Here is a 72,089-nt window from a genome sequence, read left to right on the forward strand (position 1 = left end):
ACGCTCTCAACATCCAACCTTAAGCAATTGGTTAGAAAACCAACTCGAGATGGGAACATATTAGATATCTTGGTGACAAACAGATGTGATCTTTCTGAGGAAGTTAATCTAGAAAAAGGTATTAGCGACCTTAAAGTCGTTGTATTTCTATGTCAGCGGAAGAATGGAAAAAAACCCCAAAGAAACAGCGTAGAATTTGCTTGTTTGGTAAAGCAAATAAATGTTTTGTAAATGAATATCTTCATAGTCAGCTGCAAGCACTCACTGCGAGACACAAAGATATTCAGCATCTTTGTTCAGAATTGAAGGGTATTGTCCAGCACGTGCTAGAGAAGTATTGAGAGATTGCAGGGCACTCTCACTTCTGATTCGATGTTCTTAGGGAATATGATCTTTGTTGCAGTTTCATTTCATACATTATGATGAAACGGTGGCCAGTAGTTAATGCTTTTGCTTGCGTGCTGTAGGGAAGGAATAACAGTAAGGTGTACCTGTGTTCAAAGGAATAGGGTGCCGATTTAAACGACTGCAGTAAAAGCACGGCTCGGTGGGCCGAGTTCTGCGGTCTCATTGTGCAGACATGGTTGGCGCCAGTCGGTTGGAGTCCATATCCAGGTGGACTGACTAGCGCCGAGAAGGCGCCGTTGCATAGGCCAGCGGCAAATAAAGCACAGGATGGGGCTGTGTTAGGCAGCAAGCCGTCGGGACAGGTCACTGGCATCTAGACGTCCAGGCGCAACAGGGGAGATAACAAGCTTTTTATGGAGGACTGTGCTTCCATTCTGGTCATATTGTTAGCGAAAGACACGGCGTTAGGGGCCGCGAAGCTGAATCTTTTTTCGTTTTCTCCCAATTAATTTTAAAGTCTCCGACTGGTCAAATCGGTGTATGCAGAGCTTCGAATGCCGCGCTATAGCTCGTGATTGTCTTGTGCTAAAGTGGAGGAAGTCCAAGATGTAAATGTGCTTTGCTACCAAGCTGAGGATGAAGCGGACAGAAAGAGAAGAGACCATTCTTGTACTGGCGCTTCGCTAGTAAAGAACTGCAGGTCTCTACCTGAACAGTGTGACCTGTGTCCTTTGCTAGTGTGCCACTTAGAGCCTGTGCCAGCCACCTTCGGAACCATCAGAGGTACTGCTTCGTGGATAACAAACACGAGTCATGTGTGCGTGTACTTATTTGTCTCGAGTTGGCCGTCTAAACATTTGACGTATTCCGTCACACACAGTCGTGGCACGGAGTCAAATTGGTTTGGCAGACCACCAAACGGGTCCAACAGCACACTGGAATTCATTGGGGTTTCAGAGGCTCATAGGAAAGTACCTGCGTTCCGAATTAACCGAACGCGAGACGGCGTACTTGCATTTTTCGAGCGCGTGTCATTAATAACAGATTGCGGCCGTCCGTGACTTCTGTCGCCGCCCTAACCACCAGGAGGGTAAAGTATTCGCTGCTACGGCGTAGGGCTAAAATATATTTTTCTCGGCATCCTGTTCTTTCGACCATATTTTTCTTTTTGGGATATTAGAGAGTAGCTGCTTGATGGTGGCGTTGTTTTTGTGCCGTAACCAGGATTCACGTGTATGAAGTCAGATAAAGCGATTAATGTTCCAGTTAGCGTCGTGTTTCGATCCCCAGATGATCACTTTGTCCACCATAGACCCCATCTTAGTGAAAACTTTTGTCAAATAAAAATGTTCGTGTGACGTTTCTTTAGTCATGTTTATTGTCTTGTGATGTAAAGAATGAATAAATCTATTGTCATTTAGATCACAACTTCTCCCTGTGTTCTGATTAACATTACATATGCATTTTTATTAAAGTCCAGATTATAAAAGAAAGTAGTAAGATTGCAATTGGCGGACCGGTGCCAGGATCTAAGTCCTTGGCACTTCTGTGATGCTGTCAGTTCGCGTACTTGCCGAAGAGGTCCGCATTATGAGGAAAAATATGGTTTATTAGTATGCTGTAGATATTTAATGCTCTGACTATGTTGTTTATGTGTTTTATTTATAGTGCATTTGTGTCAGTGACTTCTGTGTCATTTGTTGATCGATTTACCGTCGTTGCTAACGGCGTTGTCGTATTATTTTTGTGGTGTTTACTACTGAATTTGCTTTATATTTGGTTGTTTTTGATTCTGACTCTCTGTCGTTGTATTATACTGCGTATATCTTGTGAGTTAGATAATAGTTTTTCCACGTGTTGCACAGATAATTAAAGTTGTTGTTGACAGAGAATTTGAATGATAACGAGAAGTAGGGCCAGACAAGTAAGTAGTGGGTGTACCACCCCACATTCCACTGTTGCCAAATCTATTCAAGATGGCAGCGATGATGTCAGCCAAGATGGCGGCGTGTACACTTGGCAACAGCACATAACGTCATCCGAGATGGTGGATTTTGGTGGGAAAATAGGCCAATTGTGCTACCTCCACTAACCTAACCCTCCAGAAAACTGGCGGTAAATTTGAATTTTGGCGGGAAAATAGGTCAATTGTGTTATGTCCACTAAGCTAACAATCCAGAAAAAATTGGCGCCAAATTCAAATTCCAACAGGATAATGGCTGCAAAACCGTACTTCTCTTTAATATTATTCATTATTATTCATTATCATTTATTATCATTTATTATTATTTATTATAGTTTTTATTTATTATTATAGGCCTGCCTGCGATAGAAAATTGCCCCAAATTCAAATTCCAACAGGATAATGGCTGCAAAACCGTACTTCTCTTTATTATTATTCATTATTATTCATTTATTATCATTCATTATCATTTATTACCATTTATTACTACTATTGTTATTATTGGCCTACCTCCACAAGAAAATGCGCCAAATTCAAATTCCAGCACAATAATTTCTCGAAAACTGTACTTCTATTTATTATCATTATCATTTATTATTTATTCGAGGTGTCTGATTTCGGCGGGAAGAAAGCCATTTGCTCTACATCCATAACAAACATCTCTCACAAGTTCAAATTCCAACACCACAATCGATCACACGTACGAAATAGTACACATCCTACGAACTTTGACAGTCACTTATGTTTCTTCACAGCCAACCTGTCAAAATCGCATCAAATAATAAACTGCAGTTGTACTAATCTAATTCACATCCTCAAGGAAAAAGGACTGAAGTCTTTATTTCAAGCAGTACGGTCATCACTTACTCTCCGAGACACTTAGTACACTTCTTCGAGAATGCGACACCCAGTGCGCTCGCCACTAGGTCCAGACTCCAACTGACTCAGTTCAAATGGTCGGCAGCAGAGGAGGCGCCACCGGTCAGCAGCAGCCCGCCACCGGTCCAGCGGCCGCTCGGATCCGGCGGTGTAAACATTTTTTGCTCGTTGGAACATGCCAGTTCTGACGTCCCGACGGTAGGTTGTCCGTTCACCACACGTATTCGTCCCTCCCACACGTTTCGCGCCAAAATTGTTCGCCCGAGTGTGGAATCTTCCCCCAATGTCACAACGTTCGGTTAGCGATCCACCACGTGGTTTCGTGGCGGACAAAGAACACGCTTGCCGCCGAAGTTGTTTGCTGGAGAGTGGAATCTGCCCTGGCGTCACACAGCTGCCAGTCCATTTCGCGGCGTCCTCGTCAAAGAACGCTCTCGCTAAGTTAACTGACTGAGGATCGTGTGCTCTCCCGGGCGTCCGACCGCTTACGTCACACACTCTCGGTCGCCGCCTCCGTACACGTGCCCGACATACTCTTCTGTAAACATGCTAACACCCACATCGCGCATCTAAGCTATCGATTGCCTAAGTACTTAATTGCATTTCAATTTTAATCGTATTAAATAATTAAATTTACAATTTCACATAAGTATGAAAAGCGGTTCAATTATCTAATTTCAACTACTTTCGAGGTCCAGACCGCCACCTTTGCCTAGGAACAGGTGCCGAGTTTGAATTCTGGCAGTAAAGAAAGGTCACGTGCGCTTTCTCTACCGACCTAAGAAAATTGTTGGAAAGAAAGGACACCTGAACTAACTTCAGCCACCCGACCGCCGCTTCCTCCTAGGAACCAGCGCCAAGTTTGTATTCTTCCAGTAAAGAAAGGTCACTTGTGCTTCCGCCACCGACCTAAGAACATTGTTGTAAACAAAGCTCGTCACCACAAACCTACGACTCCAGGACACGACCTCTTCCTACGGGTTTCTGGTCAAAGGACTCAGCCTGCACTAGGCCCACGGACGGAGGAACGAATGTACTTTATTTAGGGGTGGAGTATATGTATCGCAGAACACACGCACCATTGTGTCCCACACCGTACAGACCTGCAAACCACTCCTACATAACTCATTTATATTGCTCTACACACGCGCTTGCTAACTGTAAACAGTTAAAAATAACGCATTGCACAGCATACAGACACAAGAACTGCTCGTAAATAATGCAAAACATTTACGTCCAAATAGCCAAACAACTCCTAATTTTCCGATATAATTTCAGTGCACACCTGCAAACTGCTCCTAAATAATACAGCACAATGATGTGTAGACACGCTAAGTACTCGTAAACTATTCAAACTGTGACCTACAGACTCGCTCCTGAAATAATGCAATCGACGCACACAAGCACAGTCCACAGCCCCACTGTCCATTGAGTACACAGGTGGTAGCGATAAGTGACGTATACCTCAGATGTCACACCGCGCTCAGCCCCTGTTCGGCTTCCGCAAGCACGAGGTGGCGGCACCGCCCATTCGTACGTAATTCCTATCCAAATACGTGCTTACCTACACACACGTGCTGATGTGATCGGGTGGTAGCACAACCGCGAGCTGCAGCCGAACGCAGGCCAGACTTGTATGTAGGCGCTGTTAATGACCGGGCGTTTATTTGCACAGAACGCGCACTCCAAACAGAGCCGCGCCCGTTCGGCCTTCCTCTAACTGCCGTCCGGCGAAGACGCTTCAGAATTCCATTCCACAATAGCAGAACCTGCTTTCCCCCCTTAGCGATGCCAACGGACCGTAAGTGACGATTGACTGACGCTTCACTGCGAGCGCAACAACCCCCACGAAGTGAAGCAACCACAGCTCGGTCTCGCACGCTCAGTCGCAGCTGCCAGGCGCCGCCACCGAACACCGGTGAAAGTTGCATTCGAAGCAGCGCTCACACCAGTCTCATATTCGAGGCATCCCCAGGTGCCGCTTGTCTCTGCTGTTGAATGCAGGGCGTGTTGACACACACACGTTTAACCAGCACAGCTCTCGCCTCGCCGCGAAACTTCTGCGTGACAAATCGCCATCTAAAACGTACTCAACATTATTCTTACGTCACATCTCTTTGCAGAAAGTAAGAGCCAAGTCGACCTCTCGGGGACTGTATAGTGTCCCAGAAATAGTTAATGCTTGCTTTCTTCGTGCCTCAGCTTGTATGCACGGAAATTCTTCCCATAACAGAACCTGTGTACCAAAATATCGCCTAATCCAGTCTTCCTCCCGGACGTAATGTGATAGCCTTCCTGCTTGCAACATACGCAAATGTTCTCACCGCTCCTATATCACATCACAATCAATCGAACATTCTCATTAGGTCTTATCGAATTTACCAGTCGAATTACTAACGCCATCGCTATCGAAGCACCATCCACCTTTTCTTTCTGGGGGTCTCTCTCGTTATTTCGCAGAGATTGCTAATTTGTACGGACAGTTCCCTCAATCTATACACCGCCAATCTGTTCTTTCTTTCTACAGACGCTACACTCAATGGTAATAAACTATTTTACACTGATCACCATTTTTCACAGACAACTAAACATCGCAAAGTTGTGTAAAGGTCATCAAATACAAACGATACTCGCAAAAATATTGAACCATCAAACTGATCTCCAATCAGGGAATATATCTTCGAGTACCTTCAATTTTCGATGTACTTCTCGATATCAAGAACACCGCACTAGCCTCCAGATCGCTAACGCAGCATAATGCACAACATATACACTGTAAATTATTTCTCCACAAACTCCAAAGTTTATCGATGTGCAACGTGCTGTAAACCATTGACTAACTAGAAACAAGTAGAGTAAACTGATATTCGGACTCTCGAATACCGAAGTCGGTCATCTAACAGATCCGAGATGATCAATATTCTCTACAAACCAACTATGGTAGTTCCCACGTCTAGAGAACAGGCAAACGTGTCTCCAACACACCACAATCCATTTTCCCTCAACTAAATAAAGGCATCAAATGTGCAGAAGCAGTCGTCCGAACAATTTACATGGGAGGGAATAACTCTCCACCGCAAACGCGCCATCTTCTCAAAGTTACACTTGATCACGAAAGCAGCCCAGGACATATTTAATTCGCTATTCTGTCGTCTAGAACATGGTAAAATTAACTATCATACATTCCTACACTCCAACAGGCCTCTGCATTTGGAAGACTGCTACCATTAACCTGGGAACGCGAATCAATACCACCAGAGACTTTACATACACGAACACATTCTAGAAAATGCCTCACTTATTTCTTCTATCACTATACTTACAATTAAATCTTACGATCTAGGTCTCAATTCAGCAATGAGCGAAGTATTGAAAATACACTCTGTTGAACGCTGTGGCTCTGGAAATACCTATACCTTCCTTAACACTAGACATACTCTTCCCTTCGCTAGCTATCACAGTACCCCAAGCTAACCCCCCCCCCCCCCCCTCTACAACAGCACATAGACATTTCTTTTACAAAGAAGAAGATGTGTGAAAATATTGTTGTTGTGACTCTTTTGAAAATGTGAAATTACTTTTATGTTGGATGAGAAATAAAGGAAGTTTTACTTCATAGGATGTGTATACCTGTGCTACTGGTTTCTCCATGAACCATAAAGTCTAGAGCAGATACTGTGCCTGTGATTTTCTGCAAGCACTGGAACTATATTAGATATGTTTGCTAAACATCTTTAGAAACCGTCACAGTCACATAATATTTGTCCCCATCACCAAATATGGGCAGCACGATAGGCAAAATCCTATGTCACCATTTCATGTATTTTGTTTTTCTCCATCTTAAACGACATGTCTCTCATGCTTCAAACTAATACTTTGTGCGCATTGCACAGCCTTGATATACATTTATGAAGGCTAGGATTTGTGAAATAGCAACAAAGATGTATGGTAACGAATAACAATTTTTTTTATTCAGACATAAATATCCACAGCAGTAATACTATGTTACATTCACAAATTTTGTTGTTTTTACAGTGCATGAAATGATACTGCTTTTAAATTCACAGTTCGATGATATTGTTTGAAATTCTCATTACAGACATTCACAGCTCTTGGTTTTACACATAACAGTGCTGATTGAAAAAAAATTCACTTTACATTGCAGAACTGACTGAATATTCCTACATCTCTGACAGTAATGGGTGAAATATTCTACATAACATCCCACTACTGATTTCAGCTATTGCAGTGGTATAGTTTCTCTTACATTAACACTATTACTATTGCTAGTGAGATTCCACCCAAACAGAAGACTAATTTATATGTTGAACTTGGTGGCTCTAAACATTTTCTACCTCAAGCATCTGAAATAATTTAATAATATAATGAAGTGGGTGACTCTAAGATGTCAATTCTAAATAGCTGTACTAAAATGAACTGGGTGGAACCCACACTTAAAACTAGTATAACTTGGACTGATAGTGGTAAAGTGAAACTTAAAAACAATTCTATTTACATATGCACTCACACAATCAAGCATGCACATAAAGTACAAAAGAGATAAATACTGTAAAACTATATTTTCTCTCAATTTGCAATGTTTTAACTTTTTGATGATTGTTCTACAATTTCTAACCTTTTTATATATAAACAACACATTTTTAAGGTTTTTATATTGTTTATGAACTTTTTCCAGTCCACGGTGGTTATATATTCTTGCATACATAGTATGCTACTAATTACACATGGGCATACGTATTTACAAAGGCTTCCACATTGAAACGCAGTCACATTCATCCACACAGACACATTATCAGTCACATTTGCAGGCAAACCATACATCACACACATACAATATTTACACACTGATAAAAAACTGTACTATTCGGCACAAGCTCTTAGTCAGTCATTCACTCTCTCTCATTCACACCATTGGAGTCTCCCACCTCCTCTCATGCTTCAAGTAGATTGTGTGAGTATGGAAGAATAATCACAAATGGCTTTTTTATGATCATTAGGGCACAATCTGACTTTAGCCTGCAGCAAAGTAAACACCTAATGACATCGTGATCGAATACTAGTTTGCATACCACATGAGGAGGTTGCAGTGGAGCACCACGAACATCACCACACAGGCACTGCAAGTAGTCTTTGACCGTGACGACATGTGATGCCACTCATTGCACATCCGAAGCCCGCCTCTGGGTGGCCCCATCTATTGTACAATGTGCATACATTTTAGATCTTAGACCTACAAACTTCACAATTGGCAATCCATTCACTTCGTCTTACATTAAGCCAATAACCCCATCGTTCTGAGGAACAATACTGTAATGATAATCGGCTGCATATGTAGATGTACCAAATTCATTACTTTGTCACCTCATTACTTCATGAGTTTATCTCTCAATAGATGAAGCAGTCTGTATCCATATAAAGTAACTTTGTATCCACGAAATGAGTTTTAACAAACTCGTACTGGACCCAATACGTATGGAGTTTTGAGATGTCCAGTATGCATATCCCCAAATAGATAGGTTTCATAAGCTCTGCTGTAATCCTCGCCATCTCTACAGTTTATATTGGTTATGGTGAACTGCTTAAAATTTGGTATGACGGTGCATTTTCTTGCTTCCCAACATCCACCCCATTCGGTCCTAATCAAAATATAACCTTTATTTCATACATTCTTCACGGTTTTACCGAAAATGGAATTATTGATTAAATTTTAGAAATCTTTTTAGAAATCACAAATCATGCCCGCCCTCTTTTCGGTATTTAATTCAATATACTCCTCAACCAAGGGGACAGACTGAAGGAGATAGTCCTTGTTATTCTGACTAGCTCCATTGCAAAGGTGAGAGATCGTTGTAGATTGTTGTTGATGTGCTGTGCTCTCCAGTCCATAGACTGGTTTCATGCAGCTCTCCATGCTACTCTATCCTATGCAAGATTCTTCATCTCCCAGTTCCTACTGCAACCTACACCCTTCTGAATGTGCTTAGCGTATTCAGCCTTTCGTCTCCCTCTACGATTTTTACCCTCCATGCTGCCCTCCAATACTAAGTTGGTGATCCCTTGATGCCTCAAAACATGTCCTACCAGCCGATCCCTTCTTCTGGTCAAATTGTGCCTCAAATTGCCCTTCTCCCCTATTCTATTCAGTACCTCTTCATTAGTTACATCATCTACTAATCTAATTTTCAGCATTCTTCTGTAGCACATTTCGGAAGTTTCTATTCTCTTCTTGTCTAAACTACTTATCGTCCATGTTTCACATCCATCCATGGCTACACTCCATACAAATACTTTTAGAAAAGACTTCCTGACACTTAAATCTATACTCGTTGTTAACAAATTTCTCTTCTTCAGAAAAGCTTTCCTTGCTATTGACAGTCTACACATTATATCCCCTCTACTTCGACCATCATCAGTTACTTTGCTCCCCAAATAGCAAAACTCATCTACTACTTTAAGTGTTTCATTTCCTAATCTAATTCCCTCACCTTCACCTGATTTAATTCGACTACATTCCATTAACCTCGTTTTGCTTTCGTTGATGTTCATCTTATATCCCTCTTTCAAAACACTGTCCATTCCGTTCAACTACTCTTCCAGGTCCTTTGGTGTCTCTCACAGAACTGCAATGTCATCGGCAAACCTCAAAGTTTTTATTTTTTCTCCATGGTCTTCAATTCCTGCTCCAAATTTTTCTTTTATTTTCTTTACTGTTTCCTCAATATACAGATTGAATAACATCGGGAATAGGCTACAACCCTGTCTTACTCTTTTCCCAACCACTCCTTTCCTTTCATGCTCCTTGACTCTTATAACTGCCATCTGGTTTCTGTACAAATTGTAAATAGCCTTTTCTTCCCTGTATTTTACCCCTGCCACCTTCAGAATTTGAAAGAGAGTATTCCAGCCAACATTGTCAAAAGCTTTCTCTAAGTCTATAAACCCTAGAAACGTACGTTTGCCTTTCCTTAATCTATTTTCTAAGGTAAGTTGTAGGGTCAGTATTGACTCACATGTTCCAACATTTCTACGGAATCCAAACTGATCCTCCGCAAGGTCCGCTTCTGTCAGTTTTTCCATTCATCTGTAAATAATTCGTGTTAGTATTTTGGAGCTATGACTTATGAAACTGACAATTCGGTAATTTTCAGACCTGTCAACATGTGCTTTCTTTGGGATTAGGATTAGTATATTCTTCTTAAAATGGAGAGTGTTTCGCCAGACTCATACATCTTGCCCACCAAATGGCAGATTTTTGGCAGGGCTGGCTCTCCCAAGGCTATCAGTAGTTCTAATGGAAAGTTGTCTACTCCCGGGGCCTTGTATCTACGTAGGTCTTCCAGTGCTCTGTCAAACTCTTCATGCAGTATCATATCTCCCATTCATCTTCATCTACGTCCTCTTCCATTTCTATAATATTGTCCTCAAGTACATCGCTCTTGCATAGATCCTCTATATAGTCCTTCCACCTTGCAGCTTTCCCTTCTTTGCTTACAACTGGTTTCCCATCTGAGCTCTCGATATTCATACAAGTGATTGTCTTTTCTCCAAAGGTCTCTTTAATTTTCCTATAGGCAGTATTTATCTTACCTCTAGTCATATATGCCTCTACATCCTTATATTTGTCCTCTGGCCATCCCTGTTTAGCCATTTTGCACTTCCTGTCTATCTCATTTTTGAGACATTTGTATTCCTTTTTGTATGCTTCATTTAGTGCATTTTTACATTTTCTCCTTTCATTAATGAAATTCAATATCTCTTCTGTTACCCAAGGAATTCTACTAGCCCTCGTCTTTTTACCTACTAGATCCCCTGCTGCCTTAAATATTTCATCTCTCAAGCCTACCCAGTCTTCTTATACTGTATTTCTTTTCCCACTGTTGTCAATCGTTCTCTAATTCTCTCTCTAAACTCTCTACATCTCTGGTTCTTTCAGTTTATCCAGGTCCTATCTCCTTAAATTGCCACCTTTTCGCATTTTCTTCAGTTTTAATCTACAGTTCATAACCAATAGATTGTGGCCAGAGTCCACATCCGCCACTAGAAATGTCTTACAATTTGAAAACTGGTTCCTAAATCTCAGTCTTACCATTATATAATCCATCTGAAACCTTCCAGTGTCTCCAGACCTCTTCTACATATACAGCCTTCTTTCATAATTCTTGAACCAAGTGTTAACTATGATTAAGTTATGGTCTACCAGGCGGCTTCCTCTTTCATTTCTTACCCCCATTCCATATTCACTTATTACTTTCCTTCTCTTCCTTTTCCTTCTATCTAATTCCAGTCCCTTCACTATCTGAGTAATTTCTTCTATCTCATCACACATTTCATCAATCTCTTTATCATCTACAGAGCTAGTTGGCATATAAAATTGTACTACTGTGGTAGGCGTGGGCTTCGTGTCTATCTTGGGTACAATAATGCATTCACTATGCTGTTCGTAGTAGCTTATCTGCACTCTTACTTTTTTTTCATTATTAAACCTACTCCTGTATTACCCCTATTTGATTTTGTATTTATAACCCTGTATTCACCTGACCAGAAGTCTTGTTCCTCCTGCCACCGAACTTTACTAATTCCCACTATATCTAACTTTAATCTATCCATTTGCGTTTTTAAATTTTCTAAGCTACCTGCCCAATTAAGGGATCGGACACTGCATGCTCCGAGCTGTAGAACGCAAGTTTTCTTTCTCCTGAGAAGGATGTCCTCCTGTGTAGTCTCCGTCCAGAGATCCGAATGGGGGACTATTTTACCTATGTAATATTTTACCCAAGAGGACGCCATCATCATTTAACCATACAGTAAAGCTGAATGCCCTCAGGAAAAATTATGGCTGTAATTTCCCCTTGATTTAAGCTGTTCGCAGTACCAGTACAGCAAGGCTGTTTTGGTTAATGTTACAAGACCAGATCAGTCAATCGCCCAGACTGTTGCCCCTGTGACTACTGAAAGTGCTACTACCCACCTTCAGGAACCACGCATTTGTCTGGCCTCTCAACAGATACCCTTCTGTTGTGGTTGCACCTATGGTACGGCTATCTCTATCGCTGAGGCACGCAACCCTCCCCCCCCCCCCCCCCAACAGCAAGGTCAATGGTTCATGGAGGTGTTGTACATTATGATAATTAAGTATATACCTCTGGGCTACCCAAGTACGACTCACGACCCGTCCTCACAGCTTCAATTCTGTATCATATCAGTGCACACTCCGCTGCAGAGTGAAAATCTCATCCTGAATACATCCTCCAAGCTGTGGCTAAGCCATGTCTCCGCAATATCCTTTCTTCCAGGGGTGCTAGTTCTGCAAGGTTCGCAGAAGAGCTTCTGTGAAGTTTGGAAGGTAGGAGACAAGGTACTGGCAGAATTGAAGCTGCGAGGAAGGATAGTGTGTCGTGGCTTGGGTAGCTCAGTTGGTAGAGCACTTGCCCGCGAAAGGCAAAGGTCCGAGTTCGGGCACACAGTTTTAATCTGTCAGGAAGTTTCATATCAGCGCGCACTCCGGTGCAGAGTGAAAATCTCATTCTGGAAACATCCCACAGGATGTGGCTAAGCCATGTCTCCGCAATATCCTTTCTTCCAGGACTGCTAGTTCTGGAAGGTTCGCAGAAGAGCTTCTGTGAAGTTTGGAAGGTAGGAGACGAGATACTGGCAGAACTGAAGCTGTGAGGAGGGAAAGTGTGTCGTGGCTTGGGTAGCTCAGTTGATAGAGCACTTGCCGGCGAAAGGCAAAGGTCCGAGTTCGAGTCTCAGTCCGGCACACAGTTTTAATCTGTCAGGAAGTTTCATATCAGCGCGCACTCCGCTGCAGAGTGAAAATCTCATTCTGGAAACATCCCACAGGATGTGGCTAAGCCATGTCTCCGCAATATCCTCTCTTCCAGGTGTGCTACTTCTCGAAGGTTCGCAGAAGAGCTTCTGTGAAGTTTAGAAGGTAGGAGTGAGGTACTGGAAGAATTGAAGCTGTGAGGAGAGCTCATGAGTCGTGCTTGGGTAACTCAGTTTGTAGAGCACTTGCCCATGAACAGAGAAGGTCCCGTGTTCGAGTCTCGGTTCGGCAAACAGTTTTAATCTGTCAGGAAGTTTCATATCAGCGCACACTCTGCTGCAGAGTGAAAATCTCATTCTATAGACCTCTGCTTGTGTCAAACGGTGGTCATTACTTTAGGGACAGTGCTTCCTAGCGGAACTTGTTCTGGATTAATGGCAAGTCACTTGTCATTTTATGCATACTAACAGGATATATGAGGTCTGCCTAGGCCGCATACCCTACATCAGAATCAGCCACCAGACCCATTATTTTTTCACCTAATCCGTCTAATTCGTTTTCGGACACCGATTAAAATTTTTATAAACTGGCAGTGGCTGCATTGCCGCATGCATGTATGTGAGTTATTCAGATCCAAATACAGAATAAAACCTCACATGAGGGATGCATTGAACCCCTCACCCATACGTGGATTATTTGCCTTGGCCTTTCTATGGAGACACTGCCAAAGTCCACCAACGATTCCGCGCTCAAAGAAGAGAGACATATCAGCTTCGGTCAAAAGTTCGATGCTGCGCCTCGTTTTGTTGAGCACACAGGTGCCGTGTAGTAAAAGGTGAGGTCCAGAGAGTAAGTGGCCATGCATACACTCCGGAACTTTTCAAAAACATTAGCAAGCAGGACCATGTTGTTGTCCGTGTATAGTCTTGCGTATTCACCAAAATTGGGAATGTTGAATTCCTGCCTGACATTCGCAGCATGTTCATAATCTGCTCTAGTTACGACATCGCCTGTGAGAGTACTGGTAGATGCAGATATCTCGGACAGCCCTATTTTGTCGAGCTTTGCATTACTGTCCAGATACTCATAAGGGAAAACTCCTTTCCTAGTCACAAGTTGAAACTTTTCCTCATCAGGGTATGCAGATCGCGTGATGTGCATATCCTCCAGAGGTATAGTGTCGAAAAGTTTATAGTGAAGTCTACATGAGACGTAGAAAGTCAAGGAAGCAGAGCGTAATTTTTGGCGTCATCTGTTTCAAGAAAAAAGTATACATCTCTACACTCTCAGGCAGGACACTGATCTTATCTTTCATCACACTGAAATTAGGCAACTGCTCAAAGTGAAAGTGAGTATTATAACCACTCACATTGTGAAAGAAGATGGCCATGCGTCATGGTAACTTATACCTCAAGTTGCAAGCATTGTGACATGCGCCACTGAACTACCCCATAAGATGAAAATGATCTCTATGATGCGTTTCAGCTTTTGTCAGTCCACAAACATGACATTCAAACGCTTTATCGAATAATTTTTTGTCCTCCTCCAATTTGGTCATGCGAATGTTGAAGCTATAAAGCCTATAAAAATCCCATGAAAGTTCCTTGTGCTCAGTGTGCTGCGAAATTGCAGTATTATCCCCGACATAAGATTCATAGCGGTTAAGACTTGAATCATATGAGCATACAAATTGCTACACATCCACATAGGTCGTGTTTTTGAGTGAAAATGGTACGTGATGCTGCAGGATCACTTTCACAGTAGGTGACAGAGGCAATAAACATTCGAAGTCACTGTATACAACATATGGGCATAGGTCTTGGTGGTGAGAATTCTTGAATTTAATGAATTTGTGTTCTTCTGTAGGCATAACAACACGTACCACTTTCTTGGATTCACAGTCCTTCAGATGATTTTATAAATACTATTCCTCCAAAAAGGTATTTTGACACCTGAAACAAATATGCCGTTTACCAGGGTGTTTAATCAGTTCAAATGAAAGGAGGAGGAACATGTCCTTGATCCATACATAAAGCTGATTTTCACCTTCAGAGAAGAACAGCATCTTTGTATTAAGATGGGGTTCATCTGCACATTTCGAAAAATGAAATGTTCCAGCTACAGTATGCCTGTCCTGCTTATGTTGCTGATTTTCATCATCATCATTAGTTTCATATGGCATGCATTACAGCTTCTTCAAGTCATAAACATGAACCAGTATTCAGAGATGTTGTGCCTGAGATTTAGGTATATCCTGAACCTTTATGGGGAACTCGATACCATCCAAGTTATAACATCCACGAATGTTATGGCCTATTCTGTATCGAAATGTGTGCTTGGGATGATATCTGTAATGGTAATTTCGCTGGAAAGCCAGGATAGGCCATGCCAAACAAGCATTATCCTTTATATTTTCAGACTTAATACAAGCCTGCTGGTTCTTAATATCCTCAGGGAGTTTAATATAACTGGGTGCACTTTTAAACGGATCATAAACATGAATATGTATGTGAAGGTGTGGTATTTGGCTGAGTGCTTCAGATGACCCTCTTAGTTCCATCTCAGAAAACTGGGACAATATATCACCAACTGTGGATTCACGATACCACTCGGAGATTGATGTACCCCAAGATATAATGCCATTATCGCCCCAGAAGTAGTGCAGGCTTTTTTCCTCAGCAGCACCCTGATGTTTGGAAGGATGACTCAACTCGCAGCAGAGTACTACATTACATTTCATGGCATTAAATACTGGATCATCTCGGGCTTTGAGGAGTTCCGTCTCTAGCACCGGGAGGCACACTGCTAGAAACCAAGCTGGGTCGAGATACCCCACCCCCCTGCCAGATTCTGGATTCTAGTGAAATAGATGCGGCCCTCAAAGGCCCTAGCAACATCTGAGTTTTCTAGAGGAGTTATGACGCCTCTAATCTGATGTCCTTCATTATCAGGACAGGAGAGAGCATTGCCGCTAGTCACAGGTTCATTATTATTAACACTATCAATAAAACAATGTCTAGAGGAAGCCGATAGCTGCATCCACCTGGTAGATGATGGCATTGGGGTGGAGGCGCCTGCTAGGATGAGGGGTATTACTAAGGCATATGTACCTTTCGTTGGCGAGGGCGATCAGCCTGACCTAGAGTAGGAGGAGGTGGCAATGGTGAGACACAGTGGAAGCACCCAGGCTGTGGAAAGGGCTGGGGACGGGGAGATCGTTGTTCTTCTGACTGAACTAACCACAGACTCCAGAGGGTATTCCCTAAGAGCTACATATCACGAAAAAAAGTGCACTTACATTCTTGCTGCGCCGACTCAAATATTGCTGGAGGCTGTTGCTGCAATAGTCTCTGTCTCTAGCTACCGGTCTAGGTCGGCCAACATCTCGGCGATGAGGGCTGCAACAACAAGAAAAAAAAAGACAGTATGTAATACCAGGTACGGAACAAAAAAAAGTTCGTCACACACACACGCTAAAATTACGTGAGCAAAGCTTTCAAAGTTCGATAGTACAGATAGTGCCTCTGCCACCTACAGCCTGAACAAATTACATAACACACAGGTGCATCATATGAATAGGAAAAAAACAACAATTAAATTACGTGGCAGAGCATCTGGACAACCTCGTTCAGCACTGCCAATATCATCTGCTAATGAATGTGAAGTTGCTCACTTCATCGTAGCCCAAAACCGAACATGAGCACACAATAACCGAACACCAACAGAGCAGACAAATGAAAGTAGTCTGGAACACGCACTGGCTGCTAGCACCAAGCCGATCAGAATGAAGTCGATATGGAAGGGGATAGGATTTGTATACCCTTTGTGATGTCAGATCACAGATCGAGAGTTTTTCCCATCAAAAGCCAATAGGAACACAGCATCATTGGGGAACACATGTGAGAATGGTTGCTTTCCATCACTCCCTATCTTGAACTAATCAGCTGACCACAACATGTCGGTGAAGACACACCGCATGTAACGCTCCTTCATGACTTTAAGTACCAAGATGATATCAGTACTTGAATTTTCGCACACAGATAAATAATACAGACAAATATTCTAACTGAATCAGTAGCGTTTCAAGACGTGATGTCACTACCTTAATTTTCACACATTGAATTACGTTTGCGTTTCGTGATATGATCTCGAATTTTATCTACTCCTGTAAGACGGTAATTACACTTCATGTAACACTCTTCATGACTTTAAGTGCTGAGACGAAGTCAGTACCTGATTTTTCACACATTGAATTATATTTGTGTTTCGTGAGACGTGTTTTGTTTGAAACAACGAAGGTACTTTATCGAATTTCAGTGGTGAGAGCGAGGTATTTCGGGAAACGAGCTGGGTTTCCCAGAGTTGAATGCCTATATTCTTTTTTCTGTGCAGTTGCGAGCGTGTAGAGACTTATCTGAGAACCACTTAAGAAACTTAAAGACGAGTCCTAAGATGTGTGGAATTTCCAACCTGCAGCGCAACCCCAATACCTCTTTCTCCCTGCCACTTGAGAGAAAGCCTCTATTGGTACAGTCCTGAGAAGCTTAGTGCTGTGCGAGACCTCTGTGGCCCAGGATTAGCGGGAGCAAAGCTTCCAGTGTGACCAGTGGCTGCAGCAACGGCAGAGCGGGCCTCCACGGAACGTCACATTACTCCCTGCAGCTCACTTTGGTGTTCAAAGCAGTTTAGTATACCACTGTTGATATTTAACAATATGCATCAGCAGCACTGGTGTCGTGAGAGGAACGCAGTGCTCGATCGATGTGTTTGAGAATATTTTCTCCTTTCGTGAAGTTAAGGAATCCTATTTTCGTGAGGACAGTAACTTGAACAGCTGGTTTAATGCACTAAGGAAGTGGGACAGGCGCGAGTATTCAGTGTTCTTTGAATATGGTGATATGACAGTACACCTAGCAAGGCAGTGGGAGAATCATGTTTTCTCGATCTGTAATTAAGACACAGTCAATACAAAAAATTAATAAACGTGTGGATGTTAAATTCGTGTATACAGTGTTCCTCGAATGTTGTGATGGTTCAAGCAGCAGGGCAGTAGGTTAATCAGATCTGTAATTAGGAATCAGTTACCAACTTATATTCCAAGCCGTATACAGCTATGTGAGCAGTCACTACTCCGTAGCGATTTTCGAAATAGTGGAAAACATTCCCCCCCCCCCCCCCTCCACCAAAGATGATGGTGAAATAAAGAGAAAATACATAATTCCCCGAAACTTCATTGCAAATTTAATTGTTGCCAACATTTCCATGCCAGTTTTCTAGAGGGAGGGGTACATGTGGTCTATCCACCAAGGATAAACAGAGTTCGATTCCAGGTGGAGGATGCTGCCTTTTCGATTATAAACACACAAAGACATAGAACCATCAATTCCTGCCAATTTAATTGTTATAAACAAATACCACTAAACTTATAAACAATTAGGGCTCTCCAGCCAGTGGGGCATGGGGCAGATGCAGCATTGAAATAAACGGCGTGAAATTGCTTAAATAAATATGAGACTGGTGTCGTGTAGTCCTCCAAGTCCAACTGCCCGGCACAAACTGAATGAGTTTCCCACCATTTTCCCCTGAGCCACCATCTTTAATTATGTCATGGGTGGGAGGGAAAGGGGAAGGGAAGGGGGAGGGAAGTAGGTAAGGATTTCCCTGACACAACCCACATGCCAGATGGAGAAACCCCATAACGTCATCAGGGGGTGAGGGTAATTAATCGATCAACATAATGAACTTTCATAATTAATTTGTGTCATTTTTATATCGAAATTCGGTGGTACTCCACTTACGCCACTACTGCCATTCACTAGGTTTGGCATCACTTTCAAAAATTTGAGAAGATTACCTCCTAAGAATGGACCGACGTCATCAGCGATTACAAACCTCCAAGTAGGCGAAAAATTCGGACAGAAGTGTAATGAGGTCTCCCTAAGTAGCCGGGGTAATTTGGCTGGAAGTTTGTTAAGCCACGTGAGATGTAATGCCGTTTCTGTTAGAAGAGCTTTACGTGCAAAGGAGTGCAGTTCCGTTAAAACCTTGAAGGTTTCAGTTGCACATAAGTTTGAGGTGAAAGTAGATTTTTCAAACGTTCACGCTGAGTTAACAAATTATGTTGGATCAGTGAGTCTTTCTCATGGATGTATGGCAGTTCATGTAGCACGTCCTCAATATTTTTTAAACAGTTTTAGTGTTAACACTTATCTGTCGAAATCACTACGCACTTGGTATTAGTGAAAAATCGATTTCAGTCGGAGAAACTACAATTCACGGCTTGTTGACCAGAATGACAGGAGTTGTACATTACCAATGTTCAGCAAAGGAGAAACATTTTGCTGGTCTGAATCAGAGTGAGAGATTGCTCATTTGTAGTTGGAGTTGCAGTGGCTGGAGAAGAGAGAGAATGGTTGTCTGTTTGTTGCAATAGGTGTCTTCAAAGGAGTATCCATTGTATATGATGACAAAAATACTGACCCCATTTGTAAATATTCTACGTGAAATACCGAAGGTCGGGAAATCACCAATGTAGCATTCGTTTTATGATGTTACCCTATGTTCGAATGATGAAACAATACACAATAACAGAAAACTACAATTTATTGAGAAACTACACGCTGAAAGGGACACCGGTAACACAAGCACATTACAAACACAAAAGACACCCGTCAGGTAAAAATATCAGTTCACACTACACAATGCACTTCGATCAGTCGATCTATTGGTCACCACACTATTATTCTGTAACGAGTCACTGGAGACCATGAGGCCGTATTCCGAAATACTCAGAAAATATCACTGAACAACCTCCGAAATTTTGTCGGTAGAGTTCATTTCGGCCTGTGCTAGCAGAAATTCCCCAATTTTGAAACAGAAACTAAATGGAAAAACAACTTCAGTGTCATTAATAAATTGCATTTGCATTGCTGTCTCACACTGTTGGCCTCATAACCTGGACAAAAATACCTCAAACAAATCCAGAAAAAAGATATGGAATTTACAAAAATTGTGACATCCACAATTCTAAGTAAGCGTTGAGATACTGGTCATCTCACGCTGGAAAACGGGTAGGCGACTAACAAATATTGAGTAGCTGCACGTAAACGTTCTTTGGAATCAGAAGAAGTGTTAGCGCTATCTAATCACTGCATAAAACAACAGTAAGTTCATACGCTAATTACACACAGCTCATTCTGGCAGAAACCTCCAAAACACTTCAGTCCGAAACCGCTCTGCTGGTACGGTCGCAGGTTCGAATCCTGCCTCGGGCATAGATGTGTGAAATGCCCTTAGGTTAGTTAGGTTTAAGTAGTTCTAAGTCCAGGGGACTGATGACCTCAGATGTACAGTCCCATAGTGCTTAGAGCCATTGGACCCTGCAAAACAATCTCAAAGTCCAGGATAGAACTAATTGACAACAATATATTACGCTGGGTTAGGAAAAAACGACCTCATCCATGATCATGGCGATTTGCAAGCAACTAATAATGAGTTGACGAATGCAGATTTTCATGTAGAAACTCATGGATTTAGGGCAGTTGTACAAGATTGCGACACTGTAGGAGGAACTGCCAGATGTATATACTGAACGAGAAAGTAAGAGATGATAGCTACAGAAAGTGTGAGGACCAGAAGATCATATCACATACATTGCCCTATCACACATATGTAACGCAGACTTGACCACTGGGTGTCGCGAGAGGTGGACCCACCAGTAAAAAAGGAGACAGAGAGTATTGTGTTGTCAGTACTCAGTTGACAATCTGTAACAGCAGAATGGATCAGTCATGACAGCTCACTCTCTTTGAATGTGGGCTAGTCATGGGATGTTACCTAAGTAACAAAATCTTAAGGAGATTTCAACCCTATAAAAGCTGCCCAAGTAAACTGTTGATGATGTGGTCGTAAAGTGTAAACACATAGGAACAGCCACAGTGAAACCAACAACAGGCAGACTTGGGGTTGCAATTTTTTTATGTCCAAAATCTGAGCAAACTCAGATAATGTGACTTAAATTTCATATTTTAACGTTCTTAGACGTTTTTTAGGAAATCTTTTTTACAGCTAATTCTGCCATAGCACTTGGCATATGTACATTTTTCATGTTGTAAAGTGCAACGAATAACAACTTTAAATTTTCAACAGTTAGTTTATTCTCTTCATCTCTCCACTGAACATTCAGCAGAGAAAATATTCCCTCTACAGCTGCGTTGTGTGCAGGTATGGCAATTCATTGCAATCAACACTGCTACTCATGTATTGGTACTATTTCTCAGTAACATTTTTTCCCTATCAATGTTGTAGTTTTCATCATGTACTACAGTGTTAAAGCACTAATTTCATCACAGAATACAAAGTCATCAGTAATAACATCAGCACCTCTTAAAAATAATACAGTTTTTTCCACTAATTGCCTCGCTGTCTCTTTTTTCCAGTCGACCAATGGAACACAGGTATGACACAGTGCCAGGTCACTCATTTATTAATATAATTGAAACTAACAGTGTGAAAAGAGCACATTTCACTTTCAAAGGCTTTAACTAAATTTCTATCATCACAATCCTTTACTTTTAAAGGGACAAAGTGGTTTTCTGCCTTTCATGCAAACTAGAGGTAGTGTTCTATAAAACAGTAGACTTCTCACTTTCAATGTGTAGAATTTGTTTTTGCTAAAAGATCACATAATACTGTGTACAATCCATAACTGGATGTCTGCTAATGGATTTTCTAAAGAGAACCTAATAGTTGCAAGACAGTTTTGTTCAGATAAGAAATAACTTTTTAGGACATCACATATCTACAGTATCCTCTCATTTGCAGGTGCAAGTGACATATGTCTTGGTTTACAGTGAGACAAAACTGCCTTGCATTCTGTTCCTCCAAACTGACAGAATTCCACTAACTTGTGAGCTCTTACAATGTACAGTGTAGATTGAAAATATGTTATGTACAAATACTTCTGCATCAAAAATTTACATCAGCATTGCCTTACCCAAAAGGAACTACCTTTCTTAAGAGATTGTGGTTATTAAGTACTTTCAAAATGTACTGTGCAACTTTGTTGGGTATTTCTTTATGGAGAGATTGCAAATCAATAAGTTTAGTCTGCATATCACCTTCAGATGGAGAAAAAAACTAAAGTAATGGTGGGGGGCAGAACTTTACATTTCTATGTTTACTGGAATCAATACTGTACTAACAAAATGAACTAACTCTAATACTGATTTTAATTCATTGAGACAGTCAGGTGCAATCACTTTGGTCACTATTGTCTCACAATAATTTTGTCATTGCACATGCAAAATTTGCTGCAGTATTGGGTCCACAGAAAGTTTTTTGATAAGTTTGCTGGTGGAATCTATGGAGTTAAAGTCCTGGTGGTATTTAATGGTGTGAGATGAATGTGCAGCTTCTGCTGCTGTAATTTTTAGATTAGTGTCAATAGTGATTCTGGGGGGAAAATAGTTACAGTTTGAGTTGCATCCTGTACAGTTTTATTTTTCTTGTGGTTCTTTGTCACATTATGGTTTAATATACCAGAATGCCCTCCATGTGAGATGGAAAAATAGCACCTAAAACAAGAATAAGATTTAAAATTTTGTCCTAATACAAAACTATACAGTGCCACCATAAAATTATTTATCTCTAATTTATATAGAACACACTACAATAGTGACATTGTAAGTCAATGAGAATTGAGCTTATGTCCATCACACTGATGAAAAATTCGTAATTAACAAGAAAAATACAGTATTTATGTGTAGATATTCATTGAAAAATGTATAATCAAATAGAGAAATAAGTAACAATACAATTATACAAATCAATTAGTCACCTGCATAGTGTGCATTCTGCTTCTATGTCTGTTCTACCCTAGTGCAGAAAAGGAAATTCATCCTTAAACTTACACTTGTAGTAAGTTTTTGGCATTATGATTCGTATACTGATATACTGTGTATCTTATAGTACACACTAGTTGGTCCAGGTTTCAGTATATGTAGACTCTTGTCTTTACTGTGCCTTCATAAAAGCGAAAACAAAATAAAGGTTAAAGAGAAAAAGAAGTGTAAACTTTAAGCAGGGTTCAGCAAAGACCCACTACAGAGAACACAAATCATAGTAAAATACATTTACTAAGCAGTTACTAAAAGTGCGACAAATTTCCTGGATGATTGCTGCTAGAGCCAGGAGTCAAAATAAATTGAAATGATAAGTAAATAACATGTTTTTATTATATACTAAAAATGGGTGGTTTTGCAAAAAATTCCAAAACTGAGTTGAGGTTGGGGAAGAGTCTCAAAAACTGGTGTCCCAAATAAAATGGGTACTATGGTAACCTTAGGCAGACCTCAAGTACTTACAAACTGGGGCCATTGAACGTTATGGGGATGGTGGGGGTGGGGGGTTAGAGGTGGCTGTAAAAATTGCATGAAGTCAGTGGAAGGAATCATCCGTGATTTCAAAACTGCTGCCAGCAGTCCAGATAGCACAATGACTTTGTGTATGGAATTAAAAAGAATAGGGTACAATGGTCGAGCAGCACTGCATTAGCCACGCATTCTGCAGTCAGTCCTAAGTAGAACTTGAGGTGATGTAAAGAGTGCGACCTTTGTACAATACATGCCTGGAAACATGCTGTTCGGAGTGATGACACACACTATATCCTATGGTGATCTGACAACTGTGTAAGTTGCAGACGACATGATGTTCAATGAGTAAAAACGGCAACAACAAAAAAGCGCACAGAAAATATGTCGCAAACAGCAAATAAAATTCTCAGAAACATGGTGTAGCATACAATAAATAAGGTAGTATGAAAGTATCTATAGTAAACTATATTTCAAAAAACTAATAGTAAAAATGTAATAATGTGCCACTGTTTTTGTATAACCATGCTATTTTCTGCATGTTTTAGATTTAAAAAACCCATTGATGTTGGTGATATTTGTCACCAAAGCTAGTTTGGGAAAATAAAGAAATAAAAGAATAACAAGGTGTTTTGCATCAAGGCGGACTCAAGTTCTGATATTGCTGTAACACTACCTTTTCTGGTTTCAGCTATTGAGGGGTAATGGGCTGGCATTCCTCCACAGACTTAAGACACTTCATTGAAGGAGCCTCCGGCAGAGTTCGAGCTGTCATAAACATGAAGGGTAGGCACACCACATATTAATGTCCGCTAATAGGTGTCTAGATACCTCTGATCAGATAGTGTATTACATATGGATAAAACTGTGGGATTTACAGTATATTTAAAAAGGCATGATGAAGTAATTATTCACCAAAACTTGAGATAGCTATGCAAATTAATGAAGGAGTCACAGATTCTGTCCACTCACTGTTGTCAAAACTGACAAATACCAAATTTGCTGAAAATGCAGCATGTCAATTGACTAAGCAATACAATGTAATCGAACTTTTTTGTTTGATTTTAACTGAGCAAGTCATCTTACTCATAGACATCACTGTAAGCAAACCACTTAAATGACATGTCGAAATAAAGAAATCTGCAACATGAGGTAAATGCCATGTGGAAACATACATTATCAAAAATACCCAATCACCTATTAGTGAACATAAATATGGGATGTATCCACCCCTCATCTGCATGATAGACTGAACTCTGATGGAGACATTTTCAGTGAGTTGTCAGAATATCTGTGAAGGGATGACTGCACATCCTTACTTAAGAGCCAAAACCAGACAAGGTAGTAGTGATGTTGGATACAGGGGTACGTAGAAGTTCTCACTTACTCCAAAAGGTGTTCCATTGGAGTGAGGTCAGGGCACTGGACTGAGTGAGGTGGCGCAGTGGTTAGCACAATGCACTTGACGTGGGTTCAAATCCCCAATTGGCTATTCAGATTTAGGTTTTTCATGATTTCCCTAATCGCTCCAGGCAAATGACAGGATGGTTCCTTTGAAAAGAGCGTGCCAACTTCCTTCCCCATCCTCCCATAACCCGAGCTTCTGCATTGTCTCTTGACCTCATTATGGATGCAACATTAAACTAACATCATCTCCTCCTCCTCCTCCTCGTCAGGATTCTGGGCAGAGCAGTCAATGTCAGGAGTTATTGTCCACAAATCGTTGCCTCACAGACGCTGCTTTATGACAGGACACATTGTCATGCTAATACAATCATCATTTTCAACTGCTCCTCTATTGTGTGCAGAACACTATGTTGTAACATGTGTTCATATCCTTCGATATTTAGCGTTTTCTATAGAGCAACAAGAGGACCACACCCTAACCACGAGAAAGACCCCCATATTGTAACACCTCCTCCTCTGTACCTCACTGTTGGCAGGTTATGTTCTCAAGGCATTCACGTAATACAAACTCTTCTATCAGACTGACACAGGGTACAGTGTGATTCATCATTCCAGATCACTTGTTTCCAGTCATATACAGTCCACTGGCTTCGCTCTTCAGATTACCTCAAGGTTCGTGTAGCATTGACTACAGAAATGTGAGGCTTATAAGGTGCTGCTTCATCCCACTCCTTTTAATTGTCTATGCACAGCTATTGTGTTAGCTGGACTGCTGCTAGCACTTCTGAACTCATGGGTGGTTCCCTCCACATATTTCATGCAACTTTTTACAACCACTCTCCACAATGCTCGACAGTTCCTTTCTGTCAATACATGAAGTCTATCCAGATTGGTTAAGCTGTCGTTTCTCCTTCACACTTCCATTCCACAATTATATCACCAACAGTCAAATTGGGTAGCTTTATAAGGCTTGAAAGTCCCTGATGGATCTTTTATTCAGGTGACGTACAATGACTAGTCCACATTTGAAGACACAGAGCTCCCTTGACCGACCATTAGGCTGTTATTGCTTCTCTACTGACAACACAATACTCAACACCTTCTTTTATACTGGTAGATCTGCCTCTCGTGACATCTAGTGGTCAATTTCACATTACATATGGGCGTCTGGATATTTTTGATCATAAAATGTAAGCCTGCACAGATCTTTTCTATGGTGCTGTCAGACATGGGTGCTATCCAAAAGAAAGCTCTGAAGAACCTGTACAACCTAATACTGCATTCTTCCCTCTGGTGGAAATTGTAGAAGGCAGGTATGCTCTAAAATTAAGATCCACAGAATGTGTGTGACTCTGGACACAGAGATTTTTTCAGAGGCAAAATGGCACTGTGTAGTTCATGATTAAATAATCCCTTATTAATAACTGCAATACTAACATCAATATAATTTTTGTACACAATGGCCATTCATCTCTTTATAAAGAATACTTTGAATTGTGGACAGATTGTTTTACTAAATGCCATCTACTACACCATCAGAGTAAAGCATTAAGAAGTTTCCTGCTGTTCAAATATTATTCTGTCCCTGCAAAAATCTCTGTGCGTAAAGTCATACACATTCTTTAAATCTTAAATTTATAGCATCTGCCTTCCTCTACATTTTAACCTGAACGTGTCTAATACTCTTCCATAAACCCTTGTACTTATGTCTTCATTTTTCACCTTTCGTAAGCTCCAGTACTTATCTCTGTAAGTTCCTTTTAGAAATGTGTAGTTCTCATTATTGTCACAATACTATTACATTTTCATCTCAAATTTCCCCAACCATAAGAACAATTTATGATCTTTGTAAGTGACCTATCTCTCAATATAGAACAGCTTGGTCTATAAAGTTTCTCAAATCATTCCCATTTTGAGAAGGCAAAACTCACTCACAAATCTATCAGCACTTCTGTATCAACATAGTTAACAAGCATAATGATAATGACTTCCTATGTGGTTGTTGTAAACAAGATGCAACTTGCCATATTTGTACCATCAATGGGTACAGTTTCATCACTTTTAATGTGTCTTTAAATTGCTGCATTAACAGATGTGTACGAAAATGAATCATTGTGATCGCTAGCTTTGGAAGTTGTTGAGACTTGACAAATGAAAAAAAAACATTTATATATTTAAAAAAATATATTAAAAAACTGCAAACAGCGATGTCAAAATGTTTAGAAATGGAGTAACTTTGTCAGCTGCTTTGTCGAAGTCAGCAAAAAATACAATATAAAAGATTATTCAAATGGTGAAAACTCTTTATTGAAAAGATACGTACATGTAATTATACATAACCTTAAATTGTCTAGTTTTAAATTCACTTGAGAGTACTAAACAGTTACTCACATACAGAATATTAAATGAGAGGACTATCAAGCAATTGGAATATAAACTGAAAGTAGGAGAATAGCCAAATGTAATGCATAATATAAAAAAATCTTCATGAGTGTTCTCTATTTTTTATTAATAGTTAAAAATGTAACAGATAAGCACTGTCCACTTGTTACAAAAAGATGCATCCCTAGTGACAGACAGAAAATACAGTACTCTAACAAGTGGTACACTCCAGGGCTTTAGAAAATGAGGATAATGTTTCTTATGCACAGAAATAATACTGGTAAAAGTGAGGAAGCCAGGCAACACATATGACCCTCAATACTTTGTATAAATAGGGAATAAAATCAGCTAAAGGTAAACTAAACCATGAATATATCAAAGGTTCAAAAAACAGTTTTCAATCAGCTTGGGATGCTACAAAAAGTGAGATAAATATGAGCAAAGAGCAAACCACAGTCCCAATAGTTTGCAGTACCCTTAATGAATACTTTATAAAATACGCCAGCCCCCATCCTTCATTCACTGAAAATAATTATAATAATTTTCATCTGTAGTGTCTGTAGCTAAGCAACAAAAACTAGCAACGAAAAAATTCTCATGCACAAAAATCACCTCAGGTAACATCATGAAACCTAGAAATAAACTTAAAAACTCAAAAACAGAGCCTTACTATGGGGTTAATAGAAATATTATTAAATACAAGGCCACTGCAATCGTGACACCACTAATGTATCTAGCAAATTATGTTTTCTATGAAAGAGTGTTCCCTGAATGTCTGAAAATTACATTTACACTTCGAAATTACAAGAAAGAACAATGGCAACTATAGATCCATATCAATAGTTCCCATTATATTAAAATTCACAGAAAACCATTTGCATATGCAAATTTACCATTATTTTGAAAGTAACAAATTATAGAATAACAGCCAGTTTGGCTTTTGGTCTCAGCGATCAACAACAAAAGCAGTAGAGTGTGTCCTAAAAAAGATATAATTACGAAGCATTTGAGAACAAGAAACTCACTTGTGTAGATTTAAGCAAAGCCTTTGTCTCTGTCACACATGATATAATGACAAAAAGTCTAAAACATTATGGTGTTGTAGATAAGCCATTACAACTATTTCAGTCACATTTAAGTAACAGGGTACAATTAGTAAAGGCAAAAGATGAAATGTTAACACCCATGAAAATAAAGAGAGAATCTCACAAGGCTCATTGCTTGGGCCTTTCCTGTTCATTATGCATGACAATGACTTCCCAAATTACATGGTATGTGATAATGTACTGTGTGCTGATGACATAACACTAATCAAAGGTGGAGAAAATCGACACTCTGCCTTAGAATACAACAAAGTAGGCCTAGTAATTGAAATGAGCAGTGACTGTGCAAGATCAACGATTTATCACTGAAGAAACTTATTCACCCTAGGGCTGGTTGTACAGTCTCCAGTTAACAGCTGGTTATGCTCTATTTCCAGAATAGCACGGGCAACACATTGTACGAACCTAGAATAACGCCTAATGAAAGAATAAACTCATTCTTAATGGGCGATTTCTGGCTGGTTAGCCAGCTTAACCGGAGAATAAGTTTTCAAGATGGCAGGAAAAATGACAGATGCAGACAGTGATGATGGGATTTTGGCTGAACTATTCATGAGACTGGGGAGAGTGTCAGACGACCCCGATTCCGAATTTATATCCAGAGCTTGCTTATCAAAAGAAGCCGCACTTTGTCTTTTCAATCTTGTACATGAAAATCTGCTGCTTATGACGAACAGGTGAGACTATTTCTCTGCTTTCTTAATTAATACTGTTTATTTGTAGTAACATGCATTTGATTTCCACATTTTGTGTATTCTGTCATGTTATGTACGTAAATCAGGCACATTAAAATGATGATTTGTCCAAAAATCGCCCTTGTTTACCCGACTGTATTACAATCATTACAGTGGAAAGGACTGGCTAGTTTTACTTAGCGGACAAAAACCACACCAGTTCTGTATACTAATTGTATTAAAAGCATTTTCTGTTTTAGACAAAACATCGAGTTTTCGAGCTGCAAAACATTTTGATAAAACAGTACTGGGTTAATATCACTCAGCCACACTACGTCAATAGCAGAAAATATTGTTCCACTTTTTTCTAATGAGAATGCTCCTTTTTGTAAACATCACATCAGTGTTAGAACAAATTTAAGCCCCTTGGTGAAAATATTACGATAACAGGCCCAGCTATGCTTCAAACCAACAACTTTGTCTCCCACCTGCCATTATTCACTGAAGTATGTGGACTAATTGTGCTTACTCAGGCTAAGCTTGACACAGTAATGTTAAGAGGAAAGATAGCGCTTTTTCTCTTTTAGAAAAGAGATTATGCTTCACCAGTTACAGAACATAGCTAATGGGTTTCTGCATTACTAGTCTTATCCACATAAGACCACCCATATTTACCATAAAATAATTGCTATATATGTAGGTTACAAGAGCAGAACAAGAAACTAGTTATTGAATCTGCGTAGCTGTAGCATGTGGAGGGAATGCCTGGATTGCTATGTTTTTCACTTTCCTTGAATAACAAGTTATTTTCACTGTCCTCCTTTACGTCAAATTATGGCTAGTTGTAGGAAACTTAATTGAAATATTTTGTATTGTACTTGTGTAAAGTACTATTTCTCTGAAATAGATGATTTAGAATGATAGTTTAATGTAAAAAGAAGTTCCCAGTTCACTCAAGCACATTTATAGCAGAAAATATTGTTCACTCTTATCTCTCGCGGGACAACAACTTTCCATCATTTAGTGAATGCTTCAAAGCAACAAAATTGTCCACCACCTACCATTATTCTCATAAACATATAAATTAATTTTGTTTACTCAAACTAAGTAATAAAATTAACATGAAACTCAGTCCTCCTCAGACTACATCCAAATTTATCATAAACTGTTTGTTATCTTTGTGTTATAATAAATAGGTACATGTCATTCAGCTAAAAGGAATCTTTAATTCTTGAATCTAAATAATCACTACAGTCTATGGAGTGGCTGGCAAGTTATAATTTTAAATTTCTCTTGAACTGTCTCATGCCGTTCTTTTCTTTCTTTCAGAAATGACTCTGTTCCTCCAATGAACCAGCTACTGCAGACACTCAAATATTTTACCTCTGGTGCTTTCCTTCTGTCCACTGGAAACTTAATTGGTACTGGCAAGGGGACAGCCAGCAAGATTATTAAAAGGATGTGTATGACATGGACAACATGCACAAGAGACAGTTTCTATAATTTTTTAGATTTCTTATTGAATTAAATGAAAATAAAATAAAAAATTTATATAGATGAATATACTTTTATTCTGAAATAATTTGTTTTTATTTTTTGAACCTAATTTTGAGTATGCTCTTTCTTTAACCAGTACAGCTCTTCCTCCCTTTTCTGGTCCCTGTCAACCTATTTTTGAAGCAGCCCCACCTACAACTCTGCTAATTCTTTCACATTTGCGAATAGCTATTTTTATTTTGAAACCAAAAATAACAGTTTTAAGTTGAGATGACTGCAGAAAAAAAGGAAGAACACAGTGAATGTGTCACACCACTTCCCTCCCAGAATACATATAGCTGCTAGAGATGATTGCACAAGCCAGAATTATGTATGAAATAGTTACTCTTCCTCAAACATTTAGGGTGAGATACAAAAACAACTGCCTCCAGTGTGATATGTGCCATAGGTACATTCCTAATCCAGGATTATAAAAAAAAGATAATGGTTGCTTATTGTTAATCTTGAAATCTTATTCTTCATACATACCCTCAATGCAATTAACGATCAGCACATCATAGAAACAGGACTGTATTTATACTGTATATGCTCAAGAACTGCAAAAATGGATGCAGAAATAGCGTTCAATAATTCAGCAGTGGTATTTTTCTGCAGAACACCCATTGCTGCTGTAATGGATCAATGATTCTAAGATGTATATACATCGGCAAGCTAGCCAGTAACATCTCTCAGAATTTTCACTCTAATCAATCACCATGTTGGCTGTGTTGTCACAGTTTCTTATAGAGACTGATTTGACAAACTATTTCACAAAGCAGACCACATTTGACAGTTGCTTCTATGTTATGCACCTACTTATAATTCACCATCTACCATACAACAACATTTGAAGGCATACTATTATTCATAGAAATGTTGCATCTGAATCAAACTTACAGTAGCATCCTTCAGTTGACAACTTATGAAATTGTGTATTTCATTGCACACAATTTGAAACTTACACTCCACATATGTGATGCCACTAGTCTGCAGCCTCTGCTACTTTTTCTGAGAATAATATTTACATGTTCCTTTCTTTAAAACATACACAAAAATATCTTATATCTGTTGTAGATGCTCTGTCGGTCTATGTGAAGTTGTTTGTGAATTGAAACTGCTGCATATTTTTTCTCTACTTTATTTAGAAATCAAGAAAGATCGCTTACTGGTCAAACAAAAACAACTGATCCTTTAACTAGTCTCAAGATAGATCCTTATATTCTTACAGAAAGAAGTACCCTACCAATTTAGTTTAATGTTTTGCACTAACATTTTCATTGAATGAGAGTGCAGTAGTTTTTGTGCTTTCTTCTACACACTTGAACTCATTTGCAGTATCTCCCAGCCTCAAAATATCCACAAGCAAACAGATGTGCGATCTGTAACGCTTGTCAATCATATTTGACACCCTGTTTTGGCAGACGACAACTAAGTAAATATGAAACGACATACGCGAAAATACACAGAGTGCTCTTCAGTTCTCGCCAACATAACTGGACATGAACACTATTCCAGGAATAGCTAACTGGGAGATAAAATGATGTCGTACAACCCGCACTTCAGGTTAACCCAGGGCTAGCCTATTCCTCAGTTAGCTATCCCTCGATTTATCCCGAGATTGTACAACCAGCCCCTAAAGACATTAAAACAAGATCTACATCTACATCTACATGACTACTCTGCAATTCACATTTAAGTGCTTGGCAGAGGGTTCATCGAACCACAATCATACTATCTCTCTACTATTCCACTCCCGAACAGCGAGCGGGAAAAACGAACACCTAAACCTTTCTGCTCGAGCTCTGATATCTCTTATTTTATTTTGATGATCATTCCTACCTATGTAGGTTGGGCTCAACAAAATATTTTCGCATTCGGAAGAGAAAGTTGGTGACTGAAATTTCGTAAAAAGGTCTCGCAGCGACGAAAAACGTCTATGCTGTAATGACTTCCATCCCAACTCGTGTATCATATCTGCCACACGCTCTCCCCTATAACGTGATAATACAAAACGAGCTGCCCTTTTTTGCACCCTTTCGATGTCCTCCGTCAATCCCACCTGGTAAGGATCCCACACCGCGCAGCAATATTCTAACAGAGGACGAACGAGTGTAGTGTAAGCTGTCTCTTTAGTGGACTTGTTGCATCTTCTAAGTGTCCTGCCAATGAAACGCAATCTTTGGCTCGCCTTCCCGGCAATATTATCTATGTGGTCCTTCCAACTGAAGTTGTTCGTAATTTTAACACCCAGGTACTTAGTTGAATTGACAGCCTTGAGAATTGTACTATTTATCGAGTAATCGAATTCCAACGGATTTCTTTTGGAACTCATGTGGATCATCTCACACTTTTCATTATTTAGCGTCAACTGCCACCTGACACAGCATACAGCGATCTTTTCTAAATCGCTTTGCAACTGATACTGGTCTTCGGATGACCTTACTAGATGGTAAATTACAGCATCATCTGCGAACAGTCTAAGAGAACTGTTCAGATTGTCACCCAGGTCATTTACATAGATCAGGAACAGCAGAGGTCCCAGGACGCTTCCCTGGTGAACACCTGATATCACTTCAGTTTTACTCGATGATTTGCCGTCTATTACTACGAACTGCGACCTTCCTGACAGGAAATCACGAATCCAGTCGCACAACTGAGACGATACCCCATAGCTCCGCAGCTTGATTAGAAGTCGCTTGTGAGGAACGGTGTCAAAAGCTTTCCGGAAATCTAGAAATACGGAATCAACTTGAGATCCCCTGTCGATAGCGGCCATTACTTAGTGCAAATAAAGAGCTAGCTGCGTTGCACAAGAGCGATGTTTTCTGAAACCATGCTGATTACGTGTCAATAGATCGTTCCCTTCGAGGTGATTCATAATGTTTGAATACAGTGTATGCTCCAAAACCCTACTGCAAACCGACGTCAATGATGTAGGTCTGTAGTTAAATGGATTACTCCTACTACCCTTCTTGAACACTGGTGCGACCTGCGCAATTTTCCAATCTGTAGGTACAGATCTATCGGTGAGCGAGCGGTTGTATATGAGTGCTAAGTAGGAGCTATAGTATCGGCGTAATCTGAAAGGAACCTAATCGGTATACAATCTGGAACTGAAGACTTGCCTGTATCAAGCAATTTGAGTTGCTTCGCAACCCCTAAGGTATCTACTTCTAAGAAACTCATGCTAGCAGATGTTAGTGTTTCAAATTCTGGAATATCCCATTCGTCTTCCTTGGTGAAGGAATTTCGGAAAACTGCGTTCAATAACTCCGCTTTAGAGGCACAGTCGTCGATAACAGTACCATCGGCACTGCGCAGCGAAGGTATTGACTGCGTCTTGCCGCTTGTGTACTTTACATACGACCAGAATTTCTTCGTATTTTCTACCAAATTTCGAGACAATGTTTCGTTGTGGAACCTATTAAAGGCATCTCGCATCGAAGTACGTGCCAAATTTCGCGCGTCTGTAAATTTTAGCCCATCTGCGAGATTTCGCGTTCTTCTGAACTTCGCATGCTTTTTCCGTTGCCTTTGCAACAGCGTTCGGACCTTTTTTGTGTACCACGGGGGAACAGTTCCATCTCTTACCAATTTATGAGGTATGAATATCTCAATTGCTGTTGCTACTATATCTTTGAATTTGAGCCACATCTCGTCTACATTCGCATAGTCAGTTCGGAAGGAATGGAAATTGTCTTTTAGGAAGGCTTCTAGTGGCACTTTATCCGCTTTTTTAAATAAAATTATTTTGCGTTTGTTTCTGATGGATTTGGAAGAAATGGTATTGAGCCTAGCTACAATGACCTTGTGATCACTAATCCCTGTATCAGTCATGATGCTCTCTATCAGCTCTGGATTGTTTGTGGCTAAGAGGTCAAGTGTGTTTTCGCAACCATTTACAATTCGCGTGGGTTCGTGGACTAACTGCTCGAAATAATTTTCGGAGAAAGCATTTAGGACAATCTCGGAAGACGTTTTCTGCCTACCACCGGTTTTGAACAAGTATTTTTGCCAACATACCGAGGGTAGGTTGAAGTCACCACCAACTATAACCGTATGAGTGGGGTATTTATTTGTTACGAGACTCAAACTTTCTCTGAACTGTTCCGCAACTGTATCATCGGAGTCTGGGGGTCGGTAGAAGGAGCCAGTTATTAACTTAATTCGGCTGTTAAGTATAACCTCCGCCCACACCAATTCGCACGGAGTATCTACTTCGACTTCACTACAAGATAAACCACTACTGACAGACACAAACACTCCACCACCAATTCTGCCCAATCTATCTTTCCTGAACACCGTCTGAGACTTCGTAAAAATTTCTGCAGAACTTATTTCAGGCTTTAGCCAGCTTTCTGTACCTATAACGATATCAGCTTCTGTGCTTTCTATTAGCGCTTGAAGCTCAGGGACTTTTCCAGCGCGACTACAACAATTTACAACTATAATTCCGACTGTTCCTTGATCCAAGCACATCCTGTAATTGCCAAGCACCCTTTGACATTGCAGCCCATCCTGTACTTTCCCGAGGCCTTCTAACCTAAAAAACCGCCCAGTCCACGCCACACAGCTTCCACTACCCGTGTAGCCGCCAGCTGAGTGTAGTGAACTCCTGACCTATTCAGCGGAACCCGAAACCCCACCACCCTATGACGCAAGTCAAGGAATCTGCAGCCAATACGGTCGCAAAACCGTCTGAGCCTCTGATTCAGACCCTCCACCCGGCTCTGCACCAAAGGTCCGCAGTCGGTTCTGTCAACGATGCTGCAGATGGTGAGCTCTGCCTTCATCTCGTAAGCAAGACCGGCAGCCTTCACCAAATCTGATAGCCACTGGAATCCAGAGAGAATTTCCTCAGATCCAAAGCGACACACGTCATTAGTGCCGACATGTGCCACCACCTGCAGCTGGCTGCACCCTGTGCTCTTCATGGCATCCAGAAGGACCCTTTCCACATCAGGAATGACTCCTCCCGGAATGCACACGGAGTGCACACTGGATTTCTTCCTCTCCTTAGCCGCCGTACCCCTAAGGGGACCCATTACGCGCCTAACATTGGAGCTCCCAACTACCAGTAACCCCACCCTCTGCGATTGCCCGGACCTTGAAGGCTGAGAATGATCCTCTGAAACAGGGCAGGCAGCTGCATCTGGCTCAGTCAGAGACAGTGCCTGAAACCGGTTTGTCAGACGCACCGGGGAGGCTTTCTGATCAGCCTCCGGGGACGTCTTTCGCTGCCTGCCACACCTTGGAATGACCTCCCAATTAACCGCAGGTGAGGGCTCAGCCCACTGCGGGCAGCAACCGGGGCAACCACAGTGGCAGACCGATCTGGGGACAGACGGGACGAGGTTGACATCCCCGTGATACCCAAGTCTGGCTCCCCACAGTGGTGCCCACTGGCAACAGCCTCAAGCTGTGCGACCGAAGTCAGCGCCGCCTGCAGCTGTGAGCGAAGGGATGCCAACTGAGCCCTCATCCGAACACAGCAATCGCAGTCCCTGTCCATTCTAATCGATGTTGAACAACAGTTACTGAAACACGAGTCCGTGCCTAGATAACGCAAGCGAAACACGCAAAGAATGTATCAACTAACCTGTACAAATGCCTAACGACTGCGCTACAATCTGCTGAATTTACGATTACAGTAACTAAAACTCGAAATTACACCTTCTATACGAAACTCACACGCAATTTAAATAAGAATCTACGAAGTAAACATTAAAGCGCGATGCTACAACTGTCAAATACTATAATACGCCCGAAATATATGAATTAAACAATGCAAGTACCCAAAAACACGCAAAGAAATTAATTAAACTATCTAACAAATAAGTAAGCTAGGGTTATACGACTGGCTGCTGCAGCTGCTAATCCAACGGCGGCAGGGAGCACAATGGCTGTGACCAACCGACACTGGCTGTTCAAAACAAAAACAGAAGACAGACGACTACGCGAATTTACACTATTCAGGTACTAAGGCGCGATGCTACAACCCTCAAATACTATAATACGCCCGAAATATATGAATTAAACAATGCAAGTACCCAAAAACACGCAAAGAAATTAATTAAACTATCTAACAAATAAGTAAGCTAGGGTTATGCGACTTGCTGCTGCAGCTGCTTATCCAACGGCGGCAGGGAGCACACTGACTGACCAACTTACTGAGATTGCATTTAGACCAAAAACTTACTTGGAATAAGCACATAAATTATCTATATGGCAAACTTGCTCATACTCTCTTCCTACTGCACAAACTGAGACACATTATTAGTAAAAATTTATTGACTTCTGCATACTTTGTTTTCTTTCATTACAACTACAGTATCGACTACTACTCTTCCATAACTCAGTCGGTTCAAGTGCCATCTTCATGTAGCAAAAGAAAGCACTTATATGTACATTCGGTTTGGCACCAAGACAAAGGTGCAAAAATTACTGTAAAGAGGTCAGCATAATGACACTCCCTAGACTGTATATTCATAACTGTTTAGTATACACTAAAGAAAACGTAACAAATTTAAGCTCCCAAGTCCATGACCATAATACTCGAAATAATAGTAACCTGGATCTTCTGAACTCAAGACCAACATAAACACATAAGACCCAAAAGTAGTGTTTTTGAAATTCTATAAGAAAATCTCATATACCAATGAAGAAGTGTGGTACAAATGTATACCATACTTGTGAACTGATGAGTTTCTTAACAGTGGCACCCAGGAGATATGCAATAAGCAGCTGACAATTACATTACGAAGTAGTAGATGCCTATATGTATGTGGCAGTAGTGAAATCAATTTACACTATTTTCTACATGGTATTTAAGTTAAAACACAATAAAAAATGAAACTATTATACATATGATTAATATGATGTTTTATTACTACTGCTACTATTATTACTACTGCTACTATTACTATTATTATTATCATTATTATTATTATTATTATTAACATTGTATAGTACTACTAAATGTGTGACTATTGTGCTATCACTACTATTTTAGTGTACATATCTACTTACACTGCACTAGCATAGTCATGTAATTATATTGTATGGTTTTTGGTATTGGACACACTTACAAAGCCAACTGTCTAAACATTCATGGTGGTGTCTGTTTGTCTTATATCGTGTCTCCCTCGGAACTGCGTCTGCCTCACGGTGGGAAGGTACGACATGCATTTAGACATTCTTGTGTTAGTCTGTGGAATTCCATTTGCTCACTCGTTACTTGTATTACTTTGGTTAATTTAATGTCACGATTTATTCGGAGCTATGTGACATACTACTGGATTTGCTTATCATGTCAGGGTTTTCATGTAAGGTGTTGGATTTGCCTGACACCTTACATATCACCACCCTTCGAACTTAATTTTTGCACTGAATTTAGGCACTGATTGAATCGTTGTCTACGTCAGTCAAAACTTTTCTAATTTATCTAAATTTTGTTGCATATTGTTCAGCCACGTTATTCTGTTCTATGCTAGTTTGTATTACTAATTTATATTTTTATATTCTTCCACATTGTAATTAAAAATGACAAGAGAAGAATATTTTTTCCCTATTATTAATTTTTAATTATTTTCTTTCTTTATTTAAGTGTGAAGTTTGTTTTTTAAGAAGTTTGTTATAAAAAGTGAGGAGTCTTTCACATCGATTTTCTTAGAAATATTGTTTTTATAAATGTAGTAATTAAGTAAAATCTATTCCTAACACATTTTCTAAATATCTTGTACAAGTAAAATGTTTTTTGTTTCTAGACACTCATTTCAACATTGTTACACTAACAAATAAGAATTATTTCCATGAATTACTTTGTCAAAGAAATATACATACACAAGTATTGAGATATTATCCTATTAAATGGTACAGATGTTAAAAAGAAAGGAACACCTCCAACAAGATAATTTTTTATTCTTTGTTTTATAAGGAGAAACTAAGTAAAATATAGTTATTCTTTTAGTTTTATGAGGAGAAAATAAGTGGTATATAGTTTTAGCGTTTATATTGCCTTACTTGGTGTTCTTTATATACTGTCCATTTCAGAACAAATGACTTGTTTTTATCGACAGTCTATTTTTTACTTAAGTCCATAGTCAATGAATGTTATTTTTTATTTTATTAGCTGTCTGGTGTGCTTAACTTGTTTAGTTTTTCACACGTTTCTTTTGCACAATTCCAACATCACATAATTTGATTTCACACGTTAACACAATCCTGTGAATGTTTAACCAAGAGTTTGGCGAATGTTTTTGCATGAAGGTGATGGACTTGAGCGAGATGGATGTGGGCAAGTATTTGATGTACAGCTTCGTTCGTCGTTCCTTGTTGGCTTTGCAAGTGTGTGTCGATGTTGTGGGAGTCCCATAATGGAATGGAGCTGTGAGTGCAGAATCTCGTAGTTTACTGGCTTTATATGCGTGAAAGTCATCGTTATGTGTCGCTGAAAGCGGTCGTTCTTCGTTGTAATACTTCGCAGGCGACTAGTTTACAATAGGATAGGGAGATGAGAAGGTATGTCGTGTATTCTTCACCCATCTTCTTTCTTGGTCTCAATCTTGCGAATCTTCAACTTCTGTTCTTCCTGCTTTTTCTCTGCCTCTTACTTGCTTCTTGGTTCTTCTCTGGGCAGGATATGGAAATATTTATTGATAACTAGTCGCTTTGAAGTTCTCCTCCTAGTAACAGTTTGATAAATTGTTTGGGCGCCTCAGTTTTACTTTGTGGAAGTTCTTCTTCAGTTTCGTGCATCAGCGTGCTGTTTAATAGCAGTAGTGTGACTTTTACGCATATTTTTTGCCAGTGGTGGCTTGCCCAAGCGGTCTTCTCGTCGGGCCGTTTTTTGCTCGCTCCGCTGAGTCGGGGACGCCCTGGGTTTCACAAGCGGCGAAAGTGGGGTGTCTTCTTGTCTGTCCATACTGACGTTCGGCGTTCCCTCGCGTCTCTGCAGGGGTCTGTCAGTGTGCGGCTCGGTGTTCCATCCCAGCAGGGTTCCTCCTAGTGGGCAAATTTATTGCCCACTTTCTATACAAGACCCTTCTGTTGGTTTCGCTGTCCTTTCCCTTCTCTCGACGCTCCTGCTATGTAGGAATCGTGTGTTGCTAATTACATCCTTTTCTTTCTTGATACATCTCGCGTTGCAACTTGTGGGTCGTTGCATCTCTTCCTTGCTGGAGTTTTTACAATGGTTCTTACAAAAAGTTTCCTTATAAGCATCTAACATATGTCTAGTAGGTACATTGTTTTGCGCCCTCTTAAAAAGCTTTACAAATTTTGGCGCCCTTTCTATGTTACAATTCTAAGATATTTGGAGTCTTAACGTCTACTCAAGAATCCTCAAATTCGTTTTTTATTTTTGTGTAGTGTCATGGTGTATAGCATTTTAGTATTTCATGCTGTTAGACCATCTACGCTTTATCCCTTCACCTTAATCTATGGTACTATTTGTGTTATTATTGAAACTACTTTTTTCCCCACCTTCCTCTCTCTTCATTCTTCTTTCTCCTGACGATCTTATCTGCAACATAATCTTGAAATATTGTGCTGATTATTTACGAGTAATAAAATTAATCTTCAAACTTGTACTGAAAGTGTTTAATACTGCCAGTCTTAGGTAAAAATAACTCTGCTTCATTTCGTAAAATACCCTCTAATTCTCTTTTACTGTGTTCCAAAATACCTTGAATTTCTTGCAATTTTTCGTCGATTTCTTTATGGACTTCTAACATGAGTTGAGGCGATTCCTTCTTTTGTGCATACAATTCTAATTCTTCATCCTCTTTATCTCGCATCATTCTTAATTGTTTGTTTATAACTGGTATTTAGTCTAATTTTAGCTTTTGCTCAAAGAGAAGTGTGACATTCCCGAATGTTACGCTACCTTTTCCCATATCTATTATCGCTCGTCTCTCATTTAGAAAATCTGCACCTATAATGAAATCTATATTTAGTTTGGGTATAATCACGAAGTTTGCTTCGATCTTTTGACCTTGGCACGAAAGAGTTAACCTTGTTTGTCTCGTAACTTACGCAGCATTGTTTCTAATAGGACCTCTTACTTTAATCTTACATGTTTTCAGAACTGGCAATGCCTCATTGGCATTACACTGCATGAATAAATTTTCTGAGATCGCAGTAAGTTCACTTCCGCTATCAATTACAATATTGACTGGGATATGCTTTACCATAGCCTTCACAATTGGTTGAATTTGAAAGGGTTGGTTCTGTTCTTCTTCTTCTTGCATCAACGAATCCTCCACTGAATCGTACATGAGTCTTTTTAGGAATTTCCCTTGTGAATTCGAACTTTCTGTAGGATAAGCTTCGACTGCTACTTCTCTCTCTTTTATTTCCTCTTCTCTATTTCTTCCTCCATTTACACTTTCTTCAACATCTTCTACTTTTTCCTCATCCTCGTCTATCTTCTCCTTTTTTGCTACTTCCACATAATCGCATCTAAATGCTTTAATTATCGCTTCATAACTTCCTTCATAATATACATTGGGTTATGTACCCACTCGTAACTTATTTTCAACTTCTGTCGACTGCGCATTATCCTCATTGAATTCGCTTTCCCTGATTTCCATCTCAAGTAGCTCTGCAATACTCATTACTTCTTCCTTTCCTCCTACATTTGTTGTGCATGCCTCTGGTAATTCATCTTCCTCGTCAGTATTCTCCCAATTAATTTCGTCCCAACATGATATTCTTATTTTCTTGTCTTCGTTTTCATCTGGTCCCTGCGGATTTGTTTCTTCCTTCTTCTCTTCTCGTGATAAGATTTTTACTTCTCTGTTCAAGGTGCTGCAATTGTCCTGGGTCGGTGCGTCGTTCTCTTTGGCATGGGCGCTAAGCTGTCAAATCGAACTTTTATTGGGGTTTGATGGTCTTCCCTCCCCGTCTTCTATCTGTATTCGCTTTTCTTGTTCAGCTTGTTGATAGTGGTTTCTTTGTTGATAATTTGTCGGTCTATTGCTCCAGTACCCATTCCGGTTGTCGTTATTCCCTCTGTAATACACTCCTGGAAATGGAAAAAAGAACACATTGACACCGGTGTGTCAGACCCACCATACATGCTCCGGACACTGCGAGAGGGCTGTACAAGCAATGATCACACGCACGGCACAGCGGACACACCAGGAACCGCGGTGTTGGCCGTCGAATGGCGCTAGCTGCGCAGCATTTGTGCACCGCCACCGTCAGTGTCAGCCAGTTTGCCGTGGCATACGGAGCTCCATCGCAGTCTTTAACACTGGTAGCATGCCGCGACAGCGTGGACGTGAACCGTATGTGCAGTTGACGGACTTTGGGCGAGGACGTATAGTGGGCATGCGGGAGGCCGGGTGGACGTACCGCCGAATTGCTCAACACGTGGGGCGTGAGGTCTCCACAGTACATCGATGTTGTCGCCAGTGGTCGGCGGAAGGTGCACGTGACCGTCGACCTGGGACCGGACCGCAGCAACGCACGGATGCACGCCAAGACCGTAGGATCCTACACAGTGCCGTAGGGGACCGCACCGCCACTTCCCAGCAAATTAGGGACACTGTTGCTCCTGGGGTTTCGGCGAGGACCATTCGCAACCGTCTCCATGAAGCTGGGCTACCGTCCCGCACACCGTTATGCCGTCTTACGCTCACGCCCCAACATCGTGCAGCCCGCCTCCAGTGGTGTCGCGACAGGCGTGAATGGAGGGACGAATGGAGACGTGTCGTCTTCAGCGATGAGAGTCGTTTCTGCCTTGGTGCCAATGTTTGTCGTATGCGTGTTTGGCGCCGTGCAGGTGAGCGCCACAATCAGGACTGCATACGACCGAGGCACACAGGCCAACACCCGGCATCATGGTGTGGGGAGCGATCTCCTACACTGGCCGTACACCTCTGGTGATCGTCGAGGGGACAATGAATAGTGCACGGTACATCCAAACCGTCATCGAACCCATCGTTCTACCATTCCTAGACCGGCAAGGGAACTTGCTGTTCCAACAGGACAATGCACGTCCGCATGTATCCCGTGCCACCCGACGTGCTCTAGAAGGTGTAAGTCAACTACCCTGGCCAGGAAGATCTACGGATCTGTCCCCCATTGAGCATGTTTGGGACTGGATGAAGAGTCGTCTCACGCGGTGTGCACGTCCAGCACGAACGCTGGTCCAACTGAGGCGCCAGGTGGAAATGGCATGGCAAGCCGTTCCACAGGACTACATCCAGCATCTCTACGATCGTCTCCATGGGAGAATAGCAGCCTGCATTGCTGTGAAAGGTGGATATACACTGTACTAGTGCCGACATTGTGCATGCTCTGTTGCCTGTGTCTATGTGCCTGTGGTTCTGTCAGTGTGATCATGTGATGTATCGGACCCCAGGAATGTGTCAATAAAGTTTCCTTTTCCTGGGACAATGAATTCACGGTGTTCTTATTTCAATTTCCAGGAGTGTAGTTGTTGCCGTTCCTTGGTGAATTATAGTTTTTGCCATATTCTTTTCTGTATCCATAACCGATTCTTTGTTGAAATCTATTGTCGTTTCTTGGTGCGAAGTCTACACGTGGTTCGTAATTATTGTTTCTTCGTACTGTGTCTTGTGGATTCCACTGCTTTTTGCTTTCGTTTTCACGTGCGCTTCGTCTTTTTCTTGCATCATCTTCCGAAAATATGAACTCTAGTTCCCTTAGAATACCTTTAAATGCTTCGACGTTATTGCCTCCGTGACCTACTAATGATTGCTGGTATTTCAATGGTAGCTTCATAGCGCATAATTTAATCAACTCTCCGTCACTGTATGGTACATCTAAGCATTGATTTTTGTTTGCCATTACTTCGAAAAATTTCACGGGACTCTTCTCTCCTGAATTTTCAAAATATGGGTTCTGTAATAATTCGTACTTCACTCTGTTCTGTGCTTCGCTGGACCAGTATCGTGAGAGAAACTTCTCTCTGAAATCTTCGTACGATCGGCATGTCGGTGCAACATTCTGCATGGTTTCTGCGACTGTTCCTGATATGTGTGCACATATAAAGTCTAATTTGTGTGCTAGCGTCCAGTGTTCTGGTAATCCTACTCGGAATTTATCAATAAAAGTTCGTGGATGTAATGAGTTTCCTTCTCGAAAGTGTTGAAATTTTCTGACTGTGAGGAAATGATCGTTGTCGTACTTCGTCATAGTTCCATATGAAATTCGCGATTCTTCGCCACTTTTGTTTCTGATCGTTTCTCCCATCGTTCTTACCGGTTGTGGTAAATCCATTGGATATTGTCCACTGTAACTTTCGCCTACCCGCGGTGCAGGCTGTCTGATTTCACATATGTTACTTTCCGCCTGTGATTGGAATCGCAAATGCGTAATATCTTTGTTAATTTCTTGTTTCTCCGGTGCTGTTAAAGATACGGACGTGGTTGCAGACTCTGTGCTTGTTCGATCCTGTTCACTACGCTTTCCAATAGTTTGTAACAACTCTGTTCGCAATTTCTGAAATTGTCCCTTCGTTTGCGCTTCTATTTTGACTATGCGGTTATCATATCTTTTCAGCGCTGCTTTTGTTATACGTTTGTGTAACACACTGTTTTCAACAATTTCAAGCGCTGTACCTGCTGTTTGTCTAGTAATTACGTTTGTCTGTTTCTTTAGTTTCTTGACTTCTGCCTGGGTGTTGTTACGTAATGTTTTGATCTCGTCCTGAGTGTCATTACACAATGTTTGTAAGTCCTCTTGTACCTTGTCAATGTCTGTTCTCAATTGATTGTGACCTGTTATTAAGTTTCCTATCACTTCTCGAGATTCCTTTGCTTCGCCTTCAATATGACTTAGGTGTAACTGAATTTTTTGTTTTGTTCTTTAATCTCACGCATTTGTCTCGTGGTTTCTGCATTCTGAATTTGTATTTGGTTGGCTATGTATTTATTTTGCATTGTCATGATTTCCGTAATTTGTTGTAACAATTCTGCCAGATTGGTGGGTCCTATTGCGTTTTCTTCCGACGTCCTACGCTCTGTGTTTTCGCCTATGTGTTGGTTCGCAACCGATTGCATTGACCTCTGCTGTGACACGTTTCTGCTCATATTCCTTGTACTCTGTGGTGAGGGAGCTCTGATTACTTGTACTATGGGTTCTACGTATTCAAGACGCAAGTTAGAATCTTCATCGATTGTCTCTCTAATTTCCTGCTCCTCTGTCGTACGCTGACTTAAGTTTTCTATGCCTTGACGTACATTATCCTCGTTATGGTGCGATATCTGTCCTATTTCTCGCGATACTGCATCGTCCGTTGTACTGTCCTCTATTCTCTGTCCATTTTCATGCTGGGTCTCTATCTCAATTCGGTCAAGGTCTTGATCTGCCATAGCTAATCTTTCAGAATCCCTTATTTTCTATTTTAAAAGCAATTCACTCGCCCTACTTCGCGACAACATGCACTCATACGATCTCACGCATTTCATAAATTTTTTGTTCACACGATTTGACAAACCATTCACTTACTTGTTGGATCAGAACCAACTTGTCAACTATGTATCCGCCACCTGTGCGCTTGCATTGAGGAGAAAACTTAATTCTAACAATTTTCAAAATTCATAACTTAAGTATGCTATTGCCACTGCTACAATGTTTCACTATTTGTTGAATACTTTATTACTGTCTATCGCTACAGCTACTGTTTTCGACACTGTAAAACTTTTTTAAAAAAATATTTTCAATGAAAAGTTTTTAGCAGGATATTTTTCTGACCTAATTAGCCATGTGGTCGACCTTCAATTATGGTATTTTACCATCCTGGCAGGGTCGCCATTTTCTAAACATTCATGGTGGTGTCTGTTTGTCTTATATTGTGTCTCCCTACCACTTTCGCGGAACGACGCTCTGAGCATGTTTTTTAGGGAATTGACTAGTTTGAACCTGGGACCTGTTGCTGGTAAGGAGACGCCAGACCACACATGACATGTAGAATTCAGAAGAGTTCAGTGAGACTAGCGATGATATAACCAAATACTAAATGATCTCAGCGTCAGCTCCACTGCACTCCCTGTAAAAGAATCTTAATACTAACTAAATATAGTGGAAAGGGTTCAAGGCTTTCCTATTTTTAGTTAGCTGGTAAAATAACGTCGAAAAAGCAGTTAAGTTTACCATTGGAAATTTTATTCTACTCACAAAACATCGTTTATAAATTGCACTATTGATAAAAGGAAATGTTTTAATACAGGATGGTAAAAACCAACTGCGTTCAACAAAAATGTGAACGAATATTCCCTGAATGGGTGTCCAAGTTCTACAATCGATCGAAGGATGACCTATGCCATATAACATCTATAATCTAGGTTTAATTTAAGTTTCACAAAAGAAAAAACTATCAAAATGGTTTACAGTGACCCTCAATTATCTTTAATTACTTATCTAACTTGTCGTAAATTACAGTGGCTGATGTGGCTTCTCAATACCTATATAAAAGAAAAATCATCGCATTTCAGATCTGTTCTTCAAGTGGCAAATGTGAACACCATGAGTTTTAATTAACGATCGACACTAGTATTACGCAAAAAAGGGGTGTAACAGATGAGTCTTCTGCAGTTCTGAGTGAAGCATTATGCGCTCATAAATGCGGCATCATGTGCGTTCATTACCTTGTCGGTGTTTAGGCAGCGTCAGGTCGACAGCGGCCGGCGCACCAGCCATCCAGCTCGCCGTCTCGGAACTAACTCTCCTAACTTCTCCTTTCTACAATTTACCGAAGTTGGTTTAAAAACCTATCTGGCTGTGTTTTCATCTGACCAATCAGGGTCTCAATGATAACCTTAAGCTCCGCCTACAAAAATTCTGTCTATCCAATGAGAAACGTTATACTTTTCGTGGTGGGGCAATGTTTTTAAAGTTTGCAACGTAACAGAGACGCTAAAAAGTCTCACGCTAAAACCTGCAACTGGTGTGGTCCTTTTAGCGTTATCGTAAGATCTATACTGTTCTTCTGGAGGGCTCTATCTTTTAACATGGGCTGGGGGGTGGTCCTTGACGTACCTGAGACGCGAAAAAGTCTCACACTAAAACTTACGGGTGGTAGTGGCCCTTTTTGTGTTATTGTAAGATCTCTACTGTTTTTCTGGAGGGCTCTAGCTTTTAACATGGGCTGGGGGGTGGTCCTTGACGTAACAGGGACGCGAAAAAGTCTCACGCTAAAACGTGCGGGTGGTAGACTTAGAGGAAGGCTGGCGACGAGGGTGTCCAGTCCGTCTCTTATCGTAGGGCCTTCTAGCTTAACACGGTTCTGCTCTCGGCTTCTGTCCTCGTTTCTCCCCTCGGAACTGCGTCTGCCTCACGGTGGGAAGGTACGACATGCATTTAGACATTCTTGTGTTAGTCTGTGGCATTCCATTTGCTCACTCGTTACTTGTATTACTTTGGTTAATTTAATGTCACGATTTATTCGGAGCTATGTGACATACTAGTAGATTTGCTTATTATGTCAGGGTTTTCATGGAAGGTGTTGGATTTACCTGACACCTTACAACTGTATGAAAACATAGCGAAAGGCAAATAAAGATTCTATTTTATTCAATATTCCAATTTAAAAGAAAATTATAAAATTTTCATCAGGAAAAGGAAATTTTCACCAGATTTCAACCCAAGATTATATCTACTGTATCTTGGAGATTGAGTAAATATTCGTTAGCCATATATGAGAATTAAAAATTGTTATCTTTGTCAGTTGTCCAGGTGAAAATAGAATCGACAAAGACTTGCTGAGAATCTCTATTGGTTATCATTGCTGGAGGCAATCTGATGATGATGTGTCATTGAATGAAGGCACTGAATTTTCAGTGGTTCTAAGCAGAATATTAACCCTTGCAGCTGGTTTTCCACTGTTCATTTCCTCACTAAACACTACAGATATAGCAAGGTGCAAAAAATATCATTGTAGATACCTAAGGACTCTCAGCCTGGTCCTAATGGGCCTCAGGTTTTTAGCAACATTTAAAATGAAAAGAAAAACTTACAATCTGATAACAAGTACATCAAAATTAATACGACACTTCATAATGATGTGGAACGTGTCAGGTTAATAAAAGGTGTCTATACAAGATATTACATTACTCAAAATATTACATGACACTTAATATTTTTAATTTTTTTTGGGTGGGGGTTTGGGGAAATTACCCACTTACTATATCCAAAAATTCATCTAATGAGTAGAAGGAGTTGTCATTAAGAAATTCTTTTAATTTCCTTTTATATGCTATATGGATATTTGTCAGATGCTATTAGGTAAGTGACCAAAGACTTTTGTGATAGCACAATATATCCCCTTCTGAGCCAAAGTTAGATTTAACCTCAAGGTTAAATTTAACTTGGGCTCAGAAGGGGGTAACTCTAGCTGTTTACATAAGTATCTGCAGGATGATATTGGATGAGCTCCAGCAATTATTCTGAGTACACGCTTTTGTGAAATGAACACTATTTTACTTAATGATGAGTTACCCCAGAATATGATGCCATACGAAAGCAGAGAATGAAAATAGGCGTGGTAAACTAATTTACTGAGATGTATATCGCCAAAATTTGCAATGACCCTAATAGCATAACTAGCTGAACTCAAACGTTTCAGCAGAACTTCAACGTGTTTTTTCCAGTTCAACCCCTTCATCAATGCATACACCTAGAAATTTTGAATATTCTACCTTAGCTACCGATTTCTGATAAAAGTCTATATTTATTAATAGTGTCATTCCATTCACTGTGTGGAACTGTATGTACTGTGTTTTGTCAATGTTTAATGAGAGCCCATTTGCAGAGAAGAATTTAATCATTTTCTGAAAAATATTGTTTACAATTTCATCAGTTAATTCTTGTCTGTTGATTGTGATAGCCGTACTTGTATCATTGGCAAACAGTACCAGCTTTGCATCTTCGTGAATATAGAATGGCAAGTCATCAATATATATTAAGAACAGCAGTGGATCTAAGACCAAACCTTGCGACACCTCATTCTTGATTGTTCCCCATTTTGAGAAATCATCAGTTTTTTACATATTATGTGAACTGCTTATTTCAACTTTATGCACTCTTCCAGTAAGGTATGATTTAAACCATTTGAGCGCTGTCCCATTTATACCACAGTACTTCAGTTTATCTAGAAGTATTCCATCATTTACACAATCAAAAGCCTTTGAGAGATCAAAAAATCCCAATGGGTGACTTCTGGTTACTCAGAGCATTTAATATTTCATTAGCGAAAGTATATATAGCATTTTCTGTTGAAAAATCTTTCTGGAAACCAAACTGACATTTTGTTAAAACTTTATTTTTACAAATGTGTGAAGGTACACTGCAATACATTACTTTTTCAAGAATTTTGGATAAGGCAGTCAGAAGAGAACCTGAGCAGTAGTTGTTGACATCAGACATTTCCACTTTTTTATGCAGCGGTTTAACAATGGCATACTTCAGTCTATCTGGGAAAATACCCTGCTTCAGAGAGCTATTACATATGTGGCTAAGAATCCCACTTATCTCTTTGGAACAAGCTTTTATCATCCTGCTGGAAATGCCATCAATTGCATGTGAGATTTTATTCTTGAGAGAGTTTATTATCTTCCTAATTTTAGAAGGAGAGGTGGGTGGAATTTCAATTGTATCAATTGGTGTGGGTAAGGCCTCTTCCATTAACTGCCTTGCTTCTTCTAATGAACATTTAGATCCTATTTTCTCTACAACATTTAAACAATGATTATTCAAAATGTTTTCGACTTCCGGCTTGTTGTTTGACAAGTTTCCATTCACTTTGATGGTAATGCTGTCATCCTGTACTCTTGATTGTCCTGCCTCCATTGTAATAATATTCCAAATTGTTTTATTTTGTTATCAGAGGCATTTCTCTCAGACATGATGCATATGCTTCTGGACTTTTTAAAAACCTTTCTTAATGTAGCACAGTAGTTTTTATAATATTTGTCTGTTTCTGGGTTATTACTCTTCCTTGTTGTTAGATACACTTCCCTTTTGTGGTTACAAAATATTTTTATTCCTTTATTAAGCCAAGGTTTTTTGCATGGTTTCTTATAATTAGATTTAACTACTTTCTTGGGGAAACGGTTTCCAAATTCTCTTACAAGTGTATCATGAAATAAGTTATCCTTTAAATTAGCATGAAGTTCCTTGTACACCTCATCCCAATATAACTGCTGAAGATTTTCTCTGAAATTTCTAATTGTTGAGTCATTAATTGAATGCACAACTTTGGAGGGTAGTTTTGAATTACTGAATGGAGCTATGCCATATACTGTAACTAGCTGAGTATCATGATCAGAAAGGCCATTCTTAACAGGACCAGAATTTACGTTTTTAATCTTATTATTCTATAAAAGTGTTATCTACCAATGTGCTGCTGCCCTTTACTACCTGAGTAGGATAATCAATAACAGATGTGAAATTGAAAGACCTGAGCAAGACTTCAAGGTCATTCTTCCTATTACACTCTTTCAGTGAATCAACATTGAAGTCTCCACAAATAGTAATTTGCTTTCCCCTACCTGACAGATAGCACAACAAGGCATCCAAGTTTTCCAGGAATAAATGAAAGTTTCCTGAAGGGGATCTATATACTCTTACAATTATAAAAGATCCGTCCTTCAGTTTAAGTTGACAGGCACATGCTTCTACATGTTGCTCTAGACAAAACTTTTTTGTATCTAAGCTTTTTACACAGTGATCACTTTTGACATATATGGCAACTCCTCCTCTCACCTTATGCTCTCTATTCATATGTGCAGCTAGTTTATAACTACTGATATTCACCTTTTCCATATCAGACACACTGTGATGCTCAGACAGGCATAGTGTATCTATTACATTATCAGATTCAATGTCATCTAAACAAACCAGGAGATCATCTACTTTATTCTTCAATCCCGGAAATTAAATTAATTGTTGTCATAGTTGCCCCGTTTCCACCAAGCTTCCCTGTGCAACATGGCTTCATGATATTTTTAAACATAAACGAAACATAATATATACATCTATAAATGATTCTGAATGACATTTATTTGCTCTGTGAAACAAAACATGTAGTTTTTACTCAGATGTGAATGAGTGAACAGGCCACGACATTTTATCGTATACCGTACTAAAAAAACAAAAACAAAAATCATAGCCTGCAAGACGGAAGAAAAGACGTCTATACCCATTCGTAAGCGCCTCAAAATGATGAAAATGGTCAAAATAGTCATTGTTAAATGTCTTTTGCGTACAATTCAGAGGCATAATAAAACACCGTAAAGAGTTCCGCTTCCTGCCTGTTTCGTCTCCTTCAGTTGTTGTTTCGGATTCTCTTTTAAATTCGTGATTAAGAATTTTGTCATTCTGAAAACTTTCAAAACAAGTATATTTCTCGTTCAGTGCGCCTTTAAATAAACTATTTAGTTTTTTTTGTCATTTGTTGTTGCTTATAACAATAGTTTCTTTCTCTGAAATGTTACGAATATCGACTAATCGGAACACCAGCGATTTTTTTATGTCTGACGGAGACAACATGTGGGTTGTGTATCTATGTAAGCAGTAGGTGTGTGGTTCAAGTTTAAATGTGAGTAACGCTTGCAAATGGTGTTAGCACTTGACTACTGATAAAAAGTTCTGTAATTTTCTTATCTGTTCTCATTAAATGTTGTTTTCTTTTCCGTAAAGCATCTCCCATTGCCGAATATTACATAGTTTTTTGGGAAATACTACTGTTAGCTTACAAAACATTCATCTGTCATGACAGTGACATAAGTAAATATTAAGAGTACTTGAAGCATACATGTTTCATGCTTTGTTGTGTACAAATGTTTAATCATAAGATAAGACACCTGAAAATATAATTGAATGACAGACGATATAAAGACAAATAACTATGACTTCCCCTTCATAATCGAATCAAAAATTGTGGCACGTTTAAAGGTATATTGCGGCTCGTAAATATACGTGTACGAGTAGTGTTACCTTCTGACATTCTGGCACAGCTCTGGTTCAGAGTTTAATAATCAAAAGAAACGATGTTTGTCATATCCGCAGTTCTCTCTATGGTGAACTGGTTTGCATCGTGGAAATACGTGCCTTTAAACCCATGTGATTCCCAGGTGTAACTTCCTGTTGCCATCTGTTAACAATGAAACGAACTGTCAACTGACTGAATGACATGGAATCTAATATTTACTTTTTTCCAGCATGCTGGTATTTAATCAGTATGGTCGTTCTCTGGCGATTTTTCGGACATCTGAGACATCCACCAAGCGAAGTGGCACAATGATTAATACACTGGGCTCTAAACCAGGAAGACTGGGCACAAACTGTGTGTCAAGCATCCAAATTCAGATTGTGGTTCAATAGGATTATTTGCTGTGAATTCAAGGATTTTTTTAACGGTGCCGCAAACAAATTACACCCACATTCTTGTCCAATCATTAACTTGTTACTAATGACATCAGATTGATGAGTTGATACAGACCCAATCTAATGTTCCATCTATACCTTTTCATCCATTATTTTCCAGAGTTCTCTTACAGCCAATGCAGAAAATAAAATGTCATACTCAAAGTGAAAAGTGTTAAGATTACGTTTGCTAATGGATATATATTCTACTAGAATTCGTGGCTTCCACAAATCACATTAGGCCAGTGGTTGTCAACTTGGTCCCTAGCTCTCAGTAGTGGGCATTCCAGATTACATGGTAGGCAGCAGTGGTTTCTAAAACATTTTCATTCGGTTTGCATATTACGTGCTTAACTTGCTTAAACTCAGCTTTATAAATTTTACATACTAAAGTTACTCTCCTACTTTATATGCAAATACTGTGGAACTGATCGGTGGTTAAAAATCTTTAATATTATAGAATGCAAAAGTGGGCAGTGGGTAAAAAAAAAAAAAAAAAAGGGTTGACTATCCATGCATTATACAAATGATGAGACGATTTCTTTGAAAAAGGCATACTTGATTCCCTTCCTTAATGTGAACTCGTGTTGTGTCACAAATTACCACAATGTTGTCAAAACATTAAACCCAAATCTCCCTTTCTCAAACCACAAGGTCGTAATTTCTAAAGCTTTCCCTATAATGTAGAAGATACTATTTTTATTTAATTTTATTTGTCATCAAAGAATGATTACTTGTTTATTAAAACTGTTGGGAATGTAGTCACCATGCCCATTTTGAATTTTCTATTCTGCTGATACAATCAAAGTGGACCACTTTTCAAGTGTTAACTGTGCAGATTTTCTCAAATCTGAGTCAAATGATTTTTTTTTCCTTGATTAGATTAGATTAGATTAGATTAATACTTGTTCCGTAGATCATGAATACGACACTTCGTAATGATGTGGAACGTGTCAGGTTAATAAAAGATGTCTGTACAAGAAATTACATTACACAAAATATTGCATGACACTAATGATTAATTTTTTTTTTTTTTTTTTTTTTTTTTTTTTTTAAGTTTATATCTAAAAATACAGCCAATGAGTAGAAGGAGTTGTCATCTAGAAATTCTTTTAATTTATTTTTAAATGTTAGTTGGCTATCTGTCAGGCTTTTGATGCTGTTTGGTAGGTGCCCAAAGACTTTTGTGGCAGCATAATTTACCCCTTTCTGTGCCAAAGTCAGATTTAACCCTGCATAGTGAAGATCATCCTTTCTCCTGGTGTTATAGGTATGCACACTGCTATTACTTTTGAATTGGGTTGGATTATTATCAACAAATTTCATAAGGGAATATATATACTGTGAGGTTACTGTGAGGATCCATAGATCCTTAAATAGATGTCTGCAGGATGACCGTGGGTGGGCTCCAGCAATTTTTCTGATTACAAGTTTTTGTGCAATGAATACTTTTCTACTCAACGATGAATTACCCCAGAATATAATGCCATACGAAAGCAGTGAATGAAAGTAGGCATAGTAAGCTAATTTACTGAGATTCTTATCCCCAAAATTTGCAATAACCCTAATAGCATACGTAGCTGAACTCAGACGTTTCAGCAGACCATCAATGTGTTGCTTCCAGTTTAACCTCTCATCAATGGACACACCTAAAAATTTTGAAAATTCTACCTTAGCTACAGACTTCTGTTCAAATTCTATATTTATTACTGGAGTTGTGCCATTTACTGTACGGAACTGTATATACTGTTTTTTTATCAAAATTTAAAGAGAGTCCGTTTGCTGAGAACCACTTAATAATTTTGTGAAAAACATCATTTACAATTACATCACTTAGTTCTTGGTTTTTGGATGTTATTACTATACTTGTATCATCAGCAAAAAGAACTAACTTCGCATCTTCATCAATGTGGAATGGTAAGTCATTAATGTATATCAAGAACAGTAAAGGACCTAAGACCGAACCCTGTGGGACCCCGTGCTTGATAGCACCCCAGTTTGAGGAATCAGCTGTTGTATTAACATTACACGAACCACTTACTTCAACTTTCTGCATTCTTCCAGTTAAGTATGAATTAAACCATTTGTGCACTGCCCCACTCAAACCATAATGATTTAGCTTATCTAAAAGAATTCCATGATTTACACAATCAAAGGCCTTTGAGAGATCACAAAAAATACCAATGGGTGATGTCCGGTTATTCAGAGCATTTAATATTTGATCAGTGAAAGCATATATAGCATTTTCTGTTGAAAAGCCTTTCTGAAAACCAAACTGACATTTTGTTAGTACTTTATTTTTACATATATGGGAGGCTACTCTTGAATACATTACTTTCTCAAAAATTTTTGATAGAGCTGTCAGAAGAGAGATTGGGCGGTAGTTGTTGACATCCGACGTATCCCCCTTTTTATGCAATGGTTTTACAATGGCATATTTCAGTCTATCAGGGAAAACACCCTGCTCCAAAGAGCTATTACATACGTGGCTGAGAATCCTACTTATCTGTGGGGAACAAGCTTTAAGTACTTTGCTGGAAATGCCATCAATTCCGTAAGAGCTTTTACTTTTCAGTGAGTTTATTATTTTACTGATTTCAGAGGGAGAGGTTGGTGGAATTACAGTTGTTTCAAACTGCGCAGGTATGGCCTCTTCTATTAATAGCCTTGCCTCTTCTAGTGAAGATCTAGATCCTATTTTCTCCACAACATTTAAAAAATGATTATTCAAAATATTTTCAATTTCTGATTGTTTGTTAGTGCACTTGTCATTCAGTTTTATTGCACTAAAGTCTTCCTGTGCTCTTGGTTGTATAATGATATCCTAGACAAATGGTAATCATTTTGTGCCAATTCCTTCTGTAACCTACATTGCATAGGCTATATTTTACTAACTTGGTGAGTCAAGATGACTTTTCTGTAAAGAATGGAATAATTACAGTGTGCACAGTCATTAATTTGGCATTTTGTGTGAAAATGGAATGGGAAGACACCCTAATGTTGGTATATTTGGAAGTACCCTTTGTTGCACAGTTCAGTGGTTTTCAGAATTTACTACTACTACTACTACTACTACTACTACTACTACTAGAACTAGAGTATAGACATAGATTGTTTTCTTTCTTTGTCAGCTATACTAGCAGACATGACACCATAAATTACTGCCCTGTCAGTCTCTAAACTTTTAACTGAAATAACTTTGCATTTACTAACAATTCTTCTTTGCATATTATCAGGAAATTATCTCAAAACAGGTAGTTTGATAACCCACACAAGATGGACCACAATAGTAGGTCATGCACAGCTGACTGCTATTAAGAAGGAATAGAATGCTTGTTTGATTAAAAGAATCTGACCAACAGGATATTCCAGATTACTAACAGGAGCAGTTCCTAACATTCAAGTTCAGATGTGGTCTTTTAAGTACACTGAATGAGCATATTCCATCCAGGTCATCCAGGATTTTAAGGGGAAAGGAATTGTACTATAACACAAGAATTAACATTCTATCTGCGAAGGTATTGTAAAGAAAGAGCACAAGCTCACATTGGGAAAGGAAGATGTAGAAAATTGACAATGACTTTATTTAAGAAAGTGTCATAGCAGTTACATGAAATGATTGGGGGAAACCACAGAAACCCACATATGGGCTCCTGGCTGGATTTTAACGTCAGTCCTGAGTATGATTCCATTGCAGTAGATTTCTGTTACTCTAGTTACATGGTCTACATCATTTGTCTGATTTTATAAAATGTTCTCAGATAGTTCAATTTACAGAGTACTTATGCATAATTTTTATGGGAGAAAGACTGCATTGCTGGCCATTCACAGATCAATTAATAATGCATTGGCTTCCTCTGTATAAGAAAGAAAATATTGGTATTCAGTACTATTCATACTACTACTTCCTTTCATGCACTATCCATTATTAAAAAACAAAAAAAAAATCGGCAGTGAAATAGGAGTCCTCCAGAAAAAGATATTTTAGACCAGGTTTTAAAATTATTATGCTGAAGGGTTAGACATTTTATGTTGTTAAAATGATGAAAGGCGTCTGTGGCTACATGTTAAAGTCCTTTCTGAGCCACTGACAGCCTTAATGGGCTGTAGTAGATCAGTTTTCATCTGGTGTTGTTGCTGTGGCTGTGACAATTCCTTCAAAGTGTGTTCGAGTATATTGAATGTGCATTTTGTGAAGAAGTTGTTAAAATACCTAACTTTTAGAAGAGATTTCTACCATGTATAACTCTCACAGCTCACTTTTGTACAGTTAGTACCTTTTTTTTCTGAGTGATAAGTTTGATGAATAACCCCCAGAAAATTATGCAGTTATATGAAGAGTAAAAGCAGCTGAACCTAGTTATTTGAGAAGCTCACTAGTATATTTCTCTCAGTTCCAGTTTTCATCATTATGTGTGCCCAAAAATTTGTAGCATTGCACGCTGTTTATTACTGCCTCCTGTTCAAGTAGTACATTAATAGTTGGCACTATTCTATTTGTAGGACAAAGCTAAATATGCTTTTTTTCCAAATTTAAAGGTTAATCCATTTGCAGAGAGGCACTTGATAATTTCCAGAATGAATTTTCGCTCTGTAGTGGAATGTGCACAGATTTGAAACTTATTTTCATATTAACACTCTATGCTAGACTGGGACTTGTTCTTGAGACCCTTGAGACCTTTTCCTTTAGGGCTACTGGGCAAGTGCTGTACCGACTGAGCTATCTAAGCACGACTCACAACCTACTCTCGCAGTTTTACATCTGCTAGTACCTAATCCCCTACCTTCCAGACTTCACAGAAGTTCTATATGCTTCATGGAACTAACATACCTGGAAGAAAGGATATTACAAACACATGGCTTAGCCACAGCCTGGAGGATTTTTTCCCCGAATGCATTATAATTCTGCAGCTAAGTATGCACACTGATTTGAAATTTTCTGGTAGATTAAAACTAAGTGCCTTGCCACTGGTTTCTCACGAGCAAGTGCTCTACTGTCTGAACTATCTAAGCATGACTCATGACATGCCTTCACAGCGAGGTACGCAGGAGAACTTTCTTGAAGTTTGAAAGATAAAAGAGGGGGTACTGGCAAAAAAAAAAGGATGTGAGGGTGGGTTGTGAGGTGTGCTCAGTCGGCTTAGTTGATAGAATATTTGCCTGAGAAAGGCAAAGGTCCCAGATTTGAGACCTGGTCTGGCACACAGATGTTAAAACTTTCAGGAAGTTTCACTTGACAATTGTTTGAAAAGTATAGTTAATATTTTCTTTTCTTCCGGTATAATTTTTATATTATTTCATAATTTTTGTTAATTGCCTTTCAAATCAGTTGTTTGAATAACCATCAGTTCCATTGACTGTGTTGTCAAGGAACATTACAGATCACTATGATGTGATAATCTGTGCAGAATCTTGTTGAAATAGGGATTAGCGCCATGAACTTAGTTCGACATGGAATCTCACTTTAGCAGCCATGAGCTGAGAGCATGCCGAGCAGTGGACAGCATGAGGAATGGAGGAGTGCCCATGCAGAGATTTCTATGAAGCCTCTACCACTCCCATATTCAGCCTCTCTGCCTGCCTGCCTAACAAGACACTAGCACCCACAGCTAGGGGGAGAAGGCTGTCGACCCTCATATATAAAATAGGTGGGACATCCATAGTATTTTGACACTTCACCAGAATATGATGGAGTCTGACTCTCACTGAAATGCCAGTTCTAACTCTGCTAGTTGGGTAGAAACCTAAGAGTTTTCATACTCATGGAAATTGATTCTGACCATAGAAGCCTCCATATAAAATAAAGGAATATTCTGCGAGAAGAATTATGACATCACTTAATCTCTGACAGTGCAAATCATTTCTCATTATATATTCACAAATTTTTTGTTTTGAGGTAGATGGCACACAGCAGTTTTTGCATTCCTATCTTTTTAAACTGTACTTCTACAAAACCTATACATCATGTTACAGCACGTTTCTTTGCAGACATCAGTGGTATGAGTCTCCCTTTCATGTATGATTGCTATCAGTATAGACCTACCAAACATATGTGTGAGAGAAAATATTGGGTTTTCGATTTCAACTTGATCTTTTGTAGGAAACCATAACATTTATGGATGAAGCAACCACAGAATTTGTGAGGTGCTGCAAATGGCTACAAATGTTCTTTCTAAAGAGATTGTGCATGAAAACAAATGTTCAAACTGATTTTTCATAATTTTCTTGAATTTGTCTGATGACTATAAACACACACATAAAATTCTGTTTTAAGGCTAGTACAAACTTCTAATTTTCATTAAAGGGGTTCTCATTTCAAGTACTATCTTAATTTCAATGTAACATCCATATTGAACTGAATGGAAGGGGCATAAATGATGAGTCACTGGTAGAAAGCATATTTAACAATTATTTCTTAAATAGTGCAGAAAGCATAGGAACAAACTGTTCAAAAGAAAAATCACAGCAATGTGTTGAAAAGCCAACACTCATAAATTCCAAGAATATGGATGTATCAGTAACTTCTCTTTCTGAAATTAAGAAAATTATACACACACTCAAAAAAAAGTTCATCTGCTTTGGTGGTGTTTCCAATAAAGTACTAAAGATTTGTTCCCATGTTATAAGCCCAGTCTTATCTGAAATACATCGTGCATCATTGACTCAAGGATTTTTCCAGACAGACATAAATATGCCTTATTAAAGCCCTGTTTAAGAAAGGTTATAGGAGAGATGCCAATAACTACTGACTTGTTTACTCAAGGATTTTTCCAGACAGACATAAATATGCCTTATTAAAGCCCTGTTTAAGAAAGGTTATAGGAGAGATGCCAATAACTACTGACTTGTTTCACTACTGGTATTGTTTTTCAAATTTTTTGAGAAAGTGATATATTCTAGAACAGTATCTCACCTGAGCAACAATAATATTCTCAGCAAATCACAGTCTGGATTTCAGAAGAGTTTCTGTGCTGAGAATACTATTTACTTGTTCACTCACCAACTTTGCAAGCATTAAGTAATAAAACAGTGCCAGTTGGTATTTTATGCTAGTTTGTGGTACCCTCTATTTGTAATGCTGGAATTCAATATGATGTTGGCCTAACCTTAGACTTGATGACAGCTTCCACTCTCACACGCATAAATTCAGTCAGGTGTTGGAAGGTCTCTTGGGGAATGGCAGCCCATTCTTCACGGAGTGCTGCACTGAGGAGAGGTATTGATGTCTCTCAGTGTGGCCTGGCACAAAGTTGGAGCTCCCAAACATCTCAAAGGTGTTCTATAGGATTCAGGTCAGGACTCTATGCAGGCCAGTCCATTACAGGGATGTTATTGTCATGTAATCACTCCGCCACAGGCCATGAATTATGAACAGATGCTTGATCGTGTTGAAAGATGCAATTACCATCCCCGAATTGCTCTTCAACAGTGGGAATCAAGAAGGTGCTTATAACATAAATGTAGGCCTGTTCTGTGATAGTGCCATGGAAAACAACAAGTGGTGCAAGCCCCCCTCCATGAAAAACATGACCACACCATAACACCACTGCCTCCTAATTTTACTGTTGGCACTACACACGTTGCCAGATGACGTTCACTGGGCATTTGCCATATCCACACCTTGCCTTCGGATCGCCACATTGTTTACCATGATACGTCATGCCACACAATGTTTTTCCACTGTTCAATCATCCAATGTTTACGCTCCTTAACTAAGCGAGGCATTCTGTCGGCGGTCTGTCAGTCAACAGACGAGATCAGTCCGTACGCTTTTGTGCTGTACGTGTCCCTTCACATTTCCACTTCAGTATCACATCGGAAACAGTGGACCTAGGGATGTTTAGGAGTGTGGAAAGCTCGCGTGCAGATGTATGACACAAGTGACACCCAAGCACCTGACCACATTTGAAGCCCAAGAGTTCTACGGAGTGCCCCATTCTGCTTTCTCACAATGTCTAATGATTACTGAGGTCAGTGATATGCAGTACCTGGCCATAGGTGCAGCACAATGCACCTAATATGAAAAATGTATGTTTTTCGGGTGTCTGGATACTTTTGATCACATAGTGTATCTAAGGCATTTGACTGTTTGGATCACAGTATTCTCCTAGATAAAGATAAATTGGAGGTTTGTGGAATTGATGGCATAGTCAACCAATGGTTAATGTAGTATCTAACCAAAAGAATGCAGGAAGCTGTACGTAGTAATTCAACCATTGTACTCCTGGACATTATTCTGACTGCTAAGAAATCGCATATGGTGTTCCCCAAGGCTCAGTTTTAACTCCATGTTGTTTCTCATTTGTGTAAACTACCTTCCATCTAACATACAACAAGCAAGAGTTAGTTCTTATTGTGGATGACACTCTTATTGTAGTCAATACAAAAATTCATATAGCAACAGAAGAAATGGTAAGCAATGTCTTTAAAAGTTTCATTTACTGGTTTTCTGTGAATAATCTCGCTCTCAATTTTAAAAAGAGACAACATACAGTGTACTATCCGAATGGTGAAGTGAAATGATCATATGACACTGATGGCTGGGAGTCCACACCTGGGGAAGTTCGGCCGCCAAGGTGCAAGTCTTTTCAGTTGATGCCACACTGGGTGACTCGTGTGTCAATTATGATGAAATGATGATGAGGACAAGACAACTTCCTGTCGCCAAACAGAAAATCTCTGGCCCAGCTGGAAATCGAATGGCAGTCAGACCTGCTGATCACTCAGTTAAGGGTGCAGACACACCAGTGATAAGTGTAACACATGGTGAGGATGGAACCTCCAAAATTCTGAGGTGTCCATATTTATGAGAATTTAAACTGAAAAAAGCACATTTTTGAACTCCTAAAACCACTTAGTTCAGCCACATTTGTACTTCGTACCACTGTAAATCTTGGGGAGAGACAAATCAGTTATTTGAAATATTTTGCATATTTTCGTTCAGTAATGTTATATGGAATATAATGTGTTGGGGAAACTCATCTTCAAGAGTCCGCAGTTCGTGGTCATGTTCTCGCTTCCCAAGCTTGGAGTCCTGTGTTCGATTCCCAGCGGGGTCAGGGATTTTCACCTGCCTCGATGTGACTGGGTGTTTGTGTTGTCCTCATCATTTCATCATCATTCATGAAAGTGGCAAGATTGGACTGAGCAAAGGTTGTGAATTTGTACGGGCCTGATTGAGCACCCGACAAACCAATCATCATCATCGTCAAGAAATAAAGTTTTCACTGCAAAAAATGTCCTGCAAGACTAATATGTGGTGCTCACCCACGATCATCTTGTAGAAATCTGTTTAAGGAGGTGGGCATTCTGACTACTGCTTCATACTATGTTTATTCCCTCATGGAGTTTATTGTAAATAATCCATTGCAATTCAAAAGGAACAATGATTTACATAATTACAACACCAGAAGGAAAAATGACTTTCATAACTCCACATTAAGGTTGTCTTTAGCACAAAAAGGTGTGCACAGTGCTGCAGCTAGAATTTTTAATTGCGTACCCAAAAATATAAACTGTCTGACAGGCAGCAAAGTAAAATTTTAAAACAAATTGAAAAAGTTTCTCCTTGACAACTCCTATTCCACAGAAGAATTTCTGTTATTGTAATGTATAAAGGATGCTGGGTAGAAATTAGTAACTCACAAATGTATATTTAAAAAAATAAAGGCCTTATAAATGTTCAGCATGTATCCATTTTTAAAAATTAATTATCGATGTGAATGTAAAAATGACTTGTTCCACATAAAAATGTAATTTTTCTTATGTACGAGGTGTTGAAAAGATGTGTTGAATACTTTGAGAGGTGGTAGTACTCATTGAAACAAGAAAAATAAGTCCAACAAACATAGATCCTAAAGGCATACTTTCTGCTATAAACACGTATTTACTGGAGGTGTTCAGTGTGACATCCATTCATGACAATGCACCACTCTGCCCTTCAGTGTAGGGAATGATGCAGTCTTTGAAGTATATACGGTTGTTGTTGTATGTGCTGGCACACACTGAAGATGCGGCCCTGTAGTGTTCACACATCATTGATCGGTATGGCATAGATCAATTCGTTTGAATGTCCCCATAACTAAAAGTCTAGGGGACTGAGGTCTGGGGAACGAGCAGGCTCCAAGGTGCCACCCCCCGCCCCCCCTCCCCGACCAGTCCAGTGGTTCTGAAATTTCTGTCATATGTTCAAGCATCATTGTGACGAAAGTGTGCAAGTGCGCCGTCATGCGCGGACCACATTTGCATTCATTGCTGTAATGGCACAACCTCCAGTGAAGTAGGCAATAATTAATGAGAAAGTCTAGCAAATGCATCCCAGTTAACTTTTGTGGTAGCACGTATGGCACTATCAATGTATCACCCAGTACATCTGCCTATACGTTGATTGAGAATCAGTGTTGATGACCTCTTTCCTGAATTGCTTGGGAATTTACATCTGCCCATACATGCTGGTTATTGATATTAGCAGTACCGCCTCTTGTGAACCCTGCATCATCAGTAAATGAAATCTCGGATGTGAACAGTGGATCTGCAGCACACTACTTCTGCAACAATCATTCGCAGAACCACTGGTTGCCCCATTATGATCCTGTGGCCTTAGGGCCTGAACATGTCATAGGTGGTATCGGTACAGCAATTGTTAATAAAGTACCCCGCTGGTAATAGAGTGATGAGACATGTCTTCTGCTGCTGCTAATCACTGCACAATGGTCTCAGGGGTTTCTTCCACCAAATGTAGCACACGCTCCTCCACGTAAGGTGTGCAGATGGTGCTGGGCCTTCCACAGTCAGTCTCCCGAGGTGCAAAGTACCTCTGTCCCTCAGACTCTAGATAAGTCTCCTGAACAGCTTATCAGAGAGCACTCTGCACTGTGTATATTTTTCAGTATAGAGGCACTGGCTCGTAGGCTATGTCCATTTGCTGTACCATAGCAGAATGTCATATCTGCCCTTTCACTTATCGAGTACTAGGCTTCCACTGCTAACAAGTGATAGAAGAGAGAAAATGTGAATGTATATGCAAACAGCACAATAACAGTAAGCACATAGGTGAACCTACATTTGGAAGAAGGTAAAACACCATAAAACATACCCAGGGTTGACAGTACTGTACAAGAAGACACACAAACATGGCAAAAACTAACATACAACACAACCCAAACAACACAGCTGACTGCAGACCACCTAACGGTAAGTAGAGTACAGTGAATAAGACATCTTAATATCCTGCTGACAGATTTGATGGAGCGCCAGTGCAGTGACTGTGCTAATATCTGCAACCATGCATCACACAGCCCTTCCTATAAATACATGTTTATCTCGAAAAGTATGCATTTCCATACCCATGTTTGTTGGACTTCCTTCTACGTACATTCTCTGTACTTTATAAACTGAAGGTGTTATATTTTCAGATTGCACAATGTGGAAGGCGACTGCTGGACAAAATCTACAGATAGCTGATGGAAATGACGATGACTGGGAGACAGACCCAGATTTTGTTAACGATGTTACTGAACAGGAACAGCGATGGGGATCCCGAACAGTTGAAGGCTCAGGGAGAACTGTTGGTGCAATAGAGTAATTATGGAGCAAGCTCATTTTTACTTTATATATATATATATAAAATCATAGTGTGGTGCAAACCTAACTGCCTTATGCTGATTCTCCCTGACAGATATGGTACCGTTACTTTGTCTCGTGAATTGTAAATTTTCGAACATATACAGTCGGTGATTTCTTGCCAGGCAGAACTCTGTTGGCTGTTGTGCATTCCACAAGACACTAATTTGATTGCATGAAGTTTAATACACTGCTTCTTGCTTTATCTGTAGTGAATTGCTGTCACACACATCACTTTGCCCATTAAAACTTAACTTCATAATTACTGATAAGCTGAAGAGTACTATACATGCCAAACAGACTCGGTATGTGATTCTACAAAGAATGCATCATTTATCAGATAAAGGGTCAATTTTAAATGTTTACAGACCTGTATTCACACAAAAGTGTAAAACCATATGGTGGATCAATTTCTCTCTGTTTGTCAATAAAAGTTGTACTTGTTCTAAATGAAAGTACATGTACATTGCTGTTTTCTCTTGACTACTCAACAGCCCAGTAGAGTTAAACTTAATTGATAGGTGTACTGCAGTGGTGCAGATGAAAGCTGAACCTGATACATAAATTACAGTCAATATCTGTGCATATGTTTCTTAACTGGTTCCAGACCTAAAGACATTGAGTGATCAGCAGGACATCTCACTATTATGATGACAATAACAGTAATATTTAGGGATTGCAGTGTTGAGATTTCAGACTAGTGAAACTAATTGAAAACTTGTGCACATTTTGTAGGTTGCTTCACATAAAGTGTATAACGTCTTTCGGTCATTATTATTATTATTATTATTATTATTATTATTATTATTATTATTTTTATGGTGGGATGGTCACAGACATCTACTGGTTGGTTTTGAAGGTGCTGTAAATTGCTGAGGCAAGCAATCTTCTGCATGCAAGTTTCAAAGCTGTTTCATCTTACACCTGTACCACCAAAGAATCTTTGGTTTGGTGTGTAGAAAGTTAAAGATAATAAAAAATTTGGATAAGAATATTATTTGAAGAATAATATATGTACTAGATTTGGGGACAGTGGCACTTATTCTTCTTATAAACACAAATTGGCTGTTGACAGTACAGCTAAAATAGGTGCTCCTCTAGAAGATTGAGTAGTAGAAATTTGCAACAACATTTGTGCAAAAGATGAAAATATTTATGTTCAGAGCTGTATTCTTTGTTAAAACATGCAAGAACATAAAAGCTATTGGTCAAAACATTTATCTATTCAGTAAACCAGTGCATATTCCAAAGATACACTTGCAGTACAATGGCTGAGTTAATAATGCTTTTTATGGGATACCAAGGCCAAAATTAAATTTGTCAGACACACTCATTATTTCGTTGTTGTCAATCACATGACCTGATAAAGTGCAGTGAGTATTCAAATTGAATCATATTGGAAAACTAGACATGAAATGAGCTATGAAGTACAGTGAAGATGAAACACGGAAAAGAACAGAACAACAACTCCTTGTTGCTCACTTACCTTTGTGCAAGGCAGTGGTGACCATGAACTGCACTGCATAGGAATTAAACCTATATTTCAGGGTGGTCACAGAGGTCAAGATCTGTTGAGGCTTATGAAAGATTCTATAGAAACACACTATGCTGCAGTGTTTACAAACTACAATTTGAATACATCATCATCACAATCTTATTTAATTACCCTCTGTTAAACAAATAAATTATAAATTCAGTTGACACTGTGGGTGTGGAACTTGAGCTCATGATCATATTTGAAGTAGTGTTTGGCTTGAAAAATAACTACTTATGGGTTGATACTGAACTGATGCAAAACAGTTCCTTCTTTAAGTTAAAGTTTACCATGTTTATTTGCAGTGCTTGTTGACTGCATCATAAAATTAATGTATGTAGGTGGAGTCAACATGGTTGATTGAACTATATGACATTATGGTTTATTATTTTATGTCAAAATGTTTATAGAAAAAAATCCTGTTTTGGCTAATAACTGTTGCAGTAATAACCCAAGCTGACAATCAGTGCAAACAATGCTTCACTAACATCCCACTGAATGAAAACCAAAGTTCATTTCCTACACTTATTACTACTTTTATCATGACACCATATGATAACTCAAGTTCAAAGTATAAAATACTTTGGGAAAACACCCAAGTCTCACATTGACTTCTCTTGCAAAATTGATAACTTTCCACTATGTAGTTTATACTGTTTGGAAACTAAGAAGACTAATCTGTCTGTACTGTCCTGTCATGAAGTCTAGGCAAGTTTGCATAAATGACATCTTGTGTGAAGGACACTAAAATTCATGTTAATTTTCGTGGTATACAGTGTATGAACATTCAATTATTTCTCATGTAATGTAAAATCAATGAATGAGACTTTTCGTAAATAGTAAATTAAAGTACAAGAAATTATGAATATAATTTTGTTTGTACCATTTTTTTAACTTAGAACTATAATTGTACGTTTGTACACGAATTCTTCATGTCTTACTTTTACATAATTAATATGGGGTAAAGGTGATAAGGTGCCTAGTTTTTCATGCTGGCGTGTGTTTCCATGTGTTATTCAATTTATCTGCATTGAATTTCCAACTCTCTGGAATCTTAAGTGTAGCTGTTTCTTGTAAGTCCTTAATATGTGCTTCAATGGGTTTTTCTCATGGCACTAGCTGTACCAGATACCTTTACTACCAATATTTTCTGCTCCAGCCCTGTACAGTAGGCAGCACTTAGCTGTATGTGGCCACAAATTCTTACTTTCATTCACTTACCTGGAGTGAACTTTTCTGCAGTCTTTACTAAATGGAAAATACTTCTTTCAATAAACATTTTGACGTAAAATAATAAACCATAATGTCATATAGTTCAATCAACCATGTTGACTCCACCTACATACATTAATTTTATGATGCAGTCAACAAGCACTGCAAATAAACATGATAAACTTTAACTTAAAGAAGGAACTGTTTTGCATCAGTTCAGTATCAACCCATAAGTAGTTATTTTTCAAGCCAAACACTACTTCAAATATGATCATGAGCTCAAGTTCCACACCCACAGTGTCAACTGAATTTATAATTTATTACTTACTGTGCTGATCTCCTTAAAGCTGGACTGGATGCACACAACTAAGTGACACATCTGTGTACGACTGCCCTTGATGGAATTTCATAACATGCTCAAAGCAGGTGTTCATTCTGGTAAATCCTCTCACAGGTCAAACTTTCTGACAGAAAGCTATGACAATTTTAAATTATTAGATTTTAAACTTGGAGAAACTTACTCTTACTTAAAACAGTTCAAGATCTCATGTACTATGCAGTCTTCTCACAGCGTGTATATTGGTCAAACCGAGTGACCAATTAGCACTCACGTGTCAGAGCATGAATGCTACATATTACTGAGGCAACTCAGCAAATCATCAATAGCTGAATACAACGTGGAATGCAGCCAGACTATCAATTTTCAAGAAGTCAGTGAACTTGCTTGGCAGCTCCAGTGAACTTGCTTGGCAGCTATCGACACAGCAGGGAACAATAAAGGAGGCTATTGAAACACATAATTGAGCATCCCAACTGCATGAGCAAGAAGTATAGCTACAAGTTGCTGAAGGCCTGTCTGCCAGAAATTCCAGGTGCCCTGAAGAGAACAGCTACATGTATTCACCAGCCAACAGCTCCACAAGACTTAGGTTTACATGCATGAACAATTGGCCACGAAAGAACTGCCATGCGGCATCGACATCTTGCTACAGGAAAACACTGCGATGTCAGTACAAGTTGACTGTTGGCTGCTGATTCGTTATTGCCTGACAATCACCTTTTAGAGTCTCCTCCACAGGCATCTCGACTTCAAACTGTCTAATGTAATACCAGAATGTGATGTCAGTTGTCACCTAATAATCAAAATAAAATCCCTGAAAAGAACCACTGTAAAGACACTTGAAACACCTGTTTTATAGTTGTTTACATACTTCAACTGTTGCAGCCTAACACTGAAAAGATTTTATTTAAATTGACATAGCCCTGTACACTTAATTCTAGCTGTGTTCAATGAGTTTTACTGGACATTTGAAAGCCTGTTGTTTAAATTTTTAGTGAGACTTCCATCAGTGCAAAAATTTTCGCGTGGAACATATACTCTTTGATACCTTTCAAGCAGTTGTGAAATTGAACCTTTCAGGCAGTTTTGAGATAACTTTCTATATATTTTTTAGTTTATCATGTTATATTTCTGCAGTGAAATTGGGATTGCGAGGCCAAAAGTGCAGGAGGTCATGTCCATATGTAGGATGATAAGAGTGGAGAAACTTCAGGATAAGGAAATCAGGCACAAGTACATAACAGCGATCTCAGAAAGGTACCAGTTAGTTGAATGTAGTCAATTACAGTCATTGGAAAAGGAATGGACAAGGTACAGGGACACAGTACTAGAAGTGGCTAAAGAATGTCTTGGAACAGTAGTGTGTAAAAGTAGGATGAAGCAAACAGCTTGGTGGAATGACACAGTCAAGGCAGCCTGTAAAAGGAAAAAGAAGGCGTATCAAAAATAGCTACATACTAGAACTCAGGTAGACGGAGAAAGTTATGTTGAAGAAAGAAACAAAGCCAAACAGATAATTGCAGCATCCAAGAAGAAATCTTGGGAAGACTTTGGAGACAGGTTGGAGACTATGGGTCAACCTGCTGGAAAAGCATTCTGGAGTGTAATTAGCAGTCTTCGAAAGGGAGGTAAGAAGGAAATGACAAGTATTTTGGACAGGTCAGGAAAACTGCTGGTGAATCCTGTGGATGCCTTGGGTAGATGGAGGGAATATTTTGAAGAGTTGCTCAATGTAGGTGAAAATACGATCAGTAATGTTTCAGATTTCGAGGTAGAATGGGATAGGAATGATGATGGAAACAGGATCACATTTGAGGAAGTGGAGAAAATGATCAATAGATTGCAGTGCAATAAAGCATCTGGGGTGGATGAAATTAAGTCGGAACTCATCAAATACAGTGGAATGTCAGGTCTTAAATGGCTACACAGGATAATTGAAATGGCCTGGGAGTCGGGACAGGTTCCATCAGACTGGACAAAAGCAGTAATCACACCAATCTTTAAACATGGAAACAGAAAAGATTGTAACAACTACAGAGGTCTCTCTTTAATCAGCGTTGTGGGTAAAATCTTATCAGGTATTGTTAAAAGGAAAGTGCGAGTATTAGTTGAGGACCACTTGGATGAAAATCAGTGTGGGTTTAGGCCTCTTAGAGGTTGTCAGCATAATATCTTTAGCTTACGGCAAATAATGGAGAAGTGTTATGAATGGAACAGGGAACTGTATCTATGCTTTAAAGATCTAGAAAAGGCATATGACCGGGTTCCTAGGAAGAAGTTATTGTCTGTTCTACGAGATTATGGAATAGGAGGCAAACTTTTGCAAGCAATTAAAGGTCTTTACATGGATAGTCAAGCAGCAGTTAGGGTTGACGGTAAATTGAGTTCATGGTTCAGAGTAGTTTCAGGGGTAAGACAAGGCTGCAACCTGTATCCACTGTTGTTCATGTTATTTATGGATCATATGTTGAAAACAATAGACTGGCTGGGTGAGATCAAGATATGTGAACACAAAATAAGCAGTCTTGCATATGCGGATGACTTAGTTGTGATGGCAGATTCGATTGAAAGTTTGCAATGTAATATTTCAGAGCTACCGTATTTACTTGAATCTAAGCTGCACTTTATTTCCGGTTTTTGTAATCCAAAAAACCGTATGTGGCTCAGAATCGAGTGCAAAGCAAGTGGGAGTTCTGAAAAATGTAGGTGGGTGCCGCCACAACTAACTTCTGCCGTCGAATATATGTAGCGCTACACAGGCATGCTTTGTAGGCACAAAGATAAATACTGGCACCAAAACCTCTGTGTCAGTAAATAAATTTTAAAAAAAAGGGGTGGAAGACGAGCTTTTTTCCTCCGCCCCGAGTTTCGAGCACTGCATTTTGGTACATTATCCAATGAAGTAAATACAAATTCCATATTTTTCATCTTCGAATGTAGCAGCATTTCAACGTACTACAAAAATCCGACTGGCAAGACTGTTAGGGATGTTTGTCAATATGGCCAACTCTACGTTCTGAATTTTTTCCTACCTGTGAGAAGAGATGGTTGCTAATAGGAACTTTTATGAATTGTGAATCACATGCAGTATTCTCTTCACCATAAGAATAATACAAATGTAAACATTTTGCCATGTATTGTTTCGTGTTTGCTGCTATCTCATTTAAATCCTGTCCTCCTAATAAACTATGAAACTAGATCGAGACAACAGCAAACGTGGAAGAATATACATATCATGTCATGTTTATATTCGTATTAGTCTTATGCCTACTAGTGATAAAGTCAGAAATGAAGAACGGCAATTGACTAGATTTTTAAATCTAAGATGACAGGCCGTAAACACGCACTATCAGAATGTAATGAACTAAAGAGGCGCCTGCAAAGATTTTCAAACGGAGAAAAATTTTTGCTAAACTTTCGTTCGGAACATCATCTATCATACGCAGTCTATTATTTGGTTCTTGTTGTTCATTATCAAAGAGAGCAGTAGTGTAAGTAACAACAAATAGCAGTCTCATGCCATTGTTTCGCTAATGAGACGATTCCTTTCTTTTTTTTTTTTTCTTGTAAGAGGCGGTAGCGCGCACAAAAGCAAATCATGCCGCGAACGGTGACAGGCTGTAAACATGCACTATCAGAATGCAACAAACAATGCATGACACAGTACAATAATGCATTTTCAGCTTAGAATGACGTATACACCTATAACAAAGAAAACAGCGCTCATCAGATCAAAGGAAAATAAGCAATCAATTCAAACCAGGTGAAGCACGTGAAAAAGGAAGGGTACCTGGATAAATACGGACGGAGCGCCCGACGCATAGCAATGGCTACTTGGTAAACCTTAACTGCTAAGCTTACGACTCGAACCAAACTACTGTAGCTGTATTGTCATTCATTCGACCTAAATTGTGTCTCATATTACAATAGACCAACTTTGTTTCAATTTGGAGATGGCCTAAAACTTTTCTCTCCCCTTGAATTTCGAGTCTCAAATTTCAGGTGCGGCTTAAGATTCGGGAAAATTTTTTTTCCTTGATTTCGAGTCTCATTTTTCAGGTGCAGCTTAGATTCGAGTGCGGCTTAGATTCGAGTAAATACGGTAGATCAGAAATGTAAGGACTATGGTATGAAGATTAGCATCTCCAAAACGAAAGTAATGTCAGTGGGAAAGAAATATAAACGGATTGAGTGCTAAATAGGAGGAACAAAGTTAGAACAGGTGGACGGGTTCAAGTACTTTAGGATGCATATTCTCACAGGATGGCAACATAGTGAAAGAACTGGAAGCGAGGTGTAGCAAAGCTAATGCAGTGAGCGCTCAGCTACGATCTACTCTCTTCTGCAAGAAGGAAGTCAGTACCAAGACTATGTTATGTGTGCACCGTTCTATCTTTCGACCAACTTTGTTGTATGGGAGCGAATGCTGGGTGGATTCAGGTTACCTTATCAACAAGGTTTGAGGTCACGGATATGAAAGTAGCTAGGATGATTGCAGGTACTAGTAGATGGGAACAATGGCAAGAGGGTGTGCACAGTGAGGAAATCAAAGAAAAACTGAGAATGAACTCTATAGATGTAGCAGTCAGGATGAACAGGCTTAGATGGTGGGGTCATGTTACACGCATGAGAGAAACAAGGTTACTCAAGAGACTCATGGGTTCAGCAGTAGAGGGTAGGAGGAGTCGGGGCAGACCAAGGAGAAGGTACCAGGATTCGGTTAAGAATGATTTTGAAGTAATAGGTCTAACATCAGAACAGACACCAATGTTAGCACTGAATAGGGGATCATGGAGGAATTTTATAAGGGGGCTATGCTCCAGACTGCACGCTGAAAGGCATAATCGGTCTTAGATGATGATGATGATGATGATGATGATGATGATGATGATGATGATGATGATATATTTCTGGGGAGTCCATAGTAGTCTGTAAAAACTTGGAGAAGGTTGTGCATTTTGTCAATTACTTCGTTCCATCAAAAAGTAGTATGTGAGTTACTTTTCTTTTATGTGCCCTGAAAGGAAGTTTTCCTTGTTTCTGAAACAAGAAATCTGAGAACAAAGTGCATTTTAAACCATTAGCTGCATCAGGAAACTGACATTCTTTATGATTTAAAGAATCAGCAACAGCCTGATTTAATATTTTGGCTGATAAAAAGTTCATTTCTTTTTTGGTGGAGTTTGGATGATAGTGTGACAAAATTTACTTACAACTGGGAGTTCTAAAGAACTTTGCCCGTGGCATTGTAGACATGTGGAATCTATTTCAGATTTGATCCTTCAAATGTGTTTATTATAATTGTCTGCTGTGCCATCATAGTTCTGGTCTCTCTTTCTTTGTATGACCTTTCACATGCTTGGCTGCATAAATATGTTTTGTAGTCTACCATATTGTATTTCCCTTACTCCAAAAAAATCCACCATGATTGCCTTGGCCATGACTTGAATCACTACAATCTCTTTTTCAAAAAAAAATTAATTTATAAAATAGTGAATTTGTTTGGCTTTTACTTCCTGTGGATAAGGTGGTA

At 39.5% G+C, this 72,089-nt stretch overlaps 1 protein-coding gene and 1 long non-coding RNA gene across 2 annotated transcripts in view; both read left to right on the forward strand.

The window, feature by feature from the left end:
• The first annotated feature begins 1,302 nt into the window (after window positions 1–1,302).
• Window positions 1,303–30,405, forward strand: LOC126299385 (uncharacterized). The gene is made up of 3 exons (XR_007552794.1): window positions 1,303–1,438; window positions 28,620–28,919; window positions 30,246–30,405. It is a non-coding gene; the product is annotated as an uncharacterized LOC126299385 (long non-coding RNA).
• A 20,321-nt stretch (window positions 30,406–50,726) lies between these two features.
• The window catches only part of LOC126297757 (src substrate cortactin), a 136,059-nt gene continuing 114,696 nt past the window's right edge, over window positions 50,727–72,089 (forward strand). Inside the window, exons 1-2 of the mRNA XM_049988932.1 lie at window positions 50,727–51,021; window positions 63,263–63,428. Of these exons, the coding sequence (XP_049844889.1) occupies window positions 63,271–63,428 (158 nt within the window). The 5' untranslated portion in view covers window positions 50,727–51,021; window positions 63,263–63,270. The remainder of the gene's footprint in view (window positions 51,022–63,262; window positions 63,429–72,089) is intronic.

This window comes from Schistocerca gregaria, chromosome X (assembly GCF_023897955.1).
Source record: "Schistocerca gregaria isolate iqSchGreg1 chromosome X, iqSchGreg1.2, whole genome shotgun sequence".
Taxonomy (NCBI): Eukaryota; Metazoa; Arthropoda; class Insecta; order Orthoptera; family Acrididae; genus Schistocerca; species Schistocerca gregaria.